Below are 72,089 nucleotides of genomic sequence, written 5' to 3'. Positions count from 1 at the left end.
TGTGGAGGAGCGGGGAATCAAACCTGGCTTGCCAGATTAGAAGCTGCTGATCTTAACCACCGCAACAAGCTGGCCCTGCACACCAACTTAGTGGTCACTGTTCAACTTGAGTGGCCGAGAATGAGTCTCGTCAAGAGCAGTGAGGAAGCAAGATACCTTCAGAGATGTCTTGCTTTACTCCTGATGTGTCAAGCAATATTGAGTCAGACCTCTATGGTGGCAGCTAGAGTCTTGGTCTCCTTTCCGTCCCCCTGGATCTAACTCCTGAACCTCCATCGTTTAAAGGGAAATTGTTCCATGAGCTCCAATGGAAGTGTGTCAAAGGTTGTTTCCTTTGCAACAGGTCGACACAAAGCATGTTTTAGCAGCCCTGGGTAGCTTTGGCATGCCTTCTTGGCATATCTCCTTCAGTTCTCCACTGCTTGTGTATATTGCTTAGCCGGCAGCTTCTAAGTTATGCGCGATCATCACTCATTCCCCTCCTCAGATCTCCAAGACGTTTGTGCAGAGAGACCCTCAAAAGAATGAACTTCTGAAATCTGGCCAGTTTTAACCACAATTAGCAAAGCCCCCTCTTGCTCCATGATCTCACCTCCACCCCGGCGTGCCGATGCATATTGTGCCATGGAAATCTTCCAGCCTGCCCCTCTTTTGGGGTCTTGTCAGCTTCTTAGCTTTTCAGCTATAGGCATATTTCCAAGATTGGGGAGGGGGGCACCTATCTAAAAATGTGTTGGTTCAGGGGGAGCAGCAGTAGCCATGCTTGCACCATGGAACACCTCTCACAGTTTGTGTATGTTGACCCACGGAATGGAATGGAAGCCGATGAGTCCATTTGAGTCCATATCCCCCAGTGGGCTCCTATTTCTTGGTCAAACAGGGTAGCAACATCTGACTTTTTGTTAGACAGACATAAAGCTGGGGAGCCAGAAAAGTTGTAGGAGAGTCTACCTCTGTATTTTCCTTTCTTTTTCTCCACAGGTTTCACCCCCCTCCCCTCACACACACATTTTCTACTTGGTCTCTCCTTATAGGCTTTTCTTTGCTCATCCCTTCCTCTCTTTCAGAATCACTCACTCTTTCTCTCTTTGAAGGTTTTTTTTTAATCAACCCTGAAATTTTCCTCTCCCTCTCCATTCTCATTTCAATTTTTCACATATGTCTTTTAAAAAGATAATACAATTTAATTACTCAAAGCTCCACACAATTATAAACCATGCTGTTTTTCCTCTGCTCATGACCTGAATGCTAAGCATGAGCCATTAGCAGTGTGGCATTGCAGCTGAGGGTAACTGCATGTGCAAAGCTGAAGGGGTGCTTGCTTCTCTTTCATAGGCTTTTCTCCACTCACTGAACCCCTCCCTTGACCTTTCTTTCTCTCTGTTTTTGGCAGGCTCCTCCCACCTGATGTTTCCCATGTATTTGCCCACCCTCATCTTGTTCATCACTGAGCAATCCCTTTTATATTTTTTTCTTTTTCCCCCTCTAGCTGTTTCATTTAGTAATTTGAATATATACTATTAGAATCATAGAATCATAGAGTTGGAAGGGATCTGATGGGTCCAATCCCCTGCACTATGCAGGACACTCACAACCCTATTTCTCATCCACTGTCACCTGCCACACCCTTGAACCTTCACAGAATCAGCCTCTCTGTCAGATGGCTATCCAGCCTCTGTTTAAAAGTGTCCAAAGTTGGAGAACCCACCACCTCCTGAAGAAGCCTGTTCCAGTGAAAAACCGCTCGAACTGTCAGGAACTTCTTCCTGATGTTTAGATGGAATTTCTTTTGAATTAATTTCATCCCATTGGTTCTGGTCCATCCCTCCAGGGCAAGAGAGAACAACTCTGCTCCATCCTTGATATGGCAGCCTTTTAAATACTTGAAGATGGTTATCAAATCCCCTCTCAGTCGTCTCCTCTCCAGGCTAAACAGACCAAGCTCCCCCGACCTTTCTTCATACGTCTTGGTCTCCAAACCCCTCGTCATCTTTGTTGTCCTCCTCTGGACACGGTCCAGTTTGTCTACATCCCTCTTCAACTGGGGCGCCCAAAACTGAAACTGTCCCAGCCTAGGGAACTGAGAGGAGGAACTAACATCCTTCTTTTTGTCCTGGTTTGATAATGTCACATGAAAGGCTGATGATAAATAAAAAATAACAAGCTGTTTTATTTCACTTTGAGACAAAATGGTCAGGTAGTGGTCAGGTTTAGGATTTAATAGGTGAACAGGCTTCAGGAAAGAGGTCACTTTGTAAAATAAATAAATACCAAATAATTTTTCACAAACAAGTAACTCTCTATTATCTGGACAGGTCTTTAAAAATTGAGAAGAGAGATTTTGGGGCAGTTTTTCTTATAACATAAGCTTCTTGGTCTAACAGACACTAAGGTTGGTGACAGCAGAAACAGTCACACAAGTTCTAGTTTCCTTCCTTATTCACCGGCGCTAGGGATCATCTCTGTCTTTTGAAAGCTATATCCTTCAGACTTATTAGAGATGGGCCAATTCAAGATCTTTCTTGATCCTCTTCCAGTCTCTCCCTGTTAACTGTCAACTCTCAACTGTTACTTCTAACTGACTCTGAACTTTAACTTTCACCAGGGTTAGTGGAGTGGTGGAACCAAAAGCGAGAACTGAAAATTAGTAGAAAAATGAGTCTAAATTTCAGGACAGCAGGTCATGGGCCTTGGAAAGAGGAACCCAGAAAAGTCACTTGACTAAAAGAGGTCACCGTGAACCTGCTCTACTGAATTGGCTCCCAGCCTTGCCCTTCAAAACATCTCAGCCAGAGCTTTTGGGAAAATGTCAAATTTGTCTGAACTCTAACAATCCCCCAGACATTTGTTTTACTGTCAAACCAACTTTAAACAAGCCTGATGGGAGTAAACAAGGGGAGCCTGAATGGCCGGGAACTAAGGGATTTACACACGCAAGGCAGATGTTGTTGCTTAAAGCGAGAGCGACTTCAAGGTTAAAATATGTGCAGTTTGAGAAACCAGACAGCTACAGTGGGGCTGGAAGAGAAAAAAGCAGGGCATGGGTAGCAGGCACTGCCTGGACAGCAATTACTAGACTAGAATCAAGAGTTGTACAGATTAAATATTAAGATAGAAATCCCTTAGGGCAGGGGTAGTCAACCTGTGGTCCTCCAGATGTTCATGGACTACAATTCCCAAGAGCTCATGAGTTGGTCATGCTGGCAGGGGCTCATGGTCATTGTAGTCCACAGACAACTGGAGAGCCACAGTTTGGCTGCTCTACTGAGTTCCCTCCCTTCCCTAAACTCCACCCTCTCTGTTTCCACCCTCAAATCTCCAAGTATTTCTGAACCCAGAGCTGGCAACCGCAAACCTTCTGCATACCCAACCAGTGCTCTGCTACTGAGTCATGGCCCCTTTATGGAATTCAGTTATACCCTCACAAAAACACTTTGAGGCGTAGTAATTAAACTGAAATGGATTGATTGGTTCAAGGTCAACTAGTAAGCCTTCTGGTAGAGTCGTAATTTGAACTTGGACCTCCCCAGTTTTGGTCTGACTCTATAGTCACTGTACCCCACTGGCTATCATCACAATTGCTTTTGAGAGCTGCTTTCAATCCAAGATGAACTCCTTCCTCCCTGGGCCATCTGGACTGAACCGGAGCGACTCTAAAAACAAGGGATGCCATTTGGGGCTGATTATAGATGGAAAGAAGACCCCTCCTCCCTTCTCTCTCCTTGTTCATTTCATGGTGGCTAGCATTGTATGGAATGAATGGGGGCACCCAGGCAAGGTCAGGGAGCAGAGTAGATGCCCAAAAGCCAACTAATGAATGACACATAACCTCTGCCCCTGAAACTGTTGAGAATAAGCATCTCATGAAGATAGCCACCCCAGTGTCAAACATATAACCGCGTGATACTTGACATTTCCAAATTTCAGATGCAACTTTTGTTCTCAATTTCCCTTTCCTTTCTGGTCCTAATGCAGGCTGCTTTTCATGCATGACGGTAGAAGAGGAATATTTTTATGAAAGCCCAACCCCTATACCTTTTGAATATTTTATTGGGCATCCCAGTTCCTGCAAGGAGAAAGAAGCCAATGTCTGATCCTTTCTAACCTCCGAGACCTTTTCCTTGCCTGGACCTCCAGTCTTGCAGCAGTGCCGTTGTGATGCTCGGTAACATACAATTAATTCATTGTGAGCAACGTTTTGGATGGGCCATTCGGCGCCCTGCCCTGTGTCAAAGGAGCTTTCAGAACCGGTCACAGCTCCCCCGCTAGGCAATTGCCTATTGTCTGCAAAGAATGGCCAGCAGTCTATTATATAGCGACATGAAATGCTGGTATGAAGAGTCAGAGCAGGTCAGAGAGACTGAAGGTTTTGCGTGAATTCCAAGTTCCCCTCTTCATTGTCAGCCATAAGCGTCCAGTGGCTTTCCACATTCCATCTTTTAAAACTGTATTTAATGATCTGCTGCTAGCCTGTGGACCCTTTGGGGAAAATAGATTGCTTTTAACAATTATTATCTATAGCAGCTAGATTCACAGTCAGAGCAGTTCAGCAGTCGAATTGGCTGCCTGAGGAGGACCGTTTATGCACTGGAAACTTCACTACCCCAGCTCCCATAAAGGTAAAGGTATCCCCTGTGCAAGCACTGGGTCATGTCTGACCCTTGGGGTGACGCCCTCCAGCGTTTTCATGGCAGACTCAATACGGGGTGGTTTGCCAGTGCCTTCCCCAGTCATTACCATTTACCCCCCAGCAAGCTGGGTACTCATTTTACCGACCTCGGAAGGATGGAAGGCTGAGTCAACCTTGAGCCGGCTGCTGGGATTGAACTCCCAGCCTCATGGGCAGACAGCTTCAGACAGCATTTCTGCTGCCTTACCACCCTGCGCCACAAGAGGCTCCCAGCTCCCATACAGGAGCACAACTCTGGGGCAGATGATGCACCCCAGGGCAAATGCTCCCCCATGCGGGTACAGGAAGAGGTGGGCCAACCTGCCACAACTAAAACTTCAGCCTGCAGCTTGGCCTAAAACCTCCAGTGCATAAACGGTTGAGGTGGTGAGTTCTCCCTCATTGGCAATCCTTAAGCCGCGGCTGGAGAGATACTTATCATGGATACTTTAGGCCAGGCTTTCTCAACCAGGGTTTTGTGAACTGATCATGTGAACACAGGCAGGTTGTGAGTGGGTGGGCAGAAGGGATTGTATCAGTGCTTGGTTCTTGTGGCCCTTTGTTGCACGCCCTGGGACATGCCGATGACCACTTTGGGATGGGGAGGTGAATTTCTTCCAGGCCAGACTGGCCAGGGATTCTGTTCTTTTTAAATTATTTATATTTTATTGATTGATTGATTTCCCACCACTCTCAACATGAGGCTTGTGGCAGGTTAAAAAATTGATGCCCAATTAAAATAACACCCCCTCCCAATAAATTCCCATTAAAACAGCATACAAAAACTTATAAATCATAGTGGTAAAAATCAACCCTCACCCCACCATAGCTCACTGCCAGCCAGGAATTGAGGGGGAGCAGCATTATTTTTGGGGTGGGTGGGCATCATCTTGACATGAAATTGAGGTCACTGTGGGTGGACAGACAGCTATGAGTTTCCTTCATTCTGCAGGGGTTGGACTAGGTCCCAAACTCTGTGATTCTACCAGTAATATCCATGAGAGTAGAAAGGACCTGAATTCTAGATCCCATGCTCTGTCCACACTTGGATTTGCCAACTGCATGTAAAGAAATTCCTGGAGATATGGGAGTGGATCTTGGAGAGGGCAACATTTGGGGCAGGGAGGAACCTCCAAGGGGAATAAAGTTCATCACCCAAAGCAGCCGTGTCCTCCAGGGGAACAGATCTCTGCTTTCTAGAGAGAGGTTGTAATTCTGGGAGATCTCCAGGCCCCACCTGGAGGCTGGCAACTCTCAGCCTTGCCTCATCCTTTCCTTCGGTCAGGATTTTATCTCTCTAAGTAGAGTCGGTTGTTCAAGGAGGCATTTGCAGAAATGAAGGCATGAATAGTCACGTGGGTTATATTGCAGTAACAGAACACCCTTTTGGACAAATCTGGCAAATCTGTTCCTTTCATCTGTCCACGGGGCGTTCATGAAAGAAAATATTATCTCAACATTTGCATTATGGCCTGGAATGCAGAAGAAAAACGGTGCTGCTTTAAGCCACCGAGAATGGCATACTTTGTTGTAGCACTTTTGTAGCTGGCATACTTTCCAAGTCTTCATCTATTGGAGCACTTTCAACCAGGGGTAGTCAAACTGCGGCCCTCCAGATGTCCATGGACTACAATTCCCATGAGCCCCTGCCGCTGGCAGGGGCTCATGGGAATTGTAGTCCATGGACATCTGGAGGGCCGCAGTTTGACTACCCCTGCTTTCAGCAAAAGTCTTCAGGTTGCAGAACTGGCCCAAGCATTATACGTCATTCCCCAACGTGTCTCGATCGCTCAAGTATTTTATGGTTTGCTGAACCTAATCAAATGAAAGGATATCATTTAAAGTCACCCAGTGGAAACAGCCAACATCATTAAAAGAAACTGTCAATTTCTGCAAATCTTCCAAACATACTTTGTACAAGTAGAAGAAGAAGAGTTGGTTCTTATATGCTGCTTTTCTCTACCCGAAGGAGTCTCAAAGCGGCTTATATTTGCCTTCCCTTTCCTCTCCCCACAACAGACACCCTGTGAGGGAGGTGAGGCTGAGAGAGCCCTGAGATTCCTGCTCCATCAGAACAGCTCTACCAATGTTGTGACAAGACCAAGGTCACCCAGCTGGCTGCATGTGGGGGAGCGGGATATCAAACCCGGCTCAACAGATGAGAAGCTGCAGCTCTTAACTACACCAAGCTTCTTGCATAAACAGAATTCTGTCTCTAGTCTACCTTTCTTTCATTTGCTTAGGAGCTCAGTTGTTTTCAGTGAAAGGAAGGCTTCTTCAGTTCATAGCAGAAAAGGGATTAAAGACTGGAGCTGTCCATATTTAGGACTGCTGTCTGTGCTGCCTAGAACCACAATCTGAACCAAATTCTGATACAAAGCCAAAACGTCAGCCTGGTGCAATGCAACCTGCTGAAGAAGAAGAAGAAGAAGAAGAAGAAGAAGAAGAAGAAGAAGAAGAAGAAGAAGAAGAAGAAGAAGAAGAAGAAGAAGAAGAAGAAGAAGAAGAAGAAGAAGAAGAAGAAGAAGAAGAAGTAGTAGTAGTAGTAGTAGTAGTAGTAGTAGTAGTAGTAGTAGGTTCTTATATGCCGCTTTTCACTACCCAAAGGAGTCTCAAAGTGGCTTACAATCTCCTTTCCTTTCCTCTCCCCACAACAGACACCCTGTGGGGTCGGTGAGGTTGAGAGAGCCCTGATATTCCTGCTCGGTCAGGGCAGTTTTCTCAGGGCTGTGGTGAGCCCAAGGTCACCCAGCTGGCTGCATGTGGGGGAGCACAGATTCAAACCCTGCTCGCCAAATTAGAAGTCTGCACTCCTAACCACTACACCAAGCTGGCTTCAGTCAGGCTGTTCTCTGTTTCCTCGAAAACAGAAAACATGGAACATTGATCATGGAAAACACCAACCAGGGTCCTAAGTCAGCTTGGGGCAAGCAGACTGGGCTGAGAGATTTGGCAGCCAATAAATGTCAGTTTTAATTAAAGCCCAAATGTTGAGGTGGATGGGGGGGGGCTGATTAATATTTGTTTTGCTTTCATTTGCAATTGAGATTTGTATTAAAGAGCAAAACCGGGCCTGTTCTGGAGAATTGTAATTAGAATGTAATGGCTTGGTACATTCCATCTCGTAGCTCTAAGCGTGAGGTTTATCCAAGCATATTAGTTTCCAGAATAACGTAAGTCCTATGATTCTAAATCATGTCTATTCTTTGTCTGGGTCAGTTGTGGTTTTGGAAAACTCCAGAGAATCTCTTTAGTTAGTATAGTGATTTCCAAATGCGGCTTACTACATATACTAGTCGGCTGTGAGAAATGAATTCATTAAATAATTAGAGGTTCCCCATGCACCCATCTGTACAACAGCTATGCACAATGTCTCTGCATGATTTATGTTATGGTCTTGCGTCCTTTCCAATGTATTCTGCTTCAGATTCGTACTTTTTCTAGCAATCAGGTTTGACTTGGTCAGGCAGTCGTTCTGGCTGCAAACATACAGAAACCCATGGAGAAGATGCCCGTTGAATCTCTGTATGAGTCATTGCTCTGGACTAGTCTTTTAATCAGAAAATCAGAAAAGTGTTTAGTTCAGAAACACAGAGGGTCCTATTCTCTGCCGGTAGACAATTCTTCCTCTTGTGTGCTCTGAAAAATAAGCATTTTGTTAGTGAAGTGAAGATGGTAAGCCATTAAGAAGTGTACCTGAGTAATCAGAGATTTGGGGAGCACCAACAAACGTGTGGGCTACATACGCTGTGAGGTAGGTGGGGCTGAGAGAGCTCTGAGAGAACTGCTTTATGAGAGAACTGTGACTAGCCCAAGGTCACCCGGCTGCCCGTGGCAGAGCAGGGAATCAAACCCAGCTCTCCAGCTTAGAATCGGCCACACTTAACCACTACACCATGCTGGCTGTAATGGAGGCATGGAGAAGGCCCATTTCCCCCCCCCCCTCCATCCTTGCCCTCCCTCTGTCCCTCACAGAGTGCTCACCACCCACAGCCTGTCACAGTCAAAAGCAAATCCCCTGAAGCCAGTCGCCCGCTCTGGCTTCAGTTCCATGTTGTTGGTGTGGCCTCTTTTTATTGCTCTAATCCCACAGTTTACACAGCAGAGCCCCTGGCCAAACCGAGTGGCTCCAAGAACCTGCCAGAAACCTCATCTTTTCCTAAGTCCTATAAAGAGTTTCCAGCACCTGCTCTCCGTGCTCTTCACAGGGCTCCTTGCGTGGCCGTGAGGAATGACTGCGAGGCTGCGAATGCTGGGGGGATTATTCTTGAGGGGCCTGGGACCACGGAGCCATGTTCCTTTAACCACACACGCTTTCTCCCTCCTCGCCCTGCGCTCTTTTCTGTCACTTGGCAGGCCTCACTCCAAACACTCGGTTAGCATCGGCGCTGGCTTCCTCTCCTGCTGATGGGAAATGAGCTAATTACACGAAAGGCAGCGTGTCCCAAAGGACAATGTCGTTTTTCCTGGCAAGCTGGGGCACGCGTTATTTCCCAAAAATACATTCCTGCTTCTCACTGGTCCTTGAGTTTTTGTCTCACAGTTCTCTTCTGGTGGATCTGTCCTCAGAAACCCGGGGCACTGGCTGGCGGTCTTTTGTCTGTGCTGAAGGATTCCCACACAAGCGGCTCAATGGGACGGTGTGTGTTTTGTATGCAGGAGGACCTAGCGGCAGTCCCTGGTACCACCAGCTAAAGAGTCACCAGACGCAGTTGTGGTAGGGGCGCCAACGTCCAGGTGGTGGCTGAAGGTCTTCTGCTCTTACAACTCATCTCCAGGAGACAGAGAAAATGGCCGCTTTGGAAGATGGACTCTATGGCATTAGACCCCAACAAAATAGAATGTTACAAAGCTGAAGAAGTTTCATAATGAATCACAGAATCATAGAGTTGGAAGGGACCTCATGGGTCATCTAGTCCAACCCCCTGCACTTTGCAGGACACTCACATCCCAATCACTCATCTACTGTAATCTGTCACCCCTTTGCCTTCACAGAACCAGCCTCTCCGTCAGATGGCTATCCAGCCTCTGTTTAAAAATGTCCAAAGATGGAGAACCCACCACCTCCTGAGGAAGGGGATGGAGAGCTTTTCATGGGTGGATACCTTTCAGCTAGAAGAGGGGACCCCCTTTCAGCTCAGTTCTAATCATGTTCCAGCATTGATAAAAACATATGCATGAAGTGGGCCATCTCCAGTGGACAATGCACAATGCACAATAATAGTTTCAAAGAGTGACAGCAGAACTTAAGCAGAATGCAGCTTGGGTGGGCTCTCTCTGAGTGGGTTGAGAAATCTCTGGAAGTTTTGGGGGATGGAGCCAGGAGTGTGTGTGGCTCAGAGAAGGGAAGAACTTCAATGGGGTCTAATGCCATACTGCCCACCTTCCAAAGCAGCCATCTCCTCCAGCTGATCTCTGTCGCTTGGAGATGAGTTGTAGTCCCAGGAGATCTCCAGTCAAAACCAGAAGGTTGGCAAACCTCTCAGAGCCCAGCTATGCTCACGTCTGCAACACGTACAAAGCTGGTCGTAAAACTTCAAAGCTCCCCCCTCCCATATGCAGATCAGCCGCATCATGTCTACCCCATATGTGAAATCAAAAATCGCATTGTTTTCAAGGAGGGGTTTGTTCGCCTTTATGGCCAGACTTTGAGAATCCATTGGAGAGGGACATAAAACTGTTTCCTTCTTCTGTAAGTCAGCTGCTTTGTTGTTAAGCTCGCTCCACAGATCTCTCTGGAAGCAGCTTGTGGCTTGGTAATATGCGCTCCATAAATCACGGGGAGAGATGCACAGCCCTGGTCCGTGAGAAGTGCTGATTTGTTTCTTTGGGCAATAAATCAGCATCAGAACCTCACACTCCTTTCTTAATGAGAATTCTTACCAGTGGAGTCTTCTCTTCTGCAGAGATCAGGCTTCCTCTTGCTGGTCTGTTCTCGGGCTGCCTGAGGAGCAGATGGGTAAGGATGGATTTCCCAAGAAGCAGAGCAGGCAAAAGCTCCAGGCACAGGCCAAATCAAAAGTCAGTATGGTGGCCAGGTTGGGATGGCAGTCCGCAGGTGGGAGCTGGGAATATCCTGGAATTATAGCTCGTGTCCAGACTAAAGAGATCCATTCCCCGGGAGAAAATGGCTCATTTGGAAGACGGACACCATAGTATTATACTCCACTGAGGTCCCTTCCTGCCCCAAAATCCACCCACTCCTAGCTCCACCCCCAAAGTCTCCAGGTTTTTTCCAGCCCAGAGCTGGCAACCCCATGGCCAGGCAGATTTTTTAGAATGTGTCAATGGGGCCTCAGTAAGACAGACAGGGTTTCCTTGCCTCCCTTGGTGTGGGACTCCCACCAACAGGCCAGACTTCAGTGTCATTTCAAAGCTCCCTTGAGCTGCCCGATCCAAGGAAAAGACTCCTCATAACAAGTCTTCATCTGAAAGTGGATGTTTGTGCATTCATGTGAAAATTACACGCTGTAGGGGCGTGGAGGTGACAACACATGTTTCCTCAGAAGATGTTACATTATAAACAACCTGGAGCAGAAGACCTTACCATGAGGGGTCGTTTCTTCCTTTTGTGAAATCCCTGAGTATAAACTAGGGTGCTGTAGACTTCAGGAAAATTGGATTCTGTCATTAAACTGAACTATAAAGAAAGGATCAGGGGGGCCCAATTGTGTCTCTTCAGATGTCCATGGACTACAATTCCCAGGGGGCCCCTGCTAGGAAATGCTGTCAGGGACTCATGGTCATTGTAGTCTATGGATATCTGAAGAGGCACGCTTGGGCACCCGTGGTATCAGTTCTTTACTAGGGTTACCAGACTCCATGTAGCACATGGAAATCTCCCACTATTACAACGTATGAAGCTGTCATATACCAACCAGACCCTTGGTCCATCAGGGTCAGTATTGCCTACTCAGACTCTCCTTGGATTTTCATATCACCTCCTCTTTGGTCCTTTTTAACTGGAGATGCCATGGATTGAACCTAGGACCTTCTGCATGCCAAGCAGATGTTTACCACCAAGTCAAGGCCCCTAACCTCAGTTACCCCGAAGAAAATGGTTGTGTTGAATAGTGGACTCCATGACATTGTATACTGTTGATGTCCCTCCCCTTCCCCCCAAGTCTTCAGTGTTGGCAATCCTGTTCTTAGAATCATAGAGTTGGAAGGGGCCACACAGGCCATCTAATCCAAACCCCTGCTCAATGCAGGATTATTTATGGCTTGGCCACCAAAGAAGAAGGTGATCTCCCTCACCCACCCCATGCTCTGTCATGTATCAAACAGCTAAAGGTGTTTCCTCAATGGCTTTTGCTGGTCATTGGCTACTAACTAGAGGACACCCCTGCCGCTGCTTGAGTGACAGCTGGAACAAAGCCTTTTTGGGATTTGGACTGTCACCAGCAGAAGAGACAGAAGTCTAAGTTTTTGCAACAAGCTCGAAGGCTGGAGCAGGCTGTTTGTTTTTCGGGGAACTGCGGTTTCTTTGTAGGCTTGCATCATGTGTCTGAGTCGCATTGAGCGTCTGAGGCTTGCCCTTGTGCTCATCGGCTCCCTTTGCTCAGCTCGGGTGTATTTGTAAACAAACAGATGTCACCAAAATATCCTCAGTCACTCCTCGCTCCCCTTTGAAGGAGACTAAATCACTGCTTGGGGGAAATGAGGATCTGCTACCTAAATTCTATACCCAGCCCGTTAGTTAGTTCATTCGTTTGGGCGTTTCAGGGAGCACTTGCCACTAAGATGTGTCATATAAAGAAACACTGTTGTTTTCTCGTGGAAATATACCCGAAAGCAAACGGAACCAACAGGCAAAAAAGTGGAATCTTCTTGTAATTTATTCAATGCAGTCCTAGGTTATTTAAATGTTTTTGCAACCGGAACGGGGTCCCGGGTATTCAATCCCGCTTTCTGTTACTTCTTCAGTGGTAGCAATTATAGTCTTAATATAAAGATTTTACATCACCAGTTCAATTGAAGAAGTGCCCCCTTTACCGAAGAGCTATTGCCAATGGGATATGCTTTACCTTTATAGTTGAAATTAATATTGGTGATGTTAAATATCTTTATATTAAGACTAGAATTGCAACCGCTGAAGAAGTAACAGAAAGCGGGATCGAATACCCGGGACCCCGTTCCGGTTGCAAAAACATTTAAATAACCTAGGACTGCATTGAATAAATTTCGAGAAGATACCACTTTTTGCCTGTCGATTTTGTTTGCTTTTGGGCATACTAAGATGTGTCAGACAGAGCAAAGAGGGGTTCTGAAGACATCCTGATGATGCCCATGGCTAGCCCTGGGTTGGCTGATCTTGCTTAGAAAGAGCACAAGAAGCACAAACAGTCATGTCAGAACCTATGACAAGGTGTGCAGGTGCATACAATAAAATTCGAATGTAAGACAGCAGAAACTAGGGAGAAAGGAGAAGAAGTAAATAATTTAAATAATAATCAGTATATTTTGTCACTGGCTGGGGGTGGGGAGTGCTTTTTGGATTCAATAGCTTGTTTTGCTCAAGAACAATGGCATTATTACCTGGAATTTCCCAGTAAATAGATTTAAGGGTGAACGATGGTGAACCAATACTACCAAATTTATTTGGGGGAGATTTCTTGTATTTCTATATTTTTGTTTGGTTTTTTTATATATGTAACATATCATTTTTCTTTTTTTTTCTATTAATAATAAAAATTAAATTAAAAAAATGGCTTGTTTTGCTGTGGCATTTGCTACTCTGCGACTGAGGTTTTATGCTAGTGTGTGTTTTTAAAAATTATTATAGCCAGGCATGCCCCTATTGAAATTTCGGGCTATGCATGGAGGGAAAAGGTGGTTTAACCTTCCCTGCCCTGGTATCCTCTAACGAAATCCCCGTCCAAAACTTTATTAGCCTTGTTTTTTTTTTTCCAAAAAAAAAAGGCGGAAATTAAGGATGTTACTTTCCCTTCCAGGACAAACACTAATGTAGAGGAACGTGTGAATTTTCAAAAGGGCTTGGTCAAGGTGTGGCTTCCTCAGCAGCCTCATCTCCCAGGCATTCTATCAGCATCTCAGTCTGCTCTCCGAACCAAGTCCTCGAAGAGCAAAGGAGACAAGCCACATTCCGGCATTATCACACTTCCCCGTTCCCTCCCTTCCGCCCACCCATGCCAGGGTGGCTGAGCAATGCAAAACCTCCCAGAAGCCAGTGGGAATGGCTCCCAGAGAGAATCCGACCCGTTTCGGAAGGTTATCTTCCAGCACCTGCTCTCCCAGAGAAGGAGGGATGGAGGGAGGGAAGGAGGAAGCAAGTTCAGTCCCCTCCCCTCTTTTTGGCATGGGATTTAGGCAAGAAGACAGTGCAGAAGGATCAGACCCTGGGTGCATTGAGGCCCTCATCCTGTTTCTAAGCAGCCAGTCAGATGATTCTGGGAAGCCAGCAAGTGGGGCATAAAATATCACCCATGTCTCCATCAGGACCGTGATGCAGAGAGGCGCCAGGATAGCAAAAACTGTTCTTCCTCGTCAGCCGCAGGCAAAGGACAGGAGTCTGAGTTCTCCGTGTGCCGGCCATGAACACTTTGATCGCCTTTCCTCCCCTCCACTGAAAATTGGTCAGTAATATTTATAATGCTTAAGAGTCTCCCAATGCCTGTAATGTGTAAAAACTGAAAATCTCCATCAGGGGTAAATAATCTTTACAAATGGCTGTGAAGGATTTTTTTGGTTCTTAAAAAAAAAATAAAGAAACTGGCCCGTTTTCTCCGTTCGCTGTGGAATTCACTTCTGAACAATAATATTTCCCTCCAAAATTCGTAGGATTCTGAGAAGGATCAAACAGCCTTCTTCCAGTAAAACGCAACTCCCTCGTTCCCTGCCAATCCGCTTGAATTAGTGGAAACAGGACGGCTTCCTCCAGATGCTCAGATCGGGGACTCAGGAGAAAAGCCCGTATGGAAAACTGAACAAAACAAAATTAAATTTAATTTAAAAAAAAAGTTAATTGGAATATAATTTGTTGCTAGAAAATGCCTTGGCGGAGGTGGGCGGGGCTCACTTGTCTGTGGCAGAATCATAGAATCATAGAATCATAGAGTTGGAAGGGGCCATACAGGCCATCTAGTCCATCCCCCTGCTCAACACAGGATTAACCCTAAGCATCCTAAAGCAATGTCTGAAGAGAGAGAGGGGCACAAACAGTGCATAGTCAGTGGTAGGTGTTAGCCTGTAGGTTGGCTCCTCTAGGTAGGGAGGCCAGAATTTTGATGATGTTTCTTGGCCTCAACGCTAGGCCTGGTAGGTCTGTCTTGCAGGGCCTACAGAACTCTCTATGGTCCGGCAGGGCCCTGATCTTATTAGGCGGAGTGTTTTATCAGAATGGGGCCAAGGCCGCAAAAGCCCTGGCCTCGGTTAGACCACTTTGGGGCTGAGGATCTTGAGCAGGTTTTGCTCACTAGATCTAAAGTATCTTGGGAAGGAGGCGATCTCCCTTGCTGGTCTACTATCCAAATAGTTACCACAGCCAACCATGCTTAGCTCCCGAGATCTTATGACACTGGGCCATCCAGGTCTGTGCATCAAAGACCATATGCATATTTTTATTCCTTAAGGCATGGGTAGTCAACTTGTGGTCCTCCAGAGGTCCATGGCCTATAATTCCCATGAGCCCCTGCCAGCAAACGCTGGCAGGGCCTCATGGGAATTGTAGGCCATGGACATCTGGAGGACCACAGGTTGACCACCCCTGCCTTAAAGTACTGCATGACCTTTTGACTACAGCAGATTACCAGAACTTTCCTTCGGCAATTTGGCACATGTGTTGTTGGAGAGCAGCCTGCCAAACGTCCATGTGCCCGCAATGTCCGTCTTTTGGAGGATGAAAAGGACCTAAATGAACTGCCCAGCTTCTCCAAGCAATCTGGACAGGATCAAGCTTTCGTTCCCGCTCTCCCTGCCTCGCAACATGGCTCATTGTTTACAGCAATTCAAATGAGAATACATCTCTGCCATTGGTATTTGAAACGTAATGGCTTAGGGAAATAGCGAGCGGGACTCAGGTTACACAAACGCCTGTCTGGGGGAGAGCAAGGAATGGTGTGCCACACCTATGAATGTAAGCTCATGGAAGTTATTTGATAGGTGCCCTCTGAGGGCGCATATGTGTTTCAGGCTTAAGGCTTAAGTCTCTGCCAAAGTCTTTCACAGTTCCCACAATCATGCCCTCTTCTTTAGGAACTCAGAGATCTGTATTTGCTGGCAGGGGCTCATGGGAATTGTAGTCCATGGACATCTGGAGGACCACAGGTTGACTACCCCTGCTTTAAGGCAACCTTGTTGACCCTGTGGGTATCACTGGTATTTTCAGAAGAGGTAGTGGGGATTCTTAAATCTGTAGATTGAGTAAGACACAGTTACTCGGCTTAAACAACCAACAACTTTTCTGGAACCAGAAAATATTGAACTCAAATAACCATAAGTGGGGAACTCATATACAGTTATGATTCCCTCCAAGATGCACGACTGGCCCTTAACGGAGGCCCATGATTGGACCTTAAGTCTGTTCATTGATTAGATACAATCTGGGAACCAGAAAATCTTGTACATAGGTCTAGGATCTCAGTCTGTTTCCCAAGCTGCAGTGTTACATCTGTGGAAGAGATGAACTGACCTCTTGTCCTGACTTGGAATAGGGTGCGGGATTCTTCAAGATGATTAGTTGAAAATAGACGTTCATGTCTACTGAGCCATTCTTTTATCTGTCTGTCTGTCTGTCTGTCTGTCTGTCTGTCTGTTTATTACATTTATATACCGCCCTCCCCTGAGGCTCAGGATGGCATACATGGAATGAAGGGTACTATACAATGAACTCAATTTTGTCAATAAGCTGGAATATAACAGTAGTAACAATAACAGTCAGAGAAGTTAACTACTTCTAGTTGAACAGTTGAACAGAATGGTAACCAAACAGGTCCATGGTTTAGATTCGCATACATGGATTCCTGGGAGGGAGGCTCAGGGGCCCAGTGGGTGCTGCTGAATCCAGCCAATCTCAGTCAAATGACTGGCGGAAAAGTTCCCTGCGGAATTGCTTTAGTTGATGAACCTCCTTAATTGATGAACACCCGTGGCATTTGTAATCCATCAAGCACTCACACAAACAAATGGAGATTTGCTGATACGATAGAAGGATGGCTTAGATGGGTTCATTTCCCCAAGTGGATAAAAGCACACTTTCTTGAAAGAAGTCCGGGATAGAGGAGAAGGTTTTTTTTCTTAAAGAAAAAATCCTATACTGTTGAGCTGAACTGTAATGAGTGACTTTAAGTCTCTAGAAAGAAGGATTTTCTCGCTTTCCGGTAAACGTCAGTTTCCATGGAGAAAGGCCCTGGAACAAGCCAAATTCGAAACATTGGAAACCACAGCTGGCTTGGCTGTAGCCATATCAAACAGTTAATTAGAAGTGCTTTGCCATGTGTTTCCCATTCCCTGGAAGGGTTTGAATCAATTGCCCCATGATTTATCACCTGTTTTCTGTGCTAACGTTTCAGCTCAGCCTTGGTGCACGTGTTGGAAAAGGGATTTGGCGTTGCGCGGCGTAAGTAGGAGAAGTAAGAGAGAAAGGATTAATTTTTTCTTCTTCAAATGATCAAATTACCAGCTCCCCTTTAGACAAAGATCAGTCTGTCCAGGGAACGACGTGCTGATGACAGAACATCTCGGGATACCTTTGAGGTTCCACGGCCGTAAGGGGCAGAGGGAAATCCCATTCTTTGCTTGGGGAGGGACATCGCCCGGGACCACAGAGGGCACTAGAAGAGGTGCAGATGACAATTTCAGTTGGCAATATAGAATTGAAAGGCTGATGCATTTCGCACTGAGCCTGAGGCGTGTGTGGGGTTTGGACCAAGGGCGAGGCATCCAACTTTCCACCGAAATCTCATCAATGTCTCGATGTGTGAGGTAGCCGACTGGCTTGTCCCGTAAGCTGCAGGCATCTCGTTCTAAAGGGCAGTGGGAGTGGGGGGCGGGAACGCAGGGACACGGCTCAGTTAGAAAGCATTTAGAGAGCGTGCTGAGCTGCCAGATTTGGAGCTGGATGAAATTTTTCCAGACTACGAGATCAGCAGGAAGCTCTAGGGGGGAAAGACAGAATCCTTGTCCACTGAGGTCCCATTCCCCCTGATAGGGGCAGGGGATCTCTTGCCCCTTGCTCCTGTTACTCACCAAAGAGATTTTTTAAAAAATAAAATAAAACCATAGCATCACATCACTTCTGGGGGGAAAAAAACCCAAAACCTGGATGCAACAGAGGTAGCTGCAGGAATCAATTGCATGAACTGTCACTTCCAGTTTTTTTTTTACTGGAAGCAAAGTAGTGAATAATGGGTGCCATGCCCACCCCCAATCCCACCCTTTTTGACTTTGATTTTGACTTTGAATAGTTGGCATTGGATGGCACAGCATTGGAGTGAAGGACTTTCTTGAGACCAACCATGAAAGCAAAAGAGGCAACCAGGCAGTCCTGCTTCCAGGACTGGTTTTTCCTCTTCTCGGTTGGCCTCCCATTTACTTGCCCATGTTAAGGAATTTCTAGTCCCCCGGCTCCCATTCCCCACCCCCTATGAAATGCAGAGCAGGGGCAAAATAAATGACCTCTGCCTCTGCCTATGATGTTTCCCTGCCTCTGTGGAGAAGACAATCAAGACTACGATCTCAACTGTAACCCAGAAGCAATACCACATCCTCCCCAACACCCACCCTCCTCAGGCACTATCCTGCAAATCTCCGGGCATTTGTGGAAGTAGTGCTGGAATTCTGTGGACTCATCGGTTGGTTTTGGGTGTGCCGATTATAATTTTGCACTGACAGGAAATATTGGTTTGCTCCTGTGTTGCAGAAAAACGTTAGATGAGTTTGTCCCGTCTCATTAGAATAATTAATTTGGGCTTTCCATAGATTCCTGGAAGAGCTTCTGGTGGAGACACCTGAGGGAGGCCAGAAGGGCCTTGGATTCAGGGGGGTTCTTGCTGGAATACTCGGGGGTTCTAATTTCCTGGGTGTATTGGCACAATTCACAGACTCAGGAAACAAGGGAAATTGCAAATCTCGTGAACCCTGGCAGAGGAGGTTATTGTCTCAAAGCATGCCAAGGAACATCCTGGCCTCCAGGACAGGCTCACCAGACTCCATCTCCAGAGAGCCCTCTCTACGACCACCTCCAAAGTTGGGGAAAGTAAGATGGAGGAACGTGGACCATGGGGTAGGTCACCTGGTGGTAAAGTAGAGATGCCAGCCTCCTGGTAGAATCTGGACTACAGAAATTGGTTCCCCTGGAGAAAAGGGAGGCTTTGGAGGGTAGGTTCTATGGCATGCCCCTCTGAGGTCCTTGTCTTCTCCAGACTCCATCCCTGAATCTTCTGGAATTTCCCAACCTGGATTTAGCAACCCTACACCCCCATCCCCTACCATGGCCAGGGGGGACCTGGCAACCCAATTGTAGAGGGGAAATTAGGGTTGCCTAATTGCAGGTGGAAGGACTGAGCACGGATCATCTGCACAAGAATCGGGGTGTCCGTGTTTTCGTCTGTGAAACCTCGGAGAGTTTGAGCTGCTCCATCCCAGGTCATCTCCGCTGGTCGATGTTCAGCCCCAAGGCTTCTGTCGGGCCTGCACATCATGAGTTTTGATGCCTGCCAGAACAGCCGAAATTCGCAGGGAAGCCTTTCATCCCACCACAGGAAACACACACAAAGCATAATTAAAATGGGATTGTGTGGACTTACACTGCATCCTACATAAATAAACAGGAACTTGTCCTCCCCCCCCCTCCCGCCGCCTGTTTTAGCTGTTGCTAATACATTTGCAGGGGATGATGGAGAGATCGGCTCATTTTCTTTTCTGTCTTGAGGACCCTGTTGGTCCTTGGAGGGCGGGGGGGGGGGGATCGCCTGCGTTATTTGGTGCCTCTTATGCCACCCCTTTGGCAAAAGGGGTCACTACAGTTCTTTTAAATTGCAAGCCTTCAGTGGGTAGAGATTGTGTGGGAGGCCAGCTTTGTGTGTTCAGTGCCTCCCAAGGGGATTTCTCTCCTGTCCTGTCCTATAAACACAGGATAACATTGGGGCTGCCAAGTTATTCCCCCACCCTTAGGGTTGCCCAGTCCTCTGGCCACGGGTGTGGCATAGGGAGGCATTAGTGGCAAATCCAAATAGGGAAACTCCTGGAGATTTGGGATCTCAGTGAGATACAATGCCATACAGTTCACCTTCCAAACAATCTTGGAGATGAGCTGAAATTCTGGGGGTTCTGTATGGAGACTGGATTCAGCCAGCGTGGTGTAAGGATTAAGAGCGGTGGCTTCTAATCTGGCGAGCCGGGTTTGATTCCCCGCACCTCCACATGGGTGACCTTGGGCCAGTCACAGCCCTGATAGTACTGTTCTCAAAGAGCAGACTTGTCAGAGCTCTCTCAGCCTCACCTATCTCACAGGAGAGGTAGGAAAAGGAGAGGAAGGGAAGGCAATTGATCATACCCGGCTCTTTGCATTGGCTGACTGAAGGGATAAAGGCACAAGCATGGTGGCAACACTGCCTAATGCTAAAAGGAAGAAAACGTAGGCTTGCCATCCTCCAGGTGGTGGCTGGAGATCTCCTGGGATTACAATGTATCTCCAGACATCAGAGATCAGTTCCCCTGGAGAAAATGGCTATTTTGGAAGTTACTCTATGGCATTATCTGGATCAGGGCCACCCAACTTCTACCTATATCAACTACAGAATTGGGAGGCTGGATTTATCTACTATAGATTTGTGTTATTATTGTTATTATGTGCGAAGTCGTGTCCGACCCATCGCGACCCCATGGACAATGATCCTCCAGGCCTTCCTGTCCTCTACCATTCCCCGGAGTCCATTTAAGCTCACACTGACTGCTTGAGTTACTCCATCCAGCCACCTCATTCTCTGTCGTCCCCTTCTTCTTTTGCCCTCAATCGCTCCCAGCATTAGGCTCTTCTCCAGGGAGTCCTTCCTTCTCATGATTTGTGTTATAATCCACAGTAATTCCAAAAGACTGCGTTGCAGCAAAAAATAAACAGGAATCTTGGGGTACCTTTAAGGCTTAATTTTTCAAAATTTTAGCACCTCCTAGATTCCACTGCCTTGGACAAGTAAATTCAGGAAGCATTCTAGCATCTCTCTGGATCCAGCCCGAGTTTCCAATATAAGCGGCTCCTAAGTGATGTTCTGAGCCCCCATCCGACTGCTCTAGAAGCAAACAATCCAGATGTTAAGATTTGGTTACTGCAACTCTGAGAATTGGTTGTAATGGGGGGTGGGGGGGAAAGCAGTTATGAAGGGAATCTAGAGTTCAGAGGAACACCTTGCAGGAGAAGTAACATCTTTTAAATCAATTTTCAGGATGCTTTTGAAGAAGTATGTGGATTTGAGAATGTGGCTACAGGGGGAGAAAAGACCTCAAGTTGTCAGAAATGCAAAATTCTTATACATTTGCATGCATCATCTATGAACGCTGGCTTGCGATTTGTGCTGTCATGGCTATGCAACCATATTCATTCAAATGGAACCTACTGATTCCATTCCTTGCCTTTTATCATTATCAGGCTAATTGCTACGTGGAAGGTTATGGTGGAGGCTGAAGTAACAGGCTCCCTAGCTGGGATTTGTCTTTGGCCTCGTTCCACAAAGCACCTCTGCAATCCCGGGGTTTTTGCAGCTTTGGAGTTTATTAAAAAGGCTGTGCGGGTTTGGGTTTTTATTAATTTTTAATAGGGTATTATGCACACCCACCCCCGCCCTCTTTTGGCTATTTATTTCAGCCATCTCTCCAGGGGGAAATTGCTTGAGTGCTTGGATGCTGGACAGAAATGACATCAGATAAAAAAACTCAGAGGAGACGATTATTTATTTTTTTTAAGGATAGGCTTATTCTTAACAACATTTGCTGGCAAAAGGTCTCGAGTGAAATGAAACACGCCATGCAGTCCCAATCAGCGAGGCAGTCAGAAACCGAGAAAATGCAAACCATTTCCTTCTCCACCCTAAGTGTGCAAAAATACCAGAATGCCCCAAACACAACCACACAGAGACCCGCTTCTGCCGTTGCTTACCATGCTGTCCTCAAGGGCAGGGGTAGTCAACCTGTGGTCCTCCAGATGTTCATGGACTACAATTCCCATGAGCCTCTGCTGACAGGGGCTCATGGGAATTGTAGTCCATGAACATCTGGAGGACCACAGGTTGACTACCCCTGCTCAAGGGAGTCCTGCAATGTGGTTAGGATTGCACTGTAAATTCCCGGAGGCGTGGGCCTATTTTTCCACAGGTACACACACACAGAGAGAGAGAGAGAGAGAGAGAGAGAGAGAGAGAGAGAGAGAGTTAAGTTTCGTTAAATTTGTGATTTATGTTATTTCATTGAAGTGGTCATAGAATCATAGAATCATAGAGCTGGAAGGGGCCATACAGGCCATCTAGTCCAACCCCCTGCTCAACGCAGGATCAGCCCAAAGCATCCTAAAGCATGGTCAGTTTGGTTTTGACCTTTTTGAGAAGCTGATATTCAGCTCTACACATGAACACATGACGCTGTATACTGAATCAGATCATCTGTCCATCAAAATCAGTATTGTCTGGGGGATCTTTTTGGACAGTCCTGCCAATGCTTCATACAGAAGTGCCCATTGTCCTTAAGGCGGGCATTCCTGCTTCCTTGTCAAACATGGTCTCTTGCTGATAAATAATGCCACGATTATGCAAGTGACCATAAATCAGTCCAGGGAAATGGAAGTTTGATACAGAGAGTGGAACGTGATTTTTCAGTTCTTTCTTCTCTCATTCCTTTCCCTTGCTTTTGGCACAGCCTCGCCGTTCCCAGCCCTTGGAGAGCGGAGAAAGACGTCCGCTTTACTGATCTGGCACTATTGCTGTGAGTATGCATTTGATACAGTGTGATCCCCGCGTGGGAACTGGCCTTGCCACCTTCCTTACAGCCATGGGAGAGCGGGCGAGGGGGCAGGGTCCCTGCTCGGGAATTGGGTTGAGGACACCTCCCTGCGAAAAGCAGACCGATGTGTAATGCTGCTTAAAGAAAGCGGTTTGCACACAGATGGAAAAGTCTGAAATTCCCTGTTTGCAGCAACGAGTTATGTGTGGAAATAGGTCAGAGATGCGGATTGAGTTTCTCCTTCGTCCAGGGTGGGGAATTTCAGGCATTGCACTTCTGCGCATGTTGCTATGCAGGTTGTTTGGTTATCTGTAGCTTTTGCCAAGCAGCTCTTTTTTGAAAAAAAAAAGATTTGTTGATTTAAATGTGTGCCGATGTATAAATTGGCCGCCGTTTAAGACTGAGCTGATTTAGAAAAGTACACCCAATCTAAGAAGAAACGAACGTAGGGTCCGTTATCTGGCCACAGTTAGCTTGGACCAGATTGCGTGCTGTGGTCCTCGACTTAATTTGCCTGCATTTTAGGATGTGATCTCCAAGTATCAGTCAACGTTCTCAATCTGATCCACCTTTCAGGGTCATTGCAAAGTGAACAAGGAGGAAAGGAGAGACAAGGGGGTCCCTGTTGGAGAGACAAGCGGGGTATAAATTAAGTTAATAAACAAAGTGATGCACTTTGGTAGGTGGTCATTAAATTGTAAGGTGGTCATTAAATTGTTCGATCTAGGATCTAGAAGATCTTGGGCTAATCACTCTTTCAGGGGGTCACCTACCTCACAGGGTTGTACTGTGGATACAATGGGGAACCATCTACACCAAACAGAATTACGTCTTTCTAAGTCCATTGAACAGTTTAATTCTTCAGCTTGCAGAAACGGGTGCTTCCATGCATGCTGAATAATGCTGTTTCAGTCCACTTCAGTGACCATTTGCAAGTGGACTTTGCCAAGTGCCCTGAAGGTGGATTGAAAGTGCTTTATTTAGCATGTGGGATAATGAACTAGATACATAAAGATGAACTAGATACATAGGATCACTCTTGCACATTGAAAAATGCCACACACAAAGATCAGTCTATTTTATATCCAGTCATTTCTCCAGAGAGCTTGGGGACTATTTGCATGGCCCCCACCCCCATACTTCGATACTGCTGATTTATGGTGACCCGTTATGGGGTTTTCAAGAAAAGAGACATTCATAGATGCCTGCCTTTGTGGAACAACCCTGCATTTCCTTTGTGGTCTCCCATCCAAATACTAACTGGGACCAACCCTACTTAGGTTCTGAGATCTGATCAGACTGGGTTAGACTGGGCTAACTAAGTTGTAGCAAACCGTATAATATTTTATCTCTCTCTCTCTCTCTCTTTATCTCTCTCTCTCTGCTCCGAGAAACCCCAGAGGTGGCACCACCAGGCAGAGTATAGTTGGGAAGCATAGCTGTATACACACCCACCTGGGGCCCTTCCACCCAAAATCTCCAGGATGCTTCCAACCTGCCCTGCTAGTCCCCTCCCCGGGGCCGGGGTGTGCGCGTGTGTGCGGAATGGAATCCCTATGCGTTTGTGTGTGTGCAAAAGCACGTGCATGCTCGCCCATTTCTTCCTTGCGACTGTGAAGGCATCTCTGCCTTTCTTCAGCCCTGCAAATGGTTATTCGGTATAGCAGTTTGCCCACAAGACAGCTTAAAAGCGGATCGTGTTTCCCCTCTTCAAACCAGGCCGCCACCTCTTCCTGCTGGCTTTAATGGATATTGGAACATGCCTTGATCTGGCTGCTTTGCAACGGGAAGGAATTCTCCAGGCCCGGTCTCTGGGCTTTCATGTTAATTGCTGCCCCCCATTTCTCTCCTGCCAGGAGCCAATGGCAGGAATGTAAGGAGATAGTGGGGAGGAGGGCACAGTCCTGCCGATGCGGGCCCAGGCCCAAACAGCTCAAGAGCCAGGAACGACATCCCGATTTCTACTGGTGCCTATCTGTGCTCTGCGATGCAGCAGGATTAGGCTCAGAGATTTAAAGGGCCAGAGGCAGGGGGAAATTTGATGTCTGCCTTTCGCTTAACCATCTCCTCTTTTCAAGTGGCTCATAAACTGTTCACATCGGATTCCTCTGGGAGCGAAAAGTTCTCCATGTTTGGACTGGAACCAAGAGCGCCTTTCATTTTTATTGCTCAAACAAAGTCGATCCAGCCATCTTAGGGGTGATTTAGAACATTTTTTTTTAGTTATTAAACAAACCAACACCCACGTTGGATCTAATGGCCTCTGTAACATAGCCAGGCAATGAAGACAGATGTAATTTCTCAGCTGAGCGTGTTCGTGTGTGTCAAATCTTACTGACAGTCTGACACACAAGGGCTGATTCACACATGCGTGTCTTATAGGACACATCTCATTTTAATGGTGTAGTGGTTAAGAGCGGGTGCCTCTAATCTGGAAAGCTGGGTTTGATTCCCTGTTCCTCCCCATGCAACCAGCTGGGTGACCTTGTCACAGAGCAGTTCTATCAGAGCTCTCTCAGGCCCACTTACCCCTCAGAGTATCTGCTGTGGGGAGAGGAGGGGAAGTCAGTTATAATCCACTTTGAGATGCATGAGGCCCGCTAGGTGACCTTTGGTCAGTGGCAGTTCTCTCAGAGCTCTCTCAGCCCCACCTACCTCACAGGGTGTCTGTTATGGGGAGAAGAAGAGTAGGTGCATGTAAGCTGCTGTGACCTTAAGGCAGTGAAAACTGTGGCATAAAAGCCAACTCTTATTTTTTTTTTAAACTTATATATTTTGCTTCATGTTGTAAGTTGCCTGGAGCCCATTATGGGAGAAAGGCGGTATACAAACTAACAATAATAACAATAACAGAACCCAACCACCACATCATATTGGCATAGAGGTTAGAGTATTAGACCAGTAAATGGACTGTCAGTCTAATCTAGCAGGGTTGATCTTCTATCCTTGAGTGCCACGGAAAGCAAATGTACTTCGCACAGCCTCGGTATGATATAAAGAGAGTTCTGTGCTGTCAACAAAGGGAGTTATTCTCCATTGATGCATTGTGTCCGTCATAGAATGGAAATTCTTGGCCTCGGGGGAGACCGGCTTTCGTGCCAGGCTCCTGCCTCACAGAAATGGGACGTGCCTTTCACAGAGTCTCTGCCCCTTTGTGATCCCCCAGCTGCTGAGATGAAACGGGGACTCCCCAGGTTAGGGGAGAAAAACAATTGCTGTTGTTACAGTCCAGGGTGATTCAGGATGTCGCCGTGCTGTGACTTGAAACTGAGGAGCCTGAGGTTGGTGGGCTCAACTGTGAAACGTATACGTGTCCCTTTGTGGGTGGCACTGGAGGTCTTCAAGCAGCTGGACAGATACTTATCAGAGATGCTTGAGGCCAGGCTTCCTCAACCAGTGTGTCCTGAAACCTTGAGGGTTCTTGACAGCTTTGGAAGGGTTTCTACTTTTGACCTGGTGTCAGTTGCATATAAAGCTGTTCTGACCAAGCAGGAATCTCTCAGCCTCCCCTCCCTCACAGGTGCTTGTGGGCAGAAGCTGCTTTGAGCCTCCTTTGGGTAGTAAAAAACAGGGTATAAGAACCAACTCTTCTTCTTCTTCTTCTTCTTCTTCTTCTTCGTCTTCTTCTTCTTCTTCTTCTTCTTCTTCTTCTTCTTCTTCTTCTTCTTCTTCTTCTTCTTCTTCTTCTTCTTCTTCTTCTTCTTGGTGTTAAGAAGCCTTAACTGCAACAAATGAATTGGAAAATCCAGTAATGAAACAGGGTGAAGCAAAAAAGGGTCGCGACATGTGCAAACAACACAAAAATGAAAAAAAGATCAGATGGTTGTGATAAGATGTAAAAAGAAAACACTTTTCCAAGGAAAAATGGAAGGCAGGCCGTCACTGTCGAGTGCTATTCCTGAGAAAGAGGTTGGGGGGGAGGGGGAGGAGAGAGCTGGCTGATTCGGAAAGAAGGGTTCTGGCTTTGCATAATCTATTGGCCGTGTCTGTAAAGGCTTCCAAGATCGTAGCACAATACACATTCAGATGCATGTGCTTGCAATTCACAGGAAAGGGCCCCTGCCATGAGGCCGTACGACTCGCTAGAGGAGACATGTGGGATCATAGAAAGGCGTGTGAAGTTCACCAACAAGCGTTTGGGCTGATCCTGCATTGAGCAGGGGGTTGGACTAGATGGCCTGTATGGCCCCTTCCAACTCTATGATTCTGTGATTCTGAGGCTGTTGTTATTCCAGAGTAATAAAGACTATCTAAACTGGGTAATGGTGATCGTTTTTAGGTCCCAGGTTCAATCCCCGGCAACTCCTGCTAAAAGTAGCAGCTAGGAGGTAACGGGAAGGACCTTTGTAGGAGATCCTAGAGTCCGAATAGACAATTGTGATGGTCTGATTCAGTATAAGGTAGCTTCACGTGGGTTCAGTAGTGACAAGGCTCCACCTTATGTAGAATCTGTCAGAATTTATCTAACAAGAAAGGTCTCTCCCCCCGCCCCACACCCCTTATTTAGGAAAGGGCCATGGCTGAGTGGGAGAGCATCCATTTGGTTTTCAGAAAGTCTCAACTTCAATCCCTGGCACCTGCAGGTAAAAGGATGCTAAGTAGATAGTACTAGCCTTTATGGGCCAATGGAGCTTCATGAGGTCACATGGTATATCCGAAGCAGTGCCAACCTAGCTGTAGGAAGCACCCATTGGCTAGTGCCTGTGACATCTCCTTTCATCCTCTCCTCATACCACAACAGGATAACAGTCCCTCCCCCCCCCCCCCCCAGTTCTTTATTATTTTAATTTTTGGGGAAGCTTTAAACAAGCAAAAGAGAGGCAAGGCAAACCGTCCCCCTCATGCATAAGTGGTGTGGCTGATCCGGCAGTTGACTTCTGGGAATGTATGTCCATAACATAAACGGCTCACACTATGGGTGAAAAGCACTGCTGCAATGACTCCTAAAATCCTACAGCTGTCTTCGCCCTGTGTGTTTGTCCCACCCTCATTATTGATTGCATTGGCTCACAATCCTGACACTTACAATTAGCAAGTAAATTGCTTCCACATTGTGCGAAAAGGACATGTGTACTCCAGCCCTTTCACCTCAGCTTACCCTGTCAATGGCCATGTTTCCAAGATGGCTGTCATGGAGCACTGTTTACGGAGGGGTCTTTGAGGAGGAGGAGGATGCCCCCGGGGCGTGCCGTCACATGGATGTCGCTTTGGGTTATTTACATATTTGTAAGGCTACAGTTGAAACCCTGACAGGTCCCAGCTGTGGCGGAGCAAGGATTGGCACAGGCCATGAGGCCCTGTCAGTTTTTACAGCTCCTTGTAGAACTTGCTGGCCGGTTTTCACACAAACCAGAAACCCTCACAGCCTTTGAACCTTGACATGCTCGAGTTGGATTGTTTAATCGCTTTTCCATCCTCTCCCTCATGGAATTGTCAGGACAGCAGGATGACAGAAGGATTCAAGCCAGTTTCTCTCTCATACACAACCCTCTCCTCTCCCTGCCCCCCAAAATCGAGTCAGAGATGTATTATGTCATCGTGAAGTGGATGGAAGATCCTGCTTTCCTTTTCCAAACTCGGTGTTGAGATACAAAAGTGTGCTACAAGAGAGGCTGTCTTGTAACATCAAGCCACCATGTTGTCGGATGCATCTACGGCATCTAGGGATGTCCTGCCACATCGTTTCCTTTTCCTTCTTGATCTGTGCATGTGATGTAGTGAATGCTAGGGATGCCCAAACACCCATCAGCTTGGCTTACATTTTGCTCGCCGGGTCATGAGCAGGGAGCCAGTTTTTTGGCAGTATGTTCAGCTTTCCTTGAGGGGCTTGGCCCTGTGTGTTGAGATTCTTTTCTCCTGTTGGAGAAGGCAAATCCTTTCAAGCAAATGCTACCCAATCACCATTCTTTTTGCATCGTGCTTTGAAATAGTGACAGAGCATACTGGAGCAGCACAAAAGGACATGTTGTTTTCCCAGAATTCAGCCTTTGCATTTTGCTTTTGGCATGTTAACATCACTAAGATTCAGACTGGGCACACTTTGATAGCTCATCCTCTTTTTTTTCAAGGTTGGGGTTCAGTCTCCTGAACTCATTGCCTGGACCGCAAACCCTTTTCCCTCCACTTGGGTTTCTGGCATCCTCCTCCTTGCTTCCTCAAACATCTGCAGGGATGATAAACTGGATCCTAATTCCAGGTCTTCCATGCTGGAATGTGCTAACATGGCAGTTAAGGAGATATCAAGAGGCCTCATCCAGGGGTTTGGAGAAAGGGAGGCTGTCTTGGAAAATCTGATGGTGCGGGGCACAGGATAAAATGAGAGAGCAGAATGCTGCTTTGCATAACAAAAAGGCCGGTCACAGCTGGAGCAAGGAATGCTGAGGAAGGTAGGTCCTCCTCTTCCTCCTTCCCAATGAGGGATTAATCTTCATCCCATTTATTGCTCTGGCTCAGGAAGCAGCTTTATTGGTTTGATCCATTTCAGATCTCGGTGCCTGTTCCCACACGCAATCTGGCAAAAGGACGGCTGATCCGTGGTCTGAGAATGAAGGGCAGCAAGGCGTCATCTGCCCAGTCTAAAATCAGTGTGAATGAAACTGTATTATTTTTGTTGGTGGTCTCTCAACTTTGCTGCTTATTGACGATTTCCAGGGCTGAGCCAAGAAGCTGTGTTGATCAGATAGAGAGAGAGAGAGACAGAGACAGAGAGACAGAGAGACAGAGACAGAGACAGAGACAGACAGAGACAGAGAGAGGGAGAGAGAGACAGAGAGACAGAGAGAGACAGAGAGACAGAGATGGACTTGATGAATTAGGCTTTCAAAACAATGCAAGTCTTTATTTATACTCCACCTCCCCCCCCCATTCAAAGTGGCTTGCATTGTTTTCATTCCCTCCTTTGAGACCCTGGGACTGGTCCACAGTCCCCCAGCAAGCAGAGTGGGGAGTCAAGCCTGGCTCTCCAGATCCTAATCTAACACACCAACCACTGCACCAGCCTGGCTGACTTTTGTGCTCATAAGACCCAACGGCAGTAGAACATGGTGTGATGGCAGTGCAGAATAATGTGTCTCCATTTATGGAAAGAAGTCTGACGAATGGGCTTGAGTGGCTTGCAGGCACCCAAAACTGCCTGCCAAATTATTGCCTCCTTGTCTGCGGTGACTGGGATGTGCGCCTAACTGATTGGTCCTTGAGCATCTTTGGCAGCTGCCATCTTGTCCTGCAGCAAACAGTCATACAAACTCAGTATCCAAAGGCAGGAACTGAAACCGGAGTTCCTATCAGTAGCTTCCCCATGGTACTGGATTCTCATCATGTAAGGATGCTCATCCCCAGGGGATCCCCTGGAATTATAGCTCATCTCCAGGGGAAAGAGATCAGTTCCCCCGGAGAAAATGGCTGCTCTGGAGGGGGGGACTCCGTAGCATTGTACACCACTGAAATCCCTCCCCACTCCAAATCCTCCCCATTCCTGGCTCCACCCCCAAAGACTCCAGGTATTTCCCAACCCAAAGCTGGCAACCCTATCATCAAACTGCAATGGCAGCATTGTTACTTGCATAATGCTGCCTTGACTTTTTTTGGGGGGGGGAGGAGGGATTTCTTCCCCCTACAAGCCTAGCACTGGAACGGACTAAGCGATAGAGAAGAATGATTGATCCCCGCTGGCAAAGTGAGCGAAGGAGGAAGCGAGCCTGTCCAAAAATATGAGATTGAGAAACTCTCGTCTCCCCCACACCAGCGTTTAATCGGAACCATGAGGCCTGTGCGTTCGAGCCTCTTCATCTGCACCAGTGGTACTGTAGTCCCCACCCAGATGAGTTCCAGCAGACGGCCTTCAAAATTAAACAGATGGCTTTGATGTGAAGCAACTGGGCAGCTTGTCTCCATTATTGCCCCCTCTCCCCCTTGTTTTCTCTTCTCTCTCGCCAAATCATTATAACACGTACTACACCCTCAGCTTCCAGTTAAAAGGAGGGGGGGGAACCTACATAAATATGCCTGAACAGATCAGTCAATCACCTTTATTACGACCCCAAAAGGATAACAGGACACTCTTTCCCCATACAGAGGATAGGAAGTTGCTTTATATTCAGTCAGATGATGCCAGTAAGGTCCATGGGATTTGGTGCAGCTTTCTGAGGCCTGAAGCTGGGGTTAATATTTATCATCATCATCTTCATCATCATCATCATTATTATTATGTATCCAACTTATTTTCTGCCCTATCTTATGCAATTCAGGCTGGGAGAATGCGATTGGCCCAAGGTCACCCAGCAGGCTTCTGTGGATGAGCATGTATTCAAACCTGGGTATTCCAAGTTCCTAGTCCAAAAGTATATTCTATCCATCCATCCGTTAGTCTGTCTCGTTCAACTGTCCGTCCGTCCATCCATCCATCCATCCATCCATCCATCCATCCATCCATCCATCCATCCATCCATCCATCCATGCAGTCATGCCTTCATCTGTTTGTCCATCATCTACCTACCTACCTACCTTCCTGCCTGCCTGCCTACCTGCCTACCTACCTACCTACCTACCTACCTACCTACCTACCTACCTACCTACATACCTGGTCACCATAAGGCAGCTGAAACTGAATACACGACAGTGTGTCCCCCTTCCCCCCGATAATCCCAGCATGCAAACATCACTTCCACATGATGCCAGCACATTGTGACGTTCCTTTGGGTTTGGGGGGTTCCTTTGGGTTTCCGTCAGGACCTCCTGTAACAGACAAGGACTTCCTTCCAGAAAGAAGCACTTTTCTTCATCTGAGGTCACCTTTCTACATCAGACATAGTAATTCTTAGTTGGAGGAAATCAGAGGATCCAAACCCGTAGAACAGCCTTTTCAACCTTGTGGCCCTGGAGTTACCATTTAAATATTTTTCAGGCTTTGAGTTGCCAGAAAATGATGCCAGCTGGATATGCCGTCCTGCTCCCTGGAAGTGAGAGGAGCCTTGCCTGGCAAAGGTTTAAATGGGGTTCCTCCCCTTCCTACACCCTCCAGGCCCATCACTGGCTACTTTGGGAGGAGGTGGGTTCTCTCAGAATTCTCTCAGCCCCGCCTACCTCACAGGGGGCCTGATGTGGAGAGAGGAAGGGAAGGCGATGGCATACCGCTTTGAGACACATGAGACCTGCTGGGTGACTTTAAGCCAGGCACAGTTCTCTCAGAACTCTCCCAGCCCCACTTACCTCACAAGGTGCCTGTTGTGAGGAGAGGAAGGGAAGGCGACTGTCAACCAACTTGAGACTCCTGCGGGTGGTAAAAAGCAGGCTACAAAATACCAGTTTTTCTTTTCCTTCCCCGGCCTGTGAAGTCCATCGGAAGAAGAAGCAGGAATGTAAAAGATGTTTGATAAAACGGAAAAGAAAGAAAAGGGGGGGGGGAGGAAGCAGTTTGTACTCAAGAAAAATGCCTACCCAGCGGGTAGTCTTGCCTCATCCCTTGACTCCTCCATTTGGAGAAGCGCTGGAATGTCTAGCCGGCTGGGCCAAGAGTGATAAAGGAGGCTGGAGTTTCCAGAGAGACGCCAAGCAACTTCCAAAATGCTGGGAGCGCTCTTTTTTCCTCCTTGCAGAATCGTGGGTTGGGTTGTCAGTTGTCTCATCTCCCTCTAACATGAGCCACGGTGAGAATGCATTTCTGACTGTCGCGTCGGAGGGATTATGCGGAGATGATTGAGAGGTCTCGGACTGGGCTGGAAGGATGAGGCTTTTCGTGAGGGACTGAAGACAGCCATCATTTTAACTGACATTTCACACTTCCAGCGATTTCTTGTTCCTAAAGTGCCTACTAAGTCTCCCCTCTGATCTCAGCCGCTTGAGGGATCGGGGTTTTCTGTCTGCTGCTAGAGAGACTTTGGATTAACCGATTTGCAGCTGGAATAGAGTGGACAACCTTCTCAGGATTGACCTCCAGGTGACAGAAAACATGATGATTCTGTGAAGGTTCAAGGCGGTGGCAGGTGACAGTGGAGGAGCGAGAGGGTTGGGAGTGTCCTGCATAGTGCAGGGGGTTGGACTAGATGACCCAGGAGGTCCCTTCCAAATCTATGATTCTATCCCCCCCACACACACACACACCGGAGAAAATGGCTGCTTTGGAGGATAGACTCTAAGGCAGAGGTAGGCAAACTGCGGCCCTCCAGGTGTCCATGGGCTACAATTCCCATGAGCACCAGACCCTCTCACTCCTCTCCTGCCTCTGCAGTCTCCAGCGAATGCTGGCAGGGGCTGATGGGAATTGTAGTCCATGGACATCTGGCAGTCCACAGTTTGACTACCCCTGCTCCAAGGCATTATACCAGGGGTAGTCAAACTGTGGCCCTCCAGATGTCCATGGACTACAATTCCCAGGAGCCCTTGCCAGCATTCGCCAGCGAATGCTGGCAAGGGCTCCTGGGAATTGTAGTCCATGGACATCTGGAGGGCCGCAGTCTGACTACCCCTGCATTATACCCTGCTGAGGTCTTTTCTTACTCCAAATCCTCCTCACCTTAGGCCACACCCCCAAACCTCCAGGAATTTCCCAACCCAAAGTTAACTCTACATTGCATGCAATGCCTCCAGCATCTTAGAAGTCACCTTCAGCTTGCACCACCCATCTGGCTGCTGGGAACTGTCCGGACATGCCCTGAGATGCACACAGGGACATACAATCCAGTTCTTACGTGCAACCAGCTGCACATCACGATGAGGTCTAGATGGGTGTTACCGCACAGGCCTGCCCGTGGCTGTATAGTCCCCAATGGTGTGCTTTTTTTTTCACAGTGAGCACATGGCAGAATCAACCTGTACATCTGCTTTGAGCATTTCCATTTTAGTAAGTGCAAGATGGTTAGCGAGTCGGCGATGTCAGCGAGCCTGGAATGTGTTGCCTGCTAAAAAGGTAACAGTGAAGCTGCCCCCCCCCCCCCCAAATTATTGACTTACCCAGCAAGAGACAATAAAACGAGTGCGGTTTTCCTTACCCGAAGGGGAAGCCAGCCTTGCCTGTGTACCCTTCAGGTGCCTGTGGAGTTGCGGGAATCGGGAAGATTTCCATTAACACTCTTTTAAGAGAGGAGGCACAGCTGCATTTGTCCTCATCCCCCTCTATGATTGGCTTGATAGGGTGAAAGCATGGTTTTACTCTTACATTTTATAGGAAGAAGAAAAAAAAGAACCCATGGAAGGTAGCCCAACAGGCGGGCAAACTAATGAGGTGTCGTTAAGCAACTCAGCCTGGAAACCAAATAATAATTCAGGAGAAGCAAAGGGGCAGCAGGAACCTGTCCACCAGGGTGACCAATCTCCAAACGGGGGCTGGGCCTCTCCCGGAATTACAATTAGATCAGTTTTCCTGGGAGGAAATGGCAGCTCTAGAAGCCAGACTCTACTATAGTATACTGTAGACCAGCTTTTTTCAATTTTTTTGCCATTGAGAATCCTGTGGAACAATCTTGAGACTTTGAAAAATCCCAGAAGTGGAATGATCATTCAGAATAAGGTTGAGAAGCATAGCTGTGGACATGCCCACCTGGGGTTCCCCCCTTTCCACCTCCCCCAGGCCTACCATTGGCCATTTTAGGGGGAGAGGGCAGGTCAACATGATCATATATCAGGGGTAGTCAAACTGCGGCCCTCCAGATGTCCATGGACCACAATTCCCAGAAGCCCCTGCCAGCGAATGCTGGCAGGGGCTTCTGGGAATGGTAGTCCATGGACATCTGGAGGGCCGCAGTTTGACTACCCCTGCCATATAAGGTCATCACCTGATTAGCAATTTTTATATATGGAATCTATCTCTCTGATTTGTGCTATGACCAAGGCTCAGCTGCCAGTGAAATACCTTGCCATGTGGTAGTTGTGGTCCCCTGCAAACCATTGTCCTTCTTTTCTTCTCGTAGGCCAGGCAATGCAATTTCTACGCAAAAAGGCAACTATCTGATGCTTATAATGTCAATGTTGAGAAAATAGCAAGGATGCTCGGCCATCGCCCAGGGCATTCTTTTGAGCTCGTTTTCACGTTGAGCAGCATAGCAGAAGGGATGGGATGGTTCTCGGACCCAACAAATACATGCATGTGCGCATGCACACACATGAAATGAAACAAAAAGATAATTGATTTTAGAACTAGAGTCTTGCTTCCTCTTGGAAGAAAAAGTAGTCCTTCCTTCTTAGGCTTGGCCTAAATTTGATCCTGGAATAAGTCTCCCAGCTAAAGAATCAAATTCTCTTCAGCAATTATCAACGGGCCAGACATCTGGGAGGAAATGTCAATCATATTTTCCATATGATGTCAATCATATTTTCCACTCTAACAGTTCTGCAGGGTCTGCAGAAGGGAGTTCCTCCACCAGCCCTTTGGTTGAGGTCAACCTGAACCACCACTTCCCATGGGCCCCCTGAGCCTCCTTCCTATGGCATCCACTGCAGATCCACCTAACCCACTGGACCATTGGCATGCTTTGATTTAATGTTCCCCATATTACTCTGTCATTCTACTATGTTGCTTTTCATTATCACTGCATTATTGTTATGAACTGAGTTATCTGTATCGTTTCTGTTTCATGTAAACCGCCCTGAGCCTTCTGGGATGGTGGTATATAATATATATAATTATAATTATAATATTATAATATAAATATAATATTAATTATAATATAATTATAATATAATTATAATAAATAAAATGAATATGGTTTGTGTGGAAGGACAGAAAGCCAGCTTCATTGCTAGGTCTTGTCCTGCTTTTTAATTGCTTTGTAATCCCTTTCTAAGAAATAAAATTCTCCCCATGCCTGGGTCAAGAGCACCCCTCACCCCCTACCCCTGGTTACAGAGAACACTATTTGAGTAGGAACACCCTCCCCTCAAGTGATATTTGATGACATTTGAGGTGCCAATATAATTTTGGTTTAGGCTGAAGGAATGCAACAGTAAAGCACTCCATGCACAATATATTGGTGGTGGTGGGGAATCCCATTAAATCTGGCAGTTTACGGTGTTCATTTCATTTTGTTACCTTCCCAAGTGGGGACCAAAATCAGCTTCCATTTCTCACCCTCCCCCCCCCCCACAACCACACTGTTAGGGTTAAAGTGTGCGAGGGGTTGAAGGACACCCCATAAAAACTCAGGTGGCAAAGTGAGGATTTGCACTGAAATCCTACTACACTACCACAGATTGTGCTCCACCCCTCTCCTCTTTTGAGTCACAACCTTGTTACTGAATGCAAAAATTTCAGGTCAAGTGGGGAATTCAAAAACAGGGATTGAACGAGCTGGAAGATGTCTTTCCAGTACTCTAGAACACGGGGTAGTCAACCTGTGGTCTTCCAGATGTTAATGGACTACAATTCCCATGAACGCCTGCCAGGATATGCTGGCAGGGGCTCATGGAAATTGCAGTCTATGAACATCTGGAGGGCCACAGGTTGACTACCCCTGCTCTAGAACATCCCCCCCCTGCATTCAGTTACCATCTTATCCATCAACACATCCATTTCTATGGTCCCCACTGCTTTAACTAACCTACACTCTGGGTTGGTTCTGGACTCAACAGGCAATGTCCAGCAATCCCCCTGTCTGGCAACCTGTCATTCACAAGAGTCCTCAATCCCCCAGTAGCAGCATTTCATGGAACAGTGGCCGCATGTTCCATTCAGGAATGTTCTTTCCAGCTGATGGAAAATGTTTCAGAGAGCCAATTGTTTAATGGTTCACTTTGGATGGAGCTATTCAGTGACTAACTCCAAACGTTTTTCTGGTTGTTTAGAGGGTTTTGCCATAATAGGACCTATAGCTCGTTGTCCTTCTCCGTGAAATGAATGTGTTCTCAGATATTATCATTTGAGATGTCATTTGATGAATGACCTCAGTCATTTTATTATAATGCCTTTGGGGTCTGAGGCAAAACCAGCACCCTTGTGAAGGTGCTCCGCACACAAATGGCAACATTTTCAGAAATTGGATGACGAGGCAGCTAAAAGAGCAGGTCATGATGGGGCCTGAATTTGTTCCCCTTAATATTTCTGGTAAGGGCTTGGAGGAGGAGCTGGTCTCATGGCTTAAGTGCCACTCAGCGCTTAACACCCACTCAGGGCAGCTGTCCCACCCCTGAGTGCCTCCTCCTCCAACCGGCTAGCCTGTCTGTCCAGCGGCCAGCCAATCGCCTTCCATCCCCCACCCCTGACCACCCCTCCTCCTTCCGCTTCCCTCTGAGGCTCGGAGGCTGCAGGTCCCTGCCTCATGAGAGCTGCCCCTAATATAGTCCAGCCTGCTATTAAAATAGAATTGGTTAAAATGATTAAATGCAGCATTTAGCCAGGACATAATATACATGCATAGATTACTAACAGAATTAAACATTTCAAAAAATTTAAAAACAATATTGACACATTGAAGGGTTGGACCGGAACCAATGGGTTGAAATGAATTCAAAAGAATTTTCAGCTCAACATCCAGAAGAAGTTCCTGACAGAACGGTTCCTCAGTGGAACAGGCTTTCTCAGGAAGTGGTGGGTTCTCCTTCCTTCGAAGTTTTTATGCAGAGCCTAGATAGTCATTGAATGCATAAACATCTCTATCTCCTCACAATGTGTCCATCTTCACACATTAAGTCCCTGTTAATGGGGAAGGACATTTTTTGTCTTTGAGGTTGTAGGCAACTTTAGTTTCACAGGTGCTGGCTGACAGCAAAAAAAACACTTTGTGGTTGCAGAGAAGCAGTCACGTGGATCCGTGCAAAGAGGGTGGACCGATGAAATGGCTCAGAGAAAGCTGGACGGGGTTCATGGGTCTTCACTGGGCTATTTCAGAGATTCTTGTCCAGCATTTTGAGATAATTTACCCCACTTGAGTCCTAGCTATTACCCTCAGTTCCATCGTAGTTAAAAGTATAACAATAGCTTCTTTATCCTGCCCCTCCAATTGTCTGGAGAGACAACGGAGAGCCTCAAGGTCTGCTGGTCAGAACTACAAACTGATACCGCCTTCTTCTGCTAAAAGACCCCATCTGATATCCTTGGGGCCGGAGCCACCCCCTGCTTGGGAAAACAATAACAGACATGCAAAGCCCCCTGAGCTGAGATGCTTGCATTTGCAAACAGGAAATTATAGATGTATATATGATTTGGCTAAGATGTCATGTTTAAGTTGGCCGGAGAGTGGAATTAACACAGGGAGTCTCCCCACTAGGGAAATCACAGTCGTGATTTCACACAGGGAGAAATATGCTTTTGTGGAGAGGCAGCTAGCATCCTCGATGCAGAAATCTGGATTAAGGGGCTTTATGAAGAAAGAAGTCAGAGTTTGGGCTTGTCAGGGTGAGGCTGCAGGTAATGGTCTTTTCTGCCTTGAAGTGCAAATCCTGGCAGGGTTGGAGCAGCTTCACAGGAGAGCCAGTGTGGAGTCAGGTGCAAGCCGGGGTCTAAATTGGGAAGCTGGTCTGCTGGAAAGATGATGAGGGGTGGGGCAGGGGGATGAGTAGCCCACTCTGTCAAGGTAGCTCATTGATACCATTGCCACCAAGCTGCAGTCTGACCAGGGCCCCAGTGACTTTCTGACAGCATCTACTTTCCCCAATGTTATTCTGGGAGGGAGGGAGGGAGGAGGTAATGATTTAGAAATAGTCTGCCAGTTTCCATCACCATCAAGGACTGAGGGGACAAGTCTGACATGCCAGTCAAAGTAGAATGCCAGCATGAATTTTCAGGCGGGTTGTTAAAGCCACCAGCAAATAGACTCCCCTCCTGTTTGTTCAGATGAGAACAATTTTCTCTCACTTGTGCTTTTGACAAGTTATGATCTAGAGGCCTCTTCAGTTTCTCGGCCAACAACAATAAGCAGGTGGGGCCGATTGGACAAAGAGATGTATCTATTTCCACGCCGGTTTTAGGATTGACTGGCTTATTAATTGAATTCCCAGTGTGTAGCTTTGAGCTATGGGTTACAGATTTTTTTAATATATATATAAAGTGAAACAATTGTCTAAATAATGATTAGGTGGTCCACATAAGTATTTTTCTTGGAAATGCGGAGAGAAATGATCTCTCTGACGGGTTATTCAGCCTGGGGTTCTGACCCAGCTGTGCAGCGCAGACCCCCTCAGTTCCCATTGATTTTGAAAAATATTGAGAATTCAGGGTGGGCTTTGTGGTGGACAGATAGACTAGCTGGACCCTCTTGAACGCATGTCAAGAGAAGCACCCGCAAAGCTTTTGGTCTCAGTGTGTAGAGAATGGGCCAAATAAAAATGTGGCCACAAAAAAGAAACCGTTAGGCTCCATTGTGAAATGACCACAGGAGTCACACTTGGAACAGAACAGTATTCGGTTTCTCTCCTTTTTGGCTAGTTTGGTGTAGTGGTTAGGAGTGCGGACTTCTAATCTGGCATGCCAGGTTCGATTCTGCGCTCCCCCACATGCAACCAGCTGGGTGACCTTGGGCTCGCCACGGCATGGATAAAACTGTTCTGACCGAGCAGTGATATCAGGGCTCTCTCAGCTTCACCCACCCCACAGGGTGTCTGTTGTGGGGAGAGGAATGGGAAGACGACTGTAAGCCACTTTGAAACTCCTTCAGGTAGGGAAAAGCGTCGTCGTCTTCTTCTTCGTAGTCATCTTCTTCTTCGTCTTCTTCGACATTAAAATCAGTCTGCAGCTCTAGTGAATGGCAGCCAAAGGGAGGTGGCTAAAGACACCAGTCGCTTACAGTCATACAACTCTGTTTGGGGAATAATATTCTGGAACCGAGAGAGGATCATGGCCTGGGATTTCTGCAAGCGATTACGGTAATAGGAGGGAAAGAGAGGTTAAAAGTAATAATAATGGGGGGGGCATGAAAGTCATAACCCACCATGAAGACAAAGATACTGGAAGCGATCGGATGTAAATAAGAAGATTGCATTTGGAAACATTAGAAACCACTTTGAAGACTCGATGACTGCAAAACGAGAACTAAATCAAATAAACAAGCAGCACAAAGGGAAGAATGTGTGTGGGAGCAATCAGCCTTGGTGTGTCTTTGGAGTGGGTCTCCACATATGTGCATGAGCAAAAACAACTCAGTGTTTAGAATGGTGATACACAGAAGTGATGTTATCTGCCTAGGTCAAGGCCGATGGACATGACGGCCATTTTAGGAAAGAGTCACAGGTGCTGTTATGATGGGAGAAGGTCGGATACATTGATTAACACTCACGAAGGGCCCAGTCTCAGAGATAATATTCTTTGGTGGGAATGAAGCAAGAAACACCTCCGATTTCAGGTTGAGAGGAGATGAGTTTCCTTCACGAAAACAAATAGACAAGATGGAGTTGACCATTTGTCCGTTCCCCAGGAGGGATCATGATGGATGGCTATTTGGATCTCCTGAGCTGGGCCTTAAAAGACAGGCACCTTGATTTGATTTTGAGGGAAGCTGCAGAGCACTACAGGTGGGGGCTCCAACCTCAACTGATGACAAATCAAAGGGAAGCCCTCCCATCTGGGAAAGGAAGGGTTAAAAGGTCTGGACACCCTGTGAGAGGTACACAAGCCAGGATCTGGTGAGCAGATGAGCGGTGGAATGAAATCTGATTTGACCAACTTTTTTTTCAACATCCCAAGTGGGCTCGCATCCAGTGCGGGGAAGGGAATGCCAAGGTAACACCAATGCATGTGCAACTTAATCAGCCTCAGGTTTTATTTCTTATCTTAGTTCTGTAACTCCCTGTAGTCTTTGGAGTTGGTTTGCCAGTTCCTTGTGCTCTAGTGAACTGAGACTGAATTTTAATAAATAAGGATATTTACTTTTCAAAGATCTCAGACTGTGGTTGAAGATTTCACCCATTATGCCTGACTGATCATCCATGCATAGACCAGAATGGGCTACAGAGGACAAGGGGTGTGTAAAGCCATCACACACAAATACACATAGCCACTCTCTGTGCCTCAAGCCATTGACTGAGAAAGACGGGGCAGAGCTTGAGAGATGGTGGCTACTGAAGACAGGCAAGAGAGGGAGAGAAGTAGATTAAGCCCTGTCTTTCATACACACAGAGAGAGATTTCCCACTGCCATTGGGAAGGAGATGTGAAATCTTTCCACAAAATGGCCACCATGAAAGGCGGGGCTAATTGCAGAATGGCTGCCATGGGGGGAAGGGGTGGCTGGGAAGTCCCAAGCTGAACATCCTGCTCTGACAGGGCCCACTATTTCTGACTGTGTGCTCCCTGTAGACATCTTGCTCCACTGGCAGAAGGAAAGCCAGGATGTTCTCTTTGCTTGGGGAAGAGAAGATTTGGAAAAGAAGCAACTGGGTGCCAAGAAACACATCTGGGGATGCCATATTGGGGATTGCTGATCTGGATGTAAATAAGAAGACTGCATTTGGAAATATTAGAAACATTAGAAAGGACGCTTGTAAATTGATTATATGACTGAAATAAGTTTGTTTCTTATTTCACTTCCCCATTCATGATTTGCCAATGAAGAAATCTCCTGGGGAAAAAATGGGGAAATTGTTGTATAGGATGGGGAATTGATTGTATGTTTTTAGATTTTAAAGTTTAGAAATTCGGACAGCAGTATATTTAATACATTCGGAGTGGCCATATTTGCTCTCCAGAACCTGAAACAATGGAAAGAACTAACGGATCTCCGTAAAGTCCATTGTCAAGTTGACTGTACTGTAATATTACAACACTTATTGATTTAAGCCCCCCCCCCTGTCTCCCATCCTGCTTCCCGGGCTCCCACTTAGTCCTTTCCGGTTCCTGCTGCTGCTGCTTCCTCTTCCTTTCAGTGCCTTCTCCTCAGCTCACCTTCATATTTCCATTCCATCTCTTCTGGAGGTTTCTGCATTGTTTTGAGTGGACACAACAGCCCAAAATGACAGCTGACATCTTTGGAGCTAATCCTGTGAAGTCTTGGCTGGCATTTGAGGCCTGCTCAGTAATCCAAAATGGCTACCTGTAATCTCACAAGCCTACCTTGTGATATCTTGGCACCCTTTGGAGGTTGCTGGGCAACCTAGATGCTCTTTGAAATGTGCTTAGGGGGTTAGGATCTTTCCTCAAAATGTTTGGGAAAGGGCCTTAAGCCCCTCAGCAAATTGCATGGAACACACCGAGGCAGGGAACTGTGTTTAATGTTGTTTGGGGCTGCCTCTTGTGAGGTAGTCTTATTTTAGTCATTCTGGATTATTTTTTCAGTGTCTGTACCTGTGCAGATAGTTCTTGTATTGTTTTGGGAGTTCTATTCTCCATTTTTCTGCAAACCCTCTGATAAATGTCAGAGTGTTTTTTCCCCCTTTTTTATTTGATCTTAGGGTAACTGGCAGGTGGAGCAGAGTTCTTTCTTTGGGGGGTGGGGGTATGCTTGGCAACCCTACTACTTAATGGCTGAGGCCATGCTAATGGCTGAGGCCATGCTGATTTTGTTCCTGTTCTCCCTCCCCTTCCCTTCCCCTTCCCCTTCCCTTTAGATTTCTATACCTCCCTTCCATATGGCCCTGGGTGGTTTGCATTAAACATTGTAGAATGGTTACATAGAATATTATAACAATGGAATAAATACTTTCTGTCTTCCTCAGACAAGAAAGGCTTGGAGTCTTCCATTGGATTTCAGGCTTCTGTTTTGGTGTCACAAGCCCACATGACCAGAATGGAAGGTCAACATGATCCTAGAAATGGAGGAGGAAGTTGCACAGCTTGCCTCAGCTGGCCTAGGTGGGTAGCAGAGCAACTTGGCTTGGTTTAATATCCCCTGGGCTAACTGGAGTGGAGCTCAGGAGATGTGGCACCCCTATGTGTCGGCTCACCTATCCCGGCGGCCCTAGCATTTAACCCAGCCTTGGAGGCCAAAATCTTGTTTCCATTGTAGTCTCTGGGCAACTGGCAGCTGGAGCAGGATTCTTTCTGGCAGACACTCCCTGCGTCTGTTTCTTCTCTGGAAGAAAGCTGAGGCCACGGCAAAATATTCATACATCTGTCTTTGTGCATCTTTGTTTGTGTCTGTTTTAATCAGGGATCAGTGGGAGATTTCAGCTGAAGCTTAGACATATGTTGCCTATCTGATCCCAAAGGATGTGGTGGTGGTGTGGGGGAGAGACTTCTGGATCCAAAAGTTAATGTGGTCATGCTGTCCAGAAGTATTTACTCCGTAATTGTTGGCTACCAAGGACCTCATGACCCCATTACCCAAAACGATGAACCTGTAAGAGCCCATGTTTCTCAAGGACAGGACAGCAATGAATACTGCCTGCCAGGACCGCATGTGCCTACCAGCCAAATGGATTATGTTGTCCAATATCTATTGCATTATTATTTATTCTTCCACTTGCAGACCTCATCTCTGGAGAAACTCATGGACATGTTCCTATTCATCTTCACAACGGCCTTGGGAGGTGCATCCTGCTTCGCACAAATGCAATGTGTAGAAAATCCCGGAGAGGTTTGGTTGGCTATTGTGAAGTAGTGGTCAGAGTACAGGTCTGGAAGACCAGATTCCAATACTGTGCAAATATGCTCGACGATCTTGGGCCTACCACTCTGTCTCTCAGCCTGACCTACTCTTCAGGGTCCTTTTAAGGATAAAAGCAATGCAAACTGTACATGCCATTTGGAGCTTACTGGAGTAAAAGCAATATTAACATTTCATAAATTAAAAGCACTAAATAAAATAATCTTTAAAAACCTTCGTCAGATGTTTCCTCCCTAGAAGACTCCCCCCTCCCCAGCCTGGCCTTTGATTTCACTCTTAGATGCTACATTTGATTTCTTCCTCTGACTGACAAGCAATGGGTTTCTCAAGCTGCATCTGGAAGTGCATGTGGCCAATTCAGGAACAGAGTAGCAGTCATAGGAACAGCTTTATAGAGCTTCCGCCTTTGTTTCTGGATGACCCCATTCTATAACTTACATTTTTCCCGTGACCCCCAGAAAGCTACAATAAATGCCAACCAAATGCCAAAAAATACAATAAAGTTTCCAATTTGGTTTAAAGGGTCATGTGGTTGTCACTCCAGATCCTGCATTGCGCACTCACAGTAGCCTTGGATGTCATATCTGTTGGGAGTCAGATGACAAAATATGCCCTAATCTAGTTAACATTAAAATGCACTATCTAGGAAATCCAGGTTTGCCTCCCCACTCTGCTATGGAAGCTCAATGGGTCATCTTGGTCTACTCGCCTTCTTTCAGCCTTGTATGGTTTGAGGCCTGCCCACCTTCTCCCATGTAAATAGGGTTGCCAGTGCTGCAATTACAGCTCATCAGACTAAGGAGATCAATTCCCCTGTAGAAAATGGCAGCTTTGGAGGGTGGACTCCAAAGCATTATACAACACTGAGGTCAAAGCATTATACAACACTCCAAAGCATTATACAACACTCAAATCCTGCCCATTCCTGGTTTCACCCCCAAAATCTCAAGGAATTTCGCAACCCAGAACTGTCAACCCTGTTTCTCACATTGGTAGAAAGTGACATTGAGTCACAGACAACCCATGGTTTCAAGGTCAAACCTAAGCAGAGGTGGTTAGCCATTGCCTGTTCTGCATAGCAACCCTGAATATCCTTGGGGATCTCCCACTTAACTGTTTCTCATAGTGACCAATATCTTTTCTGATTTTAAATCGGTGTGATTTTTTTTCAAAAAGTGACCACTGTTAGCTGCTTCAAGCCCTTCCTCAGAGAAAAATGGGCTAAGATAAAGTAAACAAAAACACTACAATCTCTGTGACCAGATGTAGCAAACCTCACGGGGTCCTTATTGTGTGGTCCTTTCCTGGTGCATGCATGCATATGTATGGAAAATCATATCAAGTATTTGGGGGGTCAGTTTCCCATCGATGTGTGTGCACATGTTGAAAAAAGTAGCAGGAAAACTGGAATCCACTCATGGGCAGAACTCTGTATGTATGTACGTACGTACGTATGTATGTATAAGACCTTATTGTTTCCAGCCATAGGCCATTACAATGCAATCGTATCAGTTGATATAAAAACAGTAAAAGAATTAGAACAATACATGCGGTAGTCCATAGAAAATAAAAGACAATAAGAATTCAGGTTTCTAGCTCTCTGGTGGCATAAATTTGGCTCAAATTTTCCTTTCTGATAATGCAAATAGTGAAACATTATAACTAATTAGGGGGTTGGTATCTGATAATAATCTTTCGCAGGGAATTCGCAGGGAAGTTCTGGCCACTCTCAATATATTTGGTTCTTGGCCCCAAGTACTGTGGACAATCCAAAACATAATGATAGAGGTCTTCAACAGCAGGTTCTCCACAGATACATAGGTGAAGGGCAAAAGGGACACCGGAAAAACGGCCTGAGAGTAGGGCTGATGGCATAACTTGAAAGCGTAAATGAGCAATTTGGGAACTGAATACAGAACAATGGAGACTTTATATCATACTGATTCCACTAAGGCAGGCGTTCTCAACCAGGGTTTTCATATATTTTAAAAATCTGTTAAATCTTTATTGAGTGATATGACAATATATAGTCATGTCAACCCCCCCCCCTCAAAATGGCCAATGATGCGCCTGGAGACAGTGGGAAGGGGAGAGGTCCTGGGTGGGAATGTACACAGCTCTACTTCCCAACCAGATTCTGCACAATTTCACCATGTCTGGGGTTTCTCGAAACCTGAAGAATGTTTCAGGGGATTCTGAACGATCAAAAAGTTGAGAAAGGCTGTACTAAGACCTGATAATTCCAAAATATGGGGAGAATTTCAGAAGCGTCCCTAAATGGAAATGACATGACCATAAATATGCCCGATGCTGCATATGTGTTGAAATTCCTTCTCCTTCCATCTTAGTGGAACACAGGTTGTAAAGATTCTAGAGAGATTAAAAATACACACAGAGCAGAACGGAGAATAACAAACAAAGGCAGGGGGCAAGTTGGAGCTTTGGCCATCCTGGGTGAATCCAAATGACTTCTTCCCGTGAGAAAGCCCTTGGATAAGCCTAATAGGAAACTCAGAAATACTTCTGTGTCATTAGATACGCTTCACTGGGGAAAGTGGAAAGGAGTATGGATAGTTTCCCCCCTCCCTCTCTTGATTTCTTCTTTTCCTAGACGCCAAGGAGGATAAACATAGCTGAAAATGGAGAAGAGGATACAACATGCTTATTCCCAAATGGCTAAAAGTCCCAGGATGGGATGAGGATAGCAGCTTGCTTGGGTTTTTTAAGTGATGTCCCAATGGAAGATAGTTTGGAAGAACAGGCAGGGGGTGCAGATAGTCCATCAGTGCATCTCTCTTGTTCATACCATCATAGAGCTGGAACAGAACTAAAAAGGCATGGTTTTGGATATCTCAACACCCAGAAGGAGGAAAGAAGAACCATGGGTCTTAAACAAGTTTACACAATGCCAAGAACTCTTTCAGAACTCTTTAACAGCACCAGTTGCTGAATTTCAGTGCTGTGGTGCTTTCTGCTTGCTGAGCAATTCAATGTTTCAATCCTGGAAAGTCATGGATTGTGACCATTACTGGTCATGAACAAGGAAATGAGGGTTGGCCACATGTGAATGGTGGAGCAATGTCCACATTGTATTAGTACAGATCATTCAAGCATAGGGAAGTACTTTCCCTAGGCATGCACAATTGCCCTTGTGGCTGTATTGAGACAGATTGTATGTGTTGAGGGCTGTCAAGTCATAGTCAATTTAGGGTAACCCCATAGGGTTTTCAAGGCAAGCGTTGTTCAAACATAGTTTGCCTGGTCCATCCAGGTCAGGGTATTGAGCCAGAGTTCACTTTCTTTTTTGGAGCTCTGTGTCAGTTGTAATATGTGGGTCATTATACTATAAAACTAGAACATACAGTTGGTTATCTAATGGGCAAGTCTAGTGCCTCCGGCCCTTCTTTTTTTGCTCTTAAGCTGCAGCCAATTCTTGCTGACCCCATGTGTTTTTTTCAGACTTGCTTGATTGGTTTTCAAGATCTGGATAACTTGGGCTATTTACGTGAAGGCTGCCCTATTGAGATATAATCAACATCTAAAGGGGAAAGAATTTGACCTTATAAAGCCTGGAGCTTACTTTTGAATGAGAAAGTTGAAAATGCTGGCTAAGTTCAAACTCCCATTTCTTGACCCTTTCCCAGGTAGGTTCAAGGGAGGTTAGCTGACTTGCTGTGGAGTCTAGTGAGTCATGGAAAAAACGAAAAAATGCCATTCAGGGTTGCCAAGAACATCCATCAAAATTCTCTAAATGGAGAGAATCAGAGCCCAAAGAGATAATCAGACCCCCAAGTGAACAAGGGTGGTGGTGGTGAGAGTCTGTGGGAGGCTACTCACAGTCTGAATCCAGAGACTATTAATCTGAAGATCCTAAACTACATTCCAAACTCCCAGGAAATGGAGATTTCATGGCAAATTAGGAGACTGAGGGTGTGGAGGAGAGTTGAATGAGGACCCACTTTCTCATCTTGGATAGGGAATTGGGATACCATTAACTGTTCTTTAAGGATGAGTAGGTTCTGTATCAAGAATAGCATTAGAGGCCTCAAATGCGATGTGCAAAGTGTTGATCCACGTACAATGTGCAAAGAGCTGATCAACTATGTATAGGGTCACCACCATCCAGGTGGGACCTGGAGATCTCCTGAAGTTATCCTTGCTCGAAAGCTCATATACAGAAATCAGTTCCTCATGAGAAAATGGATATTTTGAAGCAGAAGACCTGCTACATAACGAAGAAAATAGCTTTATTGAGGACAGACAATTTTGTAAAGAAAAGAGGAGAGAAAGAGAGTCCTAACAGTCTAGCTGTTGCTCTGGAGGTGATCAGGGAGGAAGTGAGCTCACAGGAGCAGGAAGTCTCCAGCTGAGCCAATCAGGATGCTGGAGGAGATTCTTTGAAAAATGCCAGGAAGTTCCCAATCTGAATCTGCTAATTACTCTTCCAGTGCCTCCTAGTCTTCATATACAGTTGAATCATATGCACTACAGATCTGGAATATTCCAGCATAAATTAGGTCAATAAGTAAACAATAAATAGGACCTTCTCAGGTAAAACCTGAGGCAAACAGAAACATGGGCCTGGCACCTTAAGGAAAGTAAAGAAGGTACAGGTGAGCTTTAAGGGGGAGGATATTCCATGGGCAAGGTCCCCCCATTGATCTAAGCCCATCTCTGGGCCCTACCTACCCCACTTCTGTAGGTAGGGGACCCACAGAACAAGGCTTCAGGGACCCAGCTCCAAACCATGTAGAGCTTTAACAGTAAAAACTCACGTTTTGAATTGTGGCCAGAAACAGATGGACATCCAGCATAGACCTTTCATCAGGGGGGTGATACAGTGCCTGTATCCAGCCATCCAAAATACCACCCAAGTCTTGGGATCCTTGCAGTCAATGCAAATGACTCTCAGGTTTCTAGGACTTCATGAAGTGCAAAGTAAAGACCCTCATCCTTTCCCTGAAGCTATGGAACAGTACTCGCCCCCCTCCCACCTGATCCTGCAATTAGTGGAGCAGCTCCTCAGCCCCATCAGTTAGCACTTTTCAGCCAAGGATCTCCAGAGGGTCATAAACCCTAATGAGACCCAGGCTTCAAGCTTTCCAGCTGTCTTAACCTTACTGCAAATGTATCCTTACAGCCGTATAAGAGAGCCGTAAAGGAGAAACTTCTGCCCATTGATAGTCCCCAAAGCCGCAGTGCTGGTGGCCCATCAGGCATTGGAACTTAATGTTCAGGCTGAACTTGGAAGCTGAGACCTGTATGGCTTCTGTTGGTCAGCCGTAATATAACCAAGGGTGTTATCGCCAACTTTACAAGCAAGCATCACTATAATTAGCTTAGGTCTGCTTCACAGATGCAGGGAAAGAAGAGAAAGGGCTACCAGTTGAGCACAAGCAACTGGCTGGAACTGTAGATGTGAGGAACATGCAAAAAGGCAGCGTAGTGCAGCTGCTATCACTTCCGAAGCAGGATTCCACCCAAATCCTTTATCCATAGACCTTGGGTGGGAGCCTGGAGCATTATCCCAAGGTGCTGATGTCACTTTGGGGTTCACATTGGGACTGACCACAGCAACATCGGGCAGACTGTTTCTCCATCCATTATCCCTACCACCACTTGCCCAAGCAGCCGTGTATGCCCAGAATCCAGGGTGGAAGGTCCATATAGCAGGAAACCAGCCACCGAGACATGTGAGAACAGCTAGTCCAACAAACCCAGCAACTGGTTTCACACAGTGGCTAACCAGTTGCACTGAAGCACCAACAGATGGGACATAGAGGCCTGATAAGGACTCCTAGTGCTAACCTCTGAATCTAGAGGTTCCCTGGAGTCACCATGGCTAGTAGCTTCCAGCCATCTATGAGAGCCAGTATGGTGTAGGAGAGCCAGCACGGTCTAGTGGTTAAGATTGGCAGCCACTAATCTAATTCAATTCCCCACTCCTCCACATACAGCCAGCTGGGTGACCTTGGGCTAGTCACAGTCCAGTTAGAGCTGTTCTCACAGAGCAATTCTCTCAGGGTTTTAGGTGGTTGTAAGTCACGTTGAGACTCCTTTGGGTAGTGAAAAGTGGAATGTGACAAAACCAGCCTGCTTTTGCCTTGCAAGTCCTGTTCTGCCTTGCCCTCCCCCTTTTCTGTCTGGCTGCCCACTCTAGGAGGGCAGCAAAAGAGACTCTCTCTGGGTAACACACACTGTCACCATCTGGTTGCAGTGCAGGGCCACAAACCGGGAGAATCAGCAGTCCTGGCCACCCCTTTCACTCCTGAGGCCTTGCTTCTGTGTCTCCCACAGGCCCAGTATACAAGTGCCATAGGGACAATTCAGCGCAGGGTACACCCCTCCAGAGGACTAGCTGCTTACCAAACTCCCTCCCCTTGGTGGTCTCCCATCCAAGAATCAAGCAAGGCAGATCCTGCTTGGCTTCTGAGATCTGATGAGATCAAGCTAGCCTGGGCTGTTCAAGTCAGGGAAAGTGCTGTTGAGTGACAGATACATAGCAGCCCTGGACTTCTTGGTGGTCTCCCATCCAAGAACAAACCAAAGTTGGCCCTGCTTAGCTTCTAAGATCTCACAAGCCTGATCAGGCTAGCCTGATCTCCCCATGACCTGATCTTCCCTGTAGGAAATGTCTCATAAAGTCCAACGAGGGTCTACCTTCCTGTAACTTATTTACATTTATTTATATTCTGACCTCTACTCCGCCCTTTCTCAAAAAGGCTTAAGCCGATCTGCTCGAGTCCTACCCTCTCAACCAGCAGAGAATATCTCTGTCCTTGTCCAGATGGCACCTTGGAAAGAAATGACCTGGACAAACCAGAATTAAAAAGCTAGAAAGAATGGCGTGCTAACCCTCGAGGGAAGACAGCTAACTGAACAGTGTTTTCCCAGGGCCATTGTTCCCCCAAACGTGCATGCTATGCTGGACCTCGCCCTGCAATGAAGTTTTATTGGGAGTGGGCCATTATGGAAAATGTACCAAACACAGCATGAGAGCCGGGGACGAGGGAGGGACGAAAGCACCATGCTGGGGGAAATTGAAACAAAATTAAACCAGCAGAAGGGTGCATGCATGTGTGTGTCTTGTGTGGTCACATCTGGGCTGCCACCTGTAGATCCGTCAGTCTTGCAGGCTATGCAGTTACAGCCTCCTCCCCTCCGGTCTTTCTGTAATTACTGCATTCCCCACTCATAAATGGGCAGTTTAGGAAACGAAGCAGCTGATTCCCAGGAGGCTCAGGAAGGCCTTGCTTTCCTTCTCGTTCATTTTAACAAGGCCGCTGGTGATGGGGGGGGGGGAGGTGAGCGAGTGGCTTTATTTGCCATTAACGTGGCGAGAGACTCGTTGAGATTCTTGCCTCCTTCCTGGGGCCTTTCAACAGGAATAGAGCCAAGGGCTGTTTTCCAAGTGTTTGCTGAGCTCGCGTTTCCCTTTTCGCAGCATCCAGGTAGAGCTGTGCAGGTGTAACAGAGGCAGGAGGGCAGACTGCAAGATGCCGAGTGTAAGAGCAGCCATGCTGGCTCTGGCCAATGACCCTTCTAGTTTCACTCAGTGGCCAACCTCAGGCCTGGGGATCCCCCAGAATTACGATTCATCTCCAAACTACAGAGATTGATCCCCCTGGAGAAAATTGATGCTTTGGAAGGTGCACTCTAAGGCAGCCTTTCTCAATTTTTTAACCATTGAGAACCCCCTAAAACATTCTTCAGACTCTGAGAAACCCCAGAATTGGCATGATCATGCAGAATATGGTTGGGAAGTATAGCTGTGTACAACCAGGACCCTTCCCCTTCCCACCCCCTCCAGGCCCATCATGTTCCCATATGTTGAAGGTTAAATAGTTTATCCAAAACAGTGAAACAGTTTATCCAAAAGGGACAAAGAGAGCCAGCATGGTGCAGTGGTTAACGTGCTGGATGAGGACCTAGGGAACCCAGGTTCAAACCCCCACTCTGCCATGCAAACTTGCTGGGGGACTTTGGGCTGCTCACACGCTGTCGGCCTAACCCTTCCTTGCAGGGTTGTTGTGAGGATAAAGCAGAGGAGAGAACAATGTTTTAGAGTTTTTTGCTTTCATGCGAGCACTATAAGCTGCTTCATTTCTGCCTCATCAGACACAGGAATTTTCACATTTTTTAATCGTGACATTTGGTCACATCCTGATTTTTTCTTTTACTTCCTTTCACCATCCCAATTCTTTAACCTGGTTTGGTGACTTATGCTGTCACGAGGCCTAAGATTGTAGTCTCTTCTTTAAAAGGTGGAACCCTTAGAAGTTTAACAAGGGCTTTGAAACGGCAGCTATCATGTGCACCTTTTTACTACCATGGGATATATGCCTTTCCTCCTATTACTTTGATAACAGGCGTTTTCTCTCCTTCCATCCCGTGTCTGAATTTTTATAAGCTCTCTCCAAAAGCAGAATCTAATCAGCTTTTCGAAAAAGCGAGGGGTAACTGAAGACCCTGCACGTTTATATTTCATAGCTGCCAAATGTAAATGTTTCATTTAATAAGCAGTCAACTCTCCTATTATTAAGAACAGACATGATTAAAAATGTGTTTATCGTAGATTAATGGCTCCGTAATGGCTCTGTAATTGCTCCACAGATGCTGGGCTTTCTAGTCATTTCTAATCAGCAGCATGGAAACCGTTCAGTATTACATACAAGAGTAGGTGAAGAAGTCAAGCCAACATTGGCATGTTTATATTGAGGAATAGCCACTTGGAAAGATGTCCCAGAGAAATGGATGGGTGTATATGTGTGTGTGTATGGGGTGTGTGTGTGTTAACCGAGAGCCGGTTTGGTGTAGTGGTTAGGAGTGCGGACTTCTAATCTGGCATGCTGGGTTTGAATCTGCGCTCCCCCGCATGCAACCAGCTGGGTGACCTTGGGCTCGCCATGGCACTGATAAAACTGCTCTGACCGAGCAGTGATATCAAGGCTCTCAGCCTCACCCACCCCGCAGGGTGTCTGTTGTGGGGAGAAGAATGGGAAGGCAACTGTAAGCCGCTTTGAGCTTCCTTCAGGTAGGGAAAAGCGGCATATAAGAACCAACTCTTCTTCTTCTTCTTCTTCTTAATAGTCAGGAAGGCCTGGCTGGAGTGAGGTTGCATAAAAGATAATAGCTGAGATATGATTGTTCTTAAAAGTGCCATTGGGACTCAAATTTCAGACCAACACACCTACATACCTGTTAAGTTCCAATAGATTCCTGGGTTGAACATCCCCCCCTAAACTGGTTCAGAAGTGGCAGCGAATCCAGAAGCACCTTCAGCTCACCTTTACAGACAGAAATCCAATACTTTAGGAAGGAGCCTGAAGCCGAAATATCTCTCCAGATGATTTTGGCTTTCCCATGCAGCCTACTTAATGGGACAGCTGAATGCAATTGTCCCAGGGCAGCAACCTCCCCTGTAGCTAGATAAATAATGAGGGGAAAAAACCAAAGTATTTCAGGAAAATAAATGCTGGGGCAAGGTTTATTTTCTCTCATAGAACAGATCATCCAGCAGCTGGACCATGCTCCTTTCTTGATGATTCTCTTTCTGTTTATGTTGCATGAGGAACTGGACAGGAGAAGGAAGAGGAGGAGGCAGAGCTTTTGGTACCCCACTTTATACTACAGAGTCTCAAAGTGGCTTACAATCGCCTTCCCTGTCTCTCTCCACAACAGGGATCAGGTGGGGTTGTGAGAGCTCTGAGACTACCATAATTGGCCCAAGTTCACCGAGGGGCAAATAAGCTGGGCAGAAATGCCAACTGTAAGATATTCACTGGCAGTTGGCAAACAACAAAACAACAAAAAACACTGAAGAAAAAGGCATTTGAATACACTGCAAACATTCATTGCTTTGGCCCAGAAATACCAAAGGAAACACAGAATTCAGCCTGTAGGTTCTGCACATGCTTACTTCTGGATAATGACCATCAGAACTTCCTGAATTTGGCAGGCCATGAAACACACATCAGGAGCCCTGCATTTAAAAATTTCTTCTATTTAGTAGAACAAAGCAATAGTGGTGGATTTTAGGAATCAAACTTCCTGAGAAAGGTGAATTCACTCTGACAATGATATCACCAGGCACCGAAGCAAGGCGTCATAAACGGAGTACGATGCATCCAGAACGTCTTGCCGATAACTCTAAAATCACATATTTATGTGTCTGCTAAAGAGGGCCTGATTGAAACCATCTTAACGCTGCAATCAAAGCCCTTCTTTTTATCACTCTCCAAAGAACGGCTGTGCTGAGATTCATTTTGACACACGGAGCCATCACCGAAGGTGCAAACTGCAAAAGAAACAGAAAAGAAACCCCTCGTTTGTCCAAAGGAGAAAAATAACTCCACATATTATGTATTTTATTCTGATTCATCCATTTGATATTTTACTTGGACTCCAATCCTAATGCACCCACTCCCCTCCTAGCACATTTTTGGGCTGCTTCCACCATTGTTCTTGGAAACGATTATTTTATTCTTGACATACATTTTAGATATACAGCCGGGGCTTCGGCATTAAAGCAACATAAGCCAGTCAATCAGTAAGTGAAAGTCTGGCAGCCAAGAGACAGAAGGATCAGACAAGAATGGTTTAGGGCCCAGTTCTTGTTACGGGCCTAGCTAAAGGCAGCAGGAATAGCCATTCATGTGCATGATGCATTTGCCTCATTCATACATAATGCAGGGGCAGGGGGCGAGAAGACTCACATGTTATTTATGTCTCCCTAGCTTACTCTTCCACATGGCACTGCTATAGACCAGTCATTCCAACCAGGGTTACTAGTAATCTCAGGGTTAATCCAGAGTCCCAGAGGGGTTATTCCAGTTGGGGTCAAAAGGAAAGAATACAATTACGGTTGTTTATTTATGGGATTTTTAGGATGCCCCTCTCCTGCAATGGTCTCCTGATTTAATCTCATTAAAATGTGGAATTTGCTACCAGAGGATGTAGTGATGGCCACAGGAATATACAGCTCTACAAGGAGATAATTCTATCAGTGGTCACATTCAGAAGGATTAATTCTCCGAATTCCAGAGCCAAGAGGCAACATGAGGAGAGGGCCTCTATACTCTGCTGTTGGACACCTAGAAGAACTGGTTGGCCGCTCTGTAAAACAGGATGCTAGATTAAATGGACCATTGGTCTGATCCAGCAGGGCCCTTCTTATCTGTTCCACTTAATATTTCTGGTAAGGCCTTGGAGGAGGAGTGTGTCTGATGTCTTAAATGCCACTCAGCTGTCCTGCCCCTGAGTGCCTCCTCCTCCAACCCACTTGCCTGTCTGTCCAGTGGCCAGCCAATCCCCTTCTGCATCCATTCCTGACCACCCCCTCCTCCTTCCACTTCCCTATGAGGCTTGGAGGCTGCCAATCATGAGAGCTGCCCCTGGCTCTTTCAAATCCTCCAGGGGTCTTCTTCAGGCTAGAAGGAAGGAAGGAAGGAAGGAAGGAAGGAAGGAAGGAAGAAAGGAAGAAAGAAAGAAAGAAAGAAAGAAAGAAAGAAAGGAAGGAAGGAAGGAAGGAAGGAAGGAAGGAAGGAAGGAAGGAAGGAAGGAAGGAAGAAAGGAAGAAAGGAAGGAAGAAAGAAAGAAAGAAAGGAAGAAAGGAAGAAAGGAAGGAAGGAAGGAAGGAAGGAAGGAAGGAAGGAAGGAAGGAAGGAAGGAAGGAAGGAAGGAAGGAAGGAAGGAAGAAAGGAAGAAAGAAAGAAAGAAAGAAAGAAAGAAAGAAAGAAAGAAAGAAAGAAAGAAAGAAAGAAAGAAAGAAAGAAAGAAAGAAAGAAACTTTAGGATATGGGGTCTGTGGTTGACTGGTGGAGCGTCTGCTTGGCATGCAGAAAGTCCCAGGTTCGATCCCTGGTATCGTCAGTTAAAAGATTTGGCAGTAGGTGATGTGAAAGGCCACCTGCTTGAAACTCTGGAGAACAGAGTCTGAGTTGAACTTAATGGACTGATAGTCTGAGTCAGTATAAAGCAGTTTCCTGTGTTCATGTGATTCAAAACCCTTTTGTGATCTGTCTGGTGCTAGAGGGACAATAAGAGATTTTCGATCTCATTTGGTGATTTTTGTGGCCTAGCCCCAGGGATTAATGGCAAATCTGCCTTGATTTGAAAATATAAAGGTTATTTGATGATTTGCCTCCCACCAACATGCTTTTTCAATTCTTTTTTCCCAATACTAAAAATGTATAAAAATGTGAAAACTTATGCCTCTTTTTTTGTGGGGGAGGGCAATTTTAAATGGTATGTTGGTGAAAAATGGGGTCACAGTAGCATATAAATGCTGCTGGTAAAATTTTCGACGACAATAATGTCCACTAAAAGCAAATGATGGACCTGGGTGATCCAATTCAGTGAGGAAACATGTTTGTAGAAGACATAAAATTGGCATTCTCTGCCCACGTAAACAAGAATGGTTGATTTAGCTGAGTAAGCCTGCATTAACTTCTGGTTATGCAAACAAAACCTCAGTCCTGTCTGTTTGGAATAAAAACATGAAATTGGCATCTCGTTCATGGTTGTTTCTTACTGTCTTATGTTTTCCTGTCTTTGTTCTGCTGAGAGTTTGGCGAGCTGAGCTTCCAAGATGACATAAAATTAGGTGCACTTGAACTGGTATGACAGCGAATATGTAGCCCTGGGAGGAGAAGAACAGCTGAAATTTCTCGAGCACAAATTGAATTACAAGATTTCATGCCTCAGCCTAGAACACCGCAAACATGCAGCGAGCAGGGAAATGAAAATACTTTCCCTTTGGGTTGGAATGACTGGATACTTAGAGACAATATGTTGGGATCTTCTGATTCTTTAAAGCAGAGATTCCCAACCAGGGGAACTCGGGAGGGGGTCCCTGGCCTTTCCCCTCCTGTCTTATTGGACTCGGGCATAAGCTAGGTAACCAGCTGCTTCCATTGCTCCCCGTCCCCTTCCGAGCATGAGTGAATTCTCTCATAATTTCTGCACCTGGGAGAGGGTGGAGCCTGCATGCCTAAAGGTAAAGGTATCCCCTGTGCAAGCACTGAGTCATGTCTGACCCTTGGGGTGATGCCCTCTAGCGTTTTCATGGCAGAATCAACGTGGGGTGGTTTGCCAGTGCCTTCCCCAGTCATGACCGTTTACCCCCCAGCAGCAAGCTGGGTACTCATTTTACCGACCTCGGAAGGATGGAAGGCTGAGTCAACCTTGAGCCGGCTGCTGGGATTGAACTTCCAACCTCATGGACAGACAGCTTCAGACAGCATTTCTGCCGCTTACCACTCTGCGCCACAAGAGGCTCCTGCATGCCTACTCCCACCTTAAACTGCATCCTGCCTCCCCTCCTCTCAGTCCTCCTTGACCCTGTCTGTTAACATGGGTGGTGATGTCACTTCCAGGAAGGGGGTCATGGCAGGGAGGTGTGGCCAGCTAACCACTTCCGGGGCTCCTTGAAGCCTGAAAAATTATTTCAGGGGCCGCTCCATGATTAAAAGGTTGAAAAAGATTACTTTAAAACAGGGGTGGGAAAACTGTGGCCATCCAGATGGTCTTAGTAGACCAAATTTTCCTAAACAAGGTTTCATGAAACCTCGGAGTTTCTTGGCAGTCCTGGAAGGGTTCCCCTTAATGTGTGGGAGTTCATTAATTTTTAGATATTTTTTTTAATTGCTAAACATTTACCAGGTGATCTGACCAGGTGATCTGACCATGTATGGTCATGTTGGCATGTCCCTCCCTCCCAAAATGGCCAGTGATGGACCCGGAGGGGGTGAAGAGGGGCCCCAGCTGGGTGTGTCCACAATTATGCTTCATATATGAGCACGATTGCACCATTTCTGGGGTTTCTTGAAGCCTGAAAAATGTTTCTGGAGTTTTTCAGCTGTAAAAAAATTGAGAGAGGCTAGTGAAGACAAATCTGACCTGTAGAAGACAGTTTTGTGTGTTTTCAAGAAGTAGATTTCTACTGTTCCATTCCTTGTATTGTTTTGTGGACTTGGCACATCCTGCATTTTAATCCTTCCCAACTCCCATTTAATTAGGAAAACGTTGAAAATTAATTTTGGAATGGGGTCATATTGCAATTTTCACATCTTTGAGTCCATTTTCAATTCCCCCTCCCTTTCAACATGTATTTATCCACTCATAAAACCCTGCAAAAGCAACATGGCTCAAGATATTTTACGTGTGGTTTATCAGTATGCATATGATTAAAAACCCTGAAAGTGCATTATCCAACGTGTGCATAACGGGCCCTGTGATCTGCCCATTCCACACACATTGGTTAATTACTTCCTGTGCATTTTAGAAGTCATCTCCCCTTGCGCTGCACAGGAAAATCCAGCTGCAAAAGAACACTGAAAGTGCATTATCCTGCATGTGCGGAATGAGCCCTGGAGAAGGGGTGATCCTTAATAGCGTTAACAGCTCGCTATGCGTCCCACAACAGCTGAAAATGCCATGACAATCCACCATAACCATATCAGATTCTTTCTGAGAGGATGCTTGTCCTCCCACACGTTTCGGAGAGGTAGACCGGTTGTTACGGAGGTGCAGTGAAACGGGACAATTTATCATGGTGGTGGGGAGGCCATTAATGGGTTCTTCTCACGGGCTGCTGGCAGGGTGCCTTGGCTGGAACCTAAACAGAGCCGGGCAGCATTCCTGCAGCCAACCACAAGTCCATTAAGGCCAGGAAGCGAGCCTGTTGCTGTCATGCAAAGGAAGATTCCACTTCCAGGCTCACCCGCAGGCTTTCATTTCCCTTATTATCATCTGTTCGTATTCCGTGGACCTTGCTTATCGCGTCTGCCGGGGAACGGAGGTCTCTGAATCCATTCTGCAGAGCTTTGCTAGATGGATGAGTTGTCCAACCAAACTCAGTGGGACGGAGCTATTTTCCTGGGCTGAGGGTTGGTGGGAGTTGCATGTTTCAGTTTGCCTTAGAGGAAGACGAAGCCTCCTTGAGACCAAATAGCACATAAAGGGAGAGGATTCTGCCCCAAACCAGTTTGTGACTCACACGGTGTGAATCACAGCAGAATTGTGAATTAAAGACCCCTTGACCCATGACTCAGCTTGGGAAAAAGTTGACAAGGTCCGTAGCCATGTGGCCAGGGGATTCCTGGGGATTCCTGGTGGAAAGCCAGCAGAGCAAGAATGCCCCTTCCAGAGAGGGAAGCCAGTCCTCCGGAAATACCTGGGGATCCCCTAGAATTACAGCTCATCTCCAGACTAAAGAGATCACTTGCCCAGGAAAAATGGCTGCTCTGGAGGGTCATTAGGCCTGGTAACCCGCTGATAGACTGATCCTCTACAAATCTGTCTAATCTTTTAAAGCTATGTATGCCTGTGACTGTCACTAAATCCTCCGATAGCAAATTCTACATTTCAATCCCTCACTGTGTCAAGAAGAAATCCTTTTTGTCTTCTTGGAAAAGAAGACCGCATATGCTTTAATGTTACATCTCTCTTTGGAGTTTGTATCTAGTGCAAATGTTCTCCTTGAACATCGGAGGTCCATGATTGTCACATTGTCTGCCAGGTGATGCCGCCTGTGTTATGGAACCTGAGCAGCTTCAAGGACGTGAGCCTCAAGAAATGTTCTCTCTGAGTAAAGCATTCCCCCCCAACAAAAAAAAGAAATCTGAAAAAAGATGTTAAGAATGGCCCATAGTTTCAAAAATCTGAGATAGGTAGAAAAAAAACATATCTCCGTAAGAAAATATCCAGGATAGAGAGATCCAGAATGAAGAAAGGGGTCTTTTGTTCTCAACAGCTTTATAAGTTAGTTAAAACAAAGATTTGAAGGAGGGCGACTCAAAGAAATGCTCCCACAATGCCAGGGAAGGCAACACACCCCTAAGTTGTGTATCCGTGTGTGTGTCTGTGTCTGTGTGCGTGAGATGTGATTAGATTCTTTTTCGTCTTAATTTTTCGCATTCTGCCGCAAGTCCTCGATGGCTTCGAAATCTAGGACTGCTGATGGGACACAGACGGTTGACCGCGCAGAAGTTGTGCTTGGTTGAACAGATAAGAGCCCCGTGCATACCTGGTAGAAACAGGAGCCAAGATTGTGGAAGAAAGCAGAATTCTTGGCGCCCCCAGAGGCCCTTGGCACATTGCCTTTCTTTTTTGTTTGGAGGCAGAATGGCATCTGTTGTGTTTCTTTTTTTTTTCCCCCAGGAGAAAAGAGATGTGCGTGTTTTAGTCTGTGATTAATTGTGGCTGGAAGAGATGCCTGCTTCTACCGAACGCAAGCATCCAAAGGCAAATATCCCATTTTGTTCCTTGTGCATCTGTTGGCATGAAGTGATGCTTTGGATCTGCTGGAAGAATTCACTGAAGTAGAGGATGGAGGAGCTCTTGTTTCACCTTTCCTTTCCTTGAGATGCTCTCGGTTTGTCCTGAAACCTAAGGTTTGGCAGCCCCTCTGCAAGAAATGGGATGCTGAACAGGGCAAATGCATAAACACACACAAAGTTGCTTTACCTTGACTTGCAGGAACACAGAGTTGGAAAGGATCCCTAATGGCCATCAAGTTAAACCCTCTGCACAATACAGGAAATTCACAGTTACTTCCCTCACACTCCGCCGGTGACCAAGGAACCTCCAGGATCCTTGGGCTCAGCTGGCCTGGAGGAAAAGACCACACCTGGAGTACTGTGTGCAGTTCTGGAGGCCTCACTTCAAGAAGGACATAGATAAAATTGAAAGGGTACAGAGGAGAGCGACGAAGATGATCTGGGGCCAAGGGACCAAGCCCTATGAAGATAGGTTGAGGGACTTGGGAATGTTCAGCCTGGAGAAAAGGAGGTTGAGAGGGGACATGATAGCCCTCTTTAAGTATTTGAAAGGTTGTCACTTGGAGGAGGGCAGGATGCTGTTTCTGTTGGCTGCAGAGGAGAGGACACGCAGTAATGGGTTTAAACTTCAAGTACAACGATATAGGCTAGATATCAGGAAAAACTTTTTCACAGTCAGAGTAGTTCAGCAGTGGAATAGGCTGCCTAAGGAGGTGGTGAGCTCCCCCTCACTGGCAGTCTTCAAGCAAAGGTTGGATACACACTTTTCTTGGATGCTTTAGGATGCTTTGGGCTAATCCTGCATTGAGCTGGGAGTTGGACTAGATGGCCTGTTTGGCCCCTTCCAACTCTATGATTCTATGATTCTATGATTCTATGATTCTATGATTCTATGATTCTATGAAAATCCCTTCCTAACACCAAAGGGCTGACTGGCATTACCATTATCCTGGGCATATAAGAAAGGGCCACAAGAGCCAAGCACTGGCTCACCCCATATAGCATCATAGAGTTGGAAGAACCTCCAGGGTCATCTAGTCTAACCCCCTGCACAATGCAGGAATTCACAACTACCTGCCCACCCACAGTGACCCCAATTTCATGCCCGAGTGATTCCCACCACCAAAAATCTCCAGAATCCAGCCTGGTCTGGAGGAAATTCACCAACCATCCCACAGTAGTGATCAGCAGTTCCCTGGGTAAGCAAGGAAGGGTCTTCCCTCTTGCAATCTGCCTAGATTCATACTGGTGCTGAGAAGGCCGGTTGGATGACTAATCCAAAAACCAAGAAGAAAACTCCGGCCACTTGGCTATCCTAAATTCTCTTTTTTATTTAAATGTTCATAACAAAAAAAAACTTTCTTGGATCTTACAAGTGTCAAACAAATGTAATATAACCACCAAAATGCGTTCCGGATAAATAATATAATTCTATTCTCCGTTTTCAATGTTTATCTTCTTCAGTGGTATTATCATATATTGTGTCCTGACGGAGTTTTTCGATGCCTGCGAGCTGTTAGAAGAACTCCTTGAACTTTTTAAGCCATCAAAAATAAATAAATAAATAAATCAGTTGACGAGTTAATTTGAATAAAAATCCACTGTTCTTATATAATGAATTTTATAATGGAAGGCAATATTCTTACAGAAACAAACAAGTAACAAGGAATGCTTAATATCTTCCTTGCAGTTCATGCAGAAAAGCAACATGAACTGTTGGCCTTTAAAATAAAGGGGGGGGGGAAGAAATTTGGTCCTTGTGACTATTTACTGGCTACTCTGTGTGGAGATTTTTTAAGGGTGCCAGATGTATCCTGTCCAGCTGCCAGAATTATATTGTTTTGGTAAAAGCCAGAACTCTGGGCTTGCTGCCAGGTATATTAAAGAAAATAGTAAAGCCATTATTGTTGAATGACGAGTCAGCAACATTCAATTCAAGGTGCTAGTTATCACCTACCAAGCCCTTTAGCACATGAAACTGCCTTATATGGAATCAGATCCTTGGTCCAGCTAGGCTGGTATGGTCCGCTCAGACCGGCAGCTGCTTTTCAGGGTTCCAGGATGAGGTCCTTCACATCCCTTACTGCCTGCTCCTTCTAACTGGAGTGGCCAGGGATTAGAACCTGGGGCCTTCTGCATGCCAAGCAAAGGCTCCCCCAGTGAGCCACAAACCCTTCCAAAATAGGCTTGAACCTATAAACCTGCAGAATCACCTCTCTTGCCACACCCTTGGCATGGCAGCTTCCCACAACTGAGCTAAGTCTCCTGAAGATGCCACCTGCACACGGTAAGATTGGCAGCTGCAGATTCTGTGATAGGTCCCATTTGGTGGAGTGACCTGCCTGAGGAGGAGGAGGAGGAGGTGGGTTTTTTTAACCCACACCTTTCACTATCTGAAGGAGTCCCAAAGCAGCTTACAAACACCCTTCCCCTCCTCTCCCCACAACTGACACCCCATGAGGTAGGTGGGGCTGAGAGAGCTCTGACAGTGTACTAGGACCTGCCGCTGGGAGGTTCTCATGATGAAGTATGCATGCACACAAAAACTACAGGGTCTATAGCAGGGGTAGTCAACCTGTGGTCCTCCAGATGTTCATGGACTACAATTCCCATGAGCCCCTGCCAGCATTTGCTGGCAGGGGCTCCTGGGAATTGTAGTCCATGGACATCTGGAGGACCACAGGTTGACTACCCCTGGTCTATAGGAGGCGGATGGGTCTATGGCTCACTGGCAGAGCATCTGCTTAGCATGCAGAAAGTCCCAGGTTCTGTCTCTGGCATCACCTGTTAGTAGAGACCAGGCAGCCAGTGATGGTAAAGACCTCTCTTTGCCTGAAGCTGCAGGTCTGAGTAGACAATACTGACTCTGAGGGACTGATGGTCAGACTCAGTAGCAGGCAGCTTCATCTGTTATGTGAAAGGCGATGGTTGAAAGATTCCTTCCTCTGTCCCTCGCTGCTCTAGCATTTTAAGGCTTTAGTCCTGAAATGACCAGCTTTCCCCCCAAGACTTGCCTTGCACATTGATCAGGATGAAGGATAGCCTCTTGCACCCTATGCTTCTGCATAGCCTTTTTGATGTTCTGAAAGCAAGTCCTCCTTGGGAACAGAATTTTGGAAAATGATCACTCACATGTTGCAGATATTGTTTACGATACCACCTTTGGCCCATTCCGCACACATAGGATAAAGCATTTTCAATGTGCTTTGGCAGCTGGGTTGTCCAGGAAAATAAAGTGCATTGAAAGTGCATTATCTATTGTGTGCAGAATAGGCCTTTGAGAAGATAGTGTTCATTGTTAGAAATTTACTCCAGGGTCTATTAAACCTCTTGTGATGTCTTTGCCACTGAGGAAAATACCTTGGGAGTGGTTGTTAATAAATTAGAAAAACAAAAAACAGAAAAGAATAATCTTTTCCCCGTTGGTTTACTCGTTACATTTATTGCACTTTATTGAGCCCCTGTTCAGGATTCTTGGTGTTTTCTGTATTGATAGTGAACAATCTGCCTGATTATGTGTGTTTGTGTGTGTGTGTGTTTACCAAGAAGAATCTCATCGGGAAGTGGATTTTGACACGGATACCATGCAACAAAGTAACTGCATTTTGGAGTTGAGCACCTGCCGTTCTCATGAGCTTTGGAAGAATTTGGAGATGCTTGGCACCTTCACAAATCAGGTCATTGGGTGGGCATGCACAGCTTCTCCTCTGTTTGTTGAGAAGTCTTGTTTGTGTTTCTATGGTTCTGTGCTACATTCTGGCTTCCAGCCTCAAATCCCCTTAAGCTTGGATTCTACAAGGTTGATTTTCAATGTGAACAAAACACAGTTGGTTTTGAAGAGGGGGGGGGGAGAAGATGAGGGAGAGATGGAAATCTCAGATTTGATGACTAATCCCACGGGGGCACCTTAAATTAGTATTAACTGATCAGCCACAGAGGAGCAGGGGGGAATTTCTGCTGGACTCTTCTCGACAGGTCCACTCCCTGGCTCCGTTTTCCATCCCCAGATCCTTCCATCCCCGAAAACATACACACTGTCGCCATGACAACAGAGACGAGATACATGTACATGAGAAAATGAGACAATCTCTTTCCTCGGTAATCTCTTGGAAGGTGGAAAATGTAAACCTCTGTGTTGCTCATAAAGGAATGGCCAACTCTGACAAACAACACTCTTTCCCACTGTTTCTCTGAGCACCATATGGCTGCAGACACCTCATAGGGGATTTGCATTTCCCTTAAAATGTTCAGATGTGTTTGGTGCTAAAGCTGAAAGGCTGGAGGTGGCGGCGATCTTGGAACAATGGATGGACAGAAAGCCTGTTTGGAGCAACGAGGTATTGAAAACGTGAGGGGAAAAAAATGCTCGGACACAACAGACATGGCAAAGACTGTGAGAAGAGCCTGTGGGGTCAGCCCAGTGGTCCATCTGGTCCAGCATCCTCTCTCACACAGTGGCCAAACAGTTCCTCTGGATAGCCAACAGGACAGAGAGGCCGAGGCCTTCCCCTAATGTTGCCTCTTCGCACTGTTATTCAGAGGCTGAGTGCCCCTGAATATGGAGGTTCCCTTTCATCACCAGGGCTAGCAGCCGTTGATAGATGTGTCCTCAATGAATCTGACTAATCTGCTTTTAAAATTGTCTATACCTGAGGCTGGCACTACATCCTCTGGCAGTGACTTCTACATGTTGGGCCAGTCACAGTTCTCTTAGATCTATTCACAAGAGCAGATTAGAGCAGTTCTTCTAGAGCTCTCTCTGCTCCACCTACCTCACAGGGCGTCTGTTGTGGGGAGAGGAAAGGAAAGATGTTTGCAAGCTGCCTTGAGACTCCTTCTCATAGTGAAAAACAGGGTATACAAATCAGCTATTCTTCTCTCTGTGTGTAACAAAAGTCTTTCTTTTTGTCCATCCTGATCAGGTCAAAGATCTCCACACATCTGTAAAAGCAAATTGTGTGCTTTGGATCTGGTCTATGCACAAAGGGAAGAGAGGATCTAACCATCAAGGCCTGCTGAGTTCTGTTAATTGAAAGTGGTTTTCCTGAGCTGTCGCAAGCCTTTTAAAGAAAAGAAATGGCACCCTTTAAAAACGTATCGTTTCTAAGAACAGGGCAGGAATTTAGGTCGGATGGCTAAATGGAACTTCCATGTCCAAAAGCAGTATACCCCTGAATCAGGGGTGAAAGTGGCCCTGGAGCAAGCCAGACTGAGTGGCCCCGTGGAGCTATAAACCAATCCTGCAGCAACATTGCTCAGGACAGGAGAATGCTTCTCCCAACGGGCCACTGTGCCAGAGGAAACAATTTATGAACAGAGCCCAGTGGCCATTCTTGACATGGCCATGCATGATTGCTTGCTTCTGGCCACCACCAGAGGGATGCCAACCTCCAGGTGGGGCCTGGACAATTCCTGGAATGTCATATTCTCTCCAGATGGCAAAGAACATAGTAATATTAGTAGCAGCAGCAGTAGAAGGAGAGGTATTTTTTTGTGTACTCTGGGACTTACAATTATCTACCATTCATTTCCCCACAATGGACACGCTGTGGAGTGAGTGGAGCTGAGAGAGCTCAAACAAGACTGTGATTGGTCCAAGCTGGTCACCCAGCTGCCTGCATAGGGAGGAAGAACAGATTAGAGGCCACCACAGCTATTTGGGAGGGTGGACTCTATGGGTGAGGTCCCTCCCCTCCCCAAAACACACCCTTACAAAACTTCTCCCTCCCCCCATCTCCAAGAATTTCCCAACCCAAAGCTGGCAATCCTAACCTCTAGGTCAGTGGCCCACCGAGAAAGCTCCCTGTAGGTTAATTGAGAAGGAGATATTTGCTGGTGGGTATTTCAGGCTAGTTGTTTGCAGGAGGGAAAGGATGGGGCATGCCTATCTCACACGTATACATCTCCTCCGGATACTTTTGATTCCAGTCAGAAATGGACACAAGAGTGCAAACGGAACTCACCATGGTCTTTCAACCAGGCCGCTGGGCTTTCTGCAGGAAATCTCTTATTCTGGACTAGGACAACTGGATTCTGCTTGCAAGTTCCCTGTATTGCTGTTCCACATTTTGGAACAAACCTATCCTGGACTCTTCATCTGACTCACTTGAAACAAAAAGAATGATAGGTAGGGCTACCCTTGGTATTAAGTGACAGGGGATTTAAAGAAAAAAAAAGGGGGGGCACTGGCAGTAGTTTTAATGCAGAAACCAGTGAAAGAGGTGTTTGCTTTGCTTTGAAATGCCAAACGCCCTGGACCAAACCGATACTTGGCAACTTTCGAAAAAACGATGGGTGGCTGGGAGGGATGAAAAGTGCAGTAAAAATGCTCTAAGTTGATCAAAGAAATGCCTCCCACTGTAAGCAGCACTAATGATGAGATGAAAGGGGAAGGGGACTCTGGGTCAGGCACGCAAAAGCTCTGGGGCTCTGGCATCTACTGGCATCTGAGCCAGTAGAGAGAGCTCTGGAAGAAGGACGAGGAAACAGAGGACTAGAATGATGGGGGTGGGTGGGAATGAGGATTTGACACAATCAAAGGCAAAATCATGTTCCATAAATATGTCAGGACTTCTCTGGTTTGAAGGGGCTGGGAACCATTTCTGACACTGACCCTAAAGAGTAGACTGTTGAGAGTCAACCAGACTGGGCAACTGAGAAGAACAGGCCAAACTCAGACCCTTTTTTAATTTGTTTCAAAAAGTGACTTTGAAATTCTTGACTTCCTTTATATGCCATTCCTTCCCCCAATGGAGACCAAAGGCAGCGTACAGAGTTCTTGTCTCTGGTCACAACAACCCTGTGAGGTAGGTTAGGCTGAGAGTCCATGACAGGCCCAAGGTCACCCAGCCAGCTGCCATGGCAGATTTGAACCTGGGTCCCACAGATTCGAGTCTAAACACTACACTAACACTTAGAGGTGCCAGCTATCAATTGGAAAATACTTGGAGAGATTGAACGTGGAGCTTAAGGAAAGTGGGGTTTGAGAAAATGAGGCTTATAATGCCATGGATTCCACTTTTCAAAGCAGCCAGCTTGGTGTCATGGTTAAGAGTGGTGGCCTTTAATCTGGCAAGCCAAGTTTGATTCCTGTTCCTCCTCCACATGTAGCCAGCTGAGTGACCTAGCCCTGATAAAGCTGTTCTCACAGAGCAGTTTATCTCAGAGCTTTCTCAGCCTCACCTCCCTCACAGGGTGTCAGCTATGGGGAGGGGGGGGAAGGCAATTGTAGGCTAATTTATTTATTATTACTTAATTTCTAATCTGCCAGCTAGTTTGCGGTGGGTAACAACAATCGTTACAATCCAATACAATATTACATCCATAAAACATTAATTAAAAACCTCTCCCACCCTCCCTGACCCCTTCCCCCAAACTGCCAACTCCCACCCACCAACCCTTAATCCCACCAAACCCGAGCAGCGAAAAGTGGGGTATAAAACTCAACTCTTGATCTTGGTCATCTGGAGGTCAGTGATAACAGCCAGAGATCTCCAGCCATCCCCAGGAAGGTGGCATCCCTAAGCACACTGGCTATCAGTGGATAGCTTTGACTTGTCTTCATTACACAGAGAGAGACACACACATACACTTGAATTGCAAAGAAAGGAAGGGAGGGAGGGAGGGAGGGAGGGAGGGAGGGAGGGAAAGAAAGAAAGAAAGAAAGAAAGAAAGAAAGAAAGAAAGAAAGAAAGAAAGAAAGAAAGAAAGAAAGAAAGAAAGAAAGAAACTTTAGGATATGGGGTCTGTGAAAGTCAAATGTAATACAATGAGTTAATTTTACCCTTGCTTAAAACCTACCATCACATTTATAGCTCCAGGTTCCCCATCCCCAACCCTGAATAATTCAGAAAAATAAAGCCATGTTCTGTGCTTTAAACGGGCCCTGTGGTTCTTTACGAGCCTTGAGAGCCCTGCTGGAAGCAAAGTAAGAATGAGGTGTGGGGCGACATTCCTTGTTTTGAGATGCTGATTGCTGAATGCAGAGGAACAGCAGTTTGTTCCAAGAGACGCAAAGGCTTCCCGTTGCTCTCTGCTTGCTTCTCGGTTCTTTCCGTTTGCATGTGTTTCTAATCGGCCCCTAACCATGGGAGTGTAGAACGCAACAGTCTCCCACCAGGGGCCTGTACACCATCCTTCCCATAGCTCGCCTTCTCTTCTTTGAGAAGCATGGACATATTGTTTTGGAAAACTAATGAATGCACCTTGGCTGGTCTCAGCAGTCAAATTCCCACTCTTGGCAATTCAGACACCAAAAATCCCCTTCCCATCTGTCCCCCGTGGCTGATAGCCACACACGGGATGGTAAACTTTTAACACTTGGCTGGAGACTCATTGTAGACAAGAGATAATGGATCTGTGTTTGGGGGAGGGGGTCAGTAGCCCCACAGGAATGGGCTGGGTGTTCCTGTGGAATGCTTACGTTGGATGTTTCTGGACAAGAGGGGGGTGTTTGGTTCCCAGGGTCTCTAAGTGCAGCAGTGGAGAAGATCTGGTGAAGGTTACTAGAGGAGGTTCACTATGGCCCTGCAGAGCCCCTGTTCCTTAGAAAGGAGAATTTGGGTTGCAGCAACCAGGCAAGCCTGCTCGGTGGCCTTGGCCTCCCCAAAGTGTCCACCTCGCTTGCTTCATTCAAAGGACTGGGGGCTGCAGCTAGAGAAATAATTCTGGTTAGGGTAGAATTTGGATGGTGGGAAGTGCTGTGAAGCCACAGCTGATTCAAGGCGACCCTTAGGATTTTCATGGCAAGAAGAAGAAGAAGAAGAAGAAGAAGAAGAAGAAGAAGAAGAAGAAGAAGAAGAAGAAGAAGAAGAAGAAGAAGAAGAAGAAGAAGAAGAAGAAGAAGAAGAAGAAGAAGAAGAAGAAGAAGAAGAAGAAGAAGAAGAAGGAGTTGGTTCTTATATGCCGCTTTTCCCTAACCGAAGGAGGCTCAAAGCGGCTTACAGTCGCCTTCCCATTCCTCTCCGATCAGAGACGATCAGAGGTGGGTTGCCATTGCCTGACTCTGTGTAGCAACCCTGGTCTTCGCTGGGGGTCTCCCACCCCAGTGCTGACCAGGGCCAATCCTGGTTAGCTTCCAAAAGCTGATGAACTCAGGGTAGCCTTGAGCATCCAGGTCAAGGCAAGTAGACTTGTATTAAACTACATTTCTATGAATTATGACTGGGCTCTGGACTACAGAGGCCAATTCCCCTGGATGAAATGGCTGCTCTGGAGGGTGGATTCTATGGCTTTAGACCTCCCTGTGGTTCTTCTCTGCAGGCTCCAACCCCCAAATCTCCAGGAATTGACCAACCCACAGCTGGCAAACCTACCTATTCAATAACCGGATGACTTTTGTGTGTTGCTGGTAGGCGAAAGCACTTTCCCCTAAGGCATTGCACTTGTGCAGCCTCTTGCTTAAGCTGGACTACAGCCATGTGCCAAGTGGCCATGTGATGCACGGTAGGTGCATTGCATAAGGAGCAACCCAGCTTAAAGAAGATACTTTGTGACTACATGGGTCTCAGTTGGTCAACCAAGCAGAGGTCACCCTAAGACACTCATAGAACCATAAAATTGGAAGGGGCCATACAGGCTACCTAGTTCAGGCTCCTGCTGAGTACAGAGGCATGGTGTTTGAGGAAACGCCCTGGGGCATGCAGGTTGGAATGTTCAGGGTTAATTTATTTTGTGTAAAGCAGAGTTGGCCATTTTTGCACTATGCACACACATACAAAGCCAACCATAAATGTCATTCCCTGGTGTGTGTGTGTTTTCTCTTTCCCATGAAGCTCATGAATACACCTGCTTGTTCACGATTTTGTTAATGAATAATCCTGAATGATCCGTGAAATGTTTAAGTGGCACCATGATCTCATCAGGCATTAACCATGCATGAGACAAGCTTAGCAACCAGGGGGAGAAAAAGAAAAGAAACATCAACAGCTCAGGCAAGGGAAAACCCACACATACATTTCTGAACGTTCAGCGTGCTGGGGAAACAAAGAGATCTTTATGGGTGATAAGAACACAAACAGCAGGAGAGATGAAAGCCTCCCGGTCTTCAGCTCGATTCGATTGTCCTTGCATTCCATTCCTGCCAACAAGGGTGCCTCTCATCCATTGGTGTGGCCTCTTGATAGTCTCTTCTCTTCAACTGTTCTTGCTTCCCAACTGATTAGCCCAGAGAAGCTAAGCAGGGCTGACTCCAGCTAGTATTTGGATTGGAGATCTCCAAGGATTTGGGTGGAGTTCCTTCAAAGAACATTAGGGGTCATGATGGGGAGGCAGGCAACGGCAAATGTCCCCTGCCTGCTTGCCAGACAATCCTTGGATCTCTTGGTTACACTACACACACCATATGATCAATCAATCAATCATCCCGACTGAAGCAGTCTACATGGGAAGGTCCCATCAAGAGCATCAGTTGTGACACAAGGATGACGCTGAAAACTCAGTTCCCTTCCAGCATGACCTTTTCATGTATCTCTGGTAATGGATGTTGAGAAAGGAGATTTCTCTGTCTGCAAGCCTAAAGAGCACACACACACACACACACACACACATTTCTGCCATGTTTCCCAAAGCGATTCTTCAGTGGATTTCGGCTGTGTTGGGTGTGCTGGGAAACCAGCGCCACGTGGCTCAAGTCCCTGCATGTCCCACCCCAGTTTGGCCCTTAGAGAACTGCTTTGGACTCCCTTTTAAACCAGCAGGAGTCCAAGAATGTCAGGAAAAATAAAATTATTCCTGTTTCTTATCTGCAAAAAAAAAAAAAAAAACACCCCAGAAAGCAGAAAGAAGCCAAGAGGGTCACTCAAGGGTACAAAAGGACACGCCCGTTTCAACTTGGCTTTTCACTGCTTCCCTAAGAACTGTTTCCCCTTAAGGCATTGCATAGTTAAATTAAGAAAGAAAATCACCCTCCAAGAGGGGGGAAGGGGGGAGGGGGGAGACGGAACGATGGAGCAATAGAAACCTGTGCCATGTTTTTGAATTAGGTTTAAAAATAGATGGGAAGTCAACGAGGCAGCGAGATCCAGGGAGGCCGATCCAGATGGCAAGAATGCTGGAGGAGAAGGCCTTGGCATTCAGTGGGGTGAGTGAGTTTGGTGAGGAAAGGATCCTTCTCCTCGGGAGGACCAGATGGTGAAGGCCAAAGGTGGCTTGCGGCAACAAAACACATCTGTGCATAACTATTTCATTAAAAATATATGCCAAAATATGAGGCTCGTTTAGCTAGGTGGGAGTTGGCACTTGCTCGCGTCCTGGCAGAGGGCTTCCAGCCAAAATGTGCAGCTAAAATATTACACGTTGCCCTTGAAATCCCAGTCGTGGCTCTGATAAAAATCTCATGCAAATTGCACAGCCTCCCAGGAGAAGCCGTTCGTCTGTTCTGTATTCCACTTACTTTCTGTATTTTTACACCGCTTGACTTATCAGATTATAGCAGGCTTCAAAATAATCAATCACTGTAATGCCTGAAATCCATTGTTATTTGTAGCTTGCCTCTGAAGCGGAGGGGCCCTGATTCAGTAGTAGAACATCACCTTGGCATACAGGGGGTCCCAGGTTCAATCCCTGGCATCTCCAGGTAACAGGATGCAGGAGGTGGTGATGTGAAAGATAACTGGCTCAGGCCTTGGAGAGATGCTGTGAGAAAACCAGTATTTCATCTGTCCCATTACCAGGGCCCCACATAAACCCTTTCAAATGTGCCAGGGCACCCCAAGAGGCCATGTAGTCCCTGCTGCAAACGGGTAGAGAGCAGAGGAAGTCTATGTCAGGTTATCCCATTCTGGACCCATACAACAAGCTTCTGGTCTCCAGACGGGACCTGGGAATCTCCCAGAATTAGAATTCATCTCCAGATATCAGCTCCCCTGCAGATAACAGCTTCTTTGGAGGGTAGATTCTCTGGCATTATACCCTGCTAAGGTCCCTCCTCAGCCCCTCCCCAGGCTCCACCCTCAAATATCCAGGTATTTCCCAGCCCAGAGTTGGCAACCCTAGAAGCAGGTCAAGCTTAAAAGCTGACAACTGGCCCAAAGTCACCGAGTGCGTGCCAGAGCTCAACAGAGACTTGAACTCAGATCCAAGTATGACTATATGGATGCTACAGTGTTCAAAAATGGAATAGTGATAGCCAGCAAAAAATATGGCCACTCTAAAACAATGCATGGAACTGCTACCTCTGCTCATGGAAAGCCAAATTTTATGGGTAAGCTGAATTTTGGGATAAGAATCTCTGCCTCTACCATGCTGCACATAACCTCTGAGCATTTAATTTCTGTCTGTTTCATTCCACGGCGTCCCCGGTTAATGCTCTTCAATGTGCCTTTTATTTAAGCTTAATAAAGCTGTTATTGTTGGTTCATTAATAGCTGCTTATTAAAACCACATTCGCCGCATGTGGTGCTGACAGATCCCACAGGGCGCTTCGGGCAGCCTTATCCACCTCCATCTCTTTCCGAAGAGAGACATGTGCTTGTGGTTTCTGATCCTCCCGCAATGTGCTCCTCATAACCACTTGTGATTGGCTAACGGTGCCTGGGATTCTTACAGCTTGTGCAATGCGAATGCAAAGAGCTCTTGGAACTCTCACTCTATGGGACTGCCAACTGATGGGGAATGGAAGATGCATTAGGCCTTCTGCCAAATCGACGGCTTTTATGAAATTGCTTTAACCACTGGGAGCAAGGGCTAGATGCCATGGCTACCACCCCTGCCCCAAGGTCCTTGATTCTTCCAA

At 46.4% G+C, this 72,089-nt stretch overlaps 1 long non-coding RNA gene across 2 annotated transcripts; it reads left to right on the top strand.

Moving 5' to 3' along the window:
- Positions 1 to 14,083: 14,083 nt before the first annotated feature.
- Positions 14,084 to 43,289, top strand: LOC143821635 (uncharacterized). Of its 2 annotated transcripts, XR_013225861.1 has the most exons (4): positions 14,084 to 14,265; positions 22,532 to 22,597; positions 42,187 to 42,322; positions 42,939 to 43,289. It is a non-coding gene; the product is annotated as an uncharacterized LOC143821635 (long non-coding RNA). The 2 variants fall into 2 exon arrangements; XR_013225860.1 differs by lacking the exon at positions 14,084 to 14,265 and having other exon boundaries at positions 22,459 to 22,597.
- Positions 43,290 to 72,089: the final 28,800 nt, after the last annotated feature.

The sequence above is a fragment of the Paroedura picta genome, chromosome 12, assembly GCF_049243985.1.
Source record: "Paroedura picta isolate Pp20150507F chromosome 12, Ppicta_v3.0, whole genome shotgun sequence".
NCBI lineage: Eukaryota > Metazoa > Chordata > Lepidosauria > Squamata > Gekkonidae > Paroedura > Paroedura picta.
The sequence above is the reverse complement of the archived record's forward strand: the minus strand, read 5'-3'. Positions and strand labels throughout refer to the sequence as shown.